This window comes from Cinclus cinclus, unplaced genomic scaffold (assembly GCF_963662255.1).
Source record: "Cinclus cinclus unplaced genomic scaffold, bCinCin1.1 SCAFFOLD_198, whole genome shotgun sequence".
In the NCBI taxonomy this organism is placed as follows: domain Eukaryota; kingdom Metazoa; phylum Chordata; class Aves; order Passeriformes; family Cinclidae; genus Cinclus; species Cinclus cinclus.
This window is the reverse complement of record NW_026912140.1, coordinates 32717-104172: the sequence shown is the minus strand read 5'-3', so window position 1 is coordinate 104172 and position 71456 is coordinate 32717. Positions and strand designations below refer to the sequence as shown.

The following is a 71456-nucleotide window of genomic DNA, read 5'->3' as shown; positions in this document are numbered from 1 at the left end:
GGCCTAAAAGTGCATGGGATGAATTGTGACAACATGGGGCCCAATAGAACCTAGGAACAATTATAACACCATGGAGGCCAAGAATTAAACGATTCATTGCGACATCAAGTGACCTAAAAGGGCATGGGATGCATTGTGACACCACAGGGGTTAAGAGAAGCAAGGAACCATTGTGACCCACTGGAGGCTAACAGTCTTATGATCCATTGTGACACCAATGGTCCTAAAAGGGCCAGGGATGAATTGTGACAGCATGGTGCCCAATAGAACCTAGGAACTATTATGACACCATGGAGGCCAAGAATCAAATGATTCATTGTGACACCAAGTTGTCTAAAAGGGCATGGGTTGCATTGTGGCACCACAGGGGTTAAGTGAAGCTAGGAACCATTGTGACCCAATGGAGGCTAACAATCTAATGATCCCTTTTGACACCAGGGGATGTAAAAGGGCCAGGGATGGATTGTGAAAGCATGGTTCCCAATAAAAACATGGAAATATTATGACACCATAGAGGCCAAGAATCAAATGGTCCATTGTGACATCAAGTGGCCTAAATGGGCATGGGATGCATTGCCACACCATAGAGGTTAGGAGAAGCAAGGAACCATTGTGACGTGGAGGCCAACCACCTAATGATCCATTGCGACACCAATGGTCCTAAAAGGGCCAGGGATGAGTTGTGACAGCATGGCGCCCAATAGAACCAAGGAACTATTATGACACCATGGAGTCCAAGAATCAAATGATTCATTGTGACATGAAGTGGCCTAAAAGTGAATGGGATGCATTGTCACACCATAGGGGTTAGGAGAAGCAAGGAATCATTGTGACCCACTGGAGGCTAACATTCTAATGATCGCTTGTGACACCAATGAGCCTAAAAGGACATGGGATGAATTGTGAAACCACAGGGGTAAAGAGAAGCAAGGAACCATTGTGACCCAATGGAGTCTAATATTCTACTGATCCCTTGTGACACCAGGGGTCCTAAAAGGGCCAGGGATGAATTGTGAAAGCATGGTGCCCAATAAACACATGGAAATATTATGACACCATAGACGCCAAGAATCAAATGGTACATTCTGACATCAAGCGGTCTATAAGGGCATGGGATGCATTGTGACACCACAGGGGTTAAGAGAAGAAAAGAACCATTGTGACCCAGTGGAGGCTAACAATCTAATGGTCCATTCTGACACCAATGGGCCTAAAAGTGCATGGACTGAATTGTGACAACATGGGGCCCAATAGAACGTAGGAGCAATTATAACACCTTGGAGGCCAAGAATGAAACGATTCATTGCGACATGAAGTCACCTAAAGGGGCATGGGATGCATTGTGACAACACAGGGATTAAGAGAAGCAAGGAACCATTGTGACACATTGGAGGCTAACAATCTAATGGTCCATTGTGACACCAATGGTCCTAAAAGGGCCAGGGATGAATTGTGGCAGCATGGCGCCCAATAGAGCCTAGGAACTATTATGACACCATGGAGGCCAAGAATCAAATTATTCATTGTTACATCACGTGGCCTAAAAGGACATGGGATGCATTGTGACACCATAGGGGTCAAGAGAAGCAAGGAACCATTGTGACCCAATGGAAGATAACATTCTAATGATCCCTTGTGACACCAATGGGCCTAAAAGGACATGGGATGAATTGTGAAACCACAGGGGTTAAGAGAAGCAAGGAACCATTGTGACCCAAGGGAGGCTAATATTCTACTGATCCCTTGTGACACCAGGGGTCCTAAAAGGGCCAGGGATGAATTGTGAATGCATGGAGCCTAATACCAGCAAGGAACTATTATGACACGATGGAGGCCAAGAATCAAATGATTCATTGTGACACCAAGTTGTCTAAAAGGGTATGGGTTGCATTGTGGCACCACAGGCATTAAGCGAAGCTAGGAACCATTGTGACTCAATGGAGGCTAACAATGTAATGATCCCTTTTCACAAGGGGATGTGAAAGGGCCAGGAATGGATTGTGAAAGCATGGTTCCCAATAAAAACATGGAAATATTATGACACCATGGAGGCCAAGAATCAAATGTTCCATTGTGACACCAAGTGGTCTAAAAGAGCATGGGATGCATTGTGACACCACAGGGGTTAAGAGAAGCAAGGAACCATTGTGACCCAGTGGGGGCTAATATTCTACTGATCCTTTTGTGACGCCAAGGGGAGTAAAAGGGCCAGGGATGGATTGTGAAAGCATGGTTCCCAATAAACACATGGAAATATTATGACACCATAGAGGCCAAGAATCAAATGGTCCATTGTGACATCAAGCGGTCTATAAGGGCATGGGATGCATTGTGGCACCACAGGGGTTAAGCGAAGAAAGGAACCATTGTGACGCAATGGAGGCAAGTTGGTGCCAGAAGGCAAGTTTCAGCAGGGCGTTCCGGGCGAGCTTAATGTGTAGCCGCACTTGTTCTAGGCGAGATTGTAGCCGAGAAGCTTTCCGTCTCCATTCACGAGACAAGAAAAGCAGAACGCAATGGTCTAGAGGGTTGAGAAGAAACGTGCTCGTAGCGAGCTCGTTGCGGCAGAAGCGAAAGCCAGGAGCAGCGTGCTCGGTGCGAGAAGTAGACGGCGCTTCGCCTCCTTGGGAAGGAAATGGCGTCTGGGCACGAACGGCAGCCAGCGAAGCTTCAGAACAGCAGGCTGTTCTGCTCAGCGTACGAGCCTGAAGTGAGTGGCAAGGGCTAAGGGGACAGTCCCAAGGCATCTAGCTTTCCTGCTAGCAATGCCATTTCTACCCTGCTGTGGAAAACATTGTCCTTTGCCCTTCTGCTCCGAGAGGCACAGAGCACCTCGGCAGACGCAGTGCAGAGGGAAAGGACACAGTATCCGAGGGAGCGTGGCGCCGCTTAGGCGGGCAAAGCAGAAAGGTGCCGCCCGGCACTGGCTTTGACTCCCTGAGCTTCCTTGCTAGGACAGCAGCTGCCGAAAGCTGGCAACTAGGCTGCCAGAGTGCAGAATGTAGGCGGTCTGGCACGCCTGCTTGCCGAAAGCCAGGATCAGCGAGACAGCGTGCTAGGCTCTGTTTCACAGCACCTTGGAGAACACGCCCTTGAAGAATGCCGTCTCTGTTCCGCAAAAGCTCTGCCACAGTGAAGGTGGAAGAAGCAGCCTGTGGCCACGGGCAGAGCTGGTCAACAGCTGCGCCTAACTTTCCCAAGCTGCGAGAGCATTCTCAGCCGAGTTCTGCTTTGACAGAGCTATTGCTGAACTTTTGCAGTCCCGGAGGCTGCTGAAACCAAGGCTGTGTTCTGCCTCTTCATTCTTGCCTTCCTGTGCTCCAGCGAGAAGTGAAGCTCTGGCACGGCATTCAGCTTTGCCGCCTCTCTGCACGGAAAGCACTAGACAGAACTAGTGTGCTTCGTGCATGCTCTCTCCTCGCTTTTATGGTCACTGCTCTGCTTTTTGCTTGGCAGCGTTCAAAGGCTCCACGGCATACCTCTTGCACAGCGAGAGGTGGCCGGCGAGGAATACTTGCTGGCTTAAGTCGTTCCATGCTCAAGGCATTCATCAGAGCAACACAATGCGGGAAAAGAGGGGGGAACATTGCAGGACAAATTTCTATGCTGGAACATGATTGTCTGCGAGACAGCTCTCCGCAGCGCTAGTATTTGGCCAGGCTGAAATCAGCGCCACGGGAAGCCAATCTGACAAGCGGAGTGCAACGAGCGCGGCGATATGGGGCCACTTGGCAGGTGGCCGAAGAAAGACGGCTGCCCCGCGAATGGGGTGCCAGAAGGCAAGTTTCAGCAGGGCGTTCCGGGCGAGCTTAATGTGTAGCCGCAGTTGTTCTAGGCGAGATTGTAGCCGAGAAGCTTTCCGTCTCCATTCACGAGGCAAGAAAAGCAGAACGCAATGGTCTAGAGGGTTGAGAAGAAAAGTGCTCGTAGCGAGCTCGTTGCGGCAGAAGCGAAAGCCAGGAGCAGCGTGCTCGCTGCGAGAAGTAGACGGCGCTTCGCCTCCTTGGGAAGGAAATGGCGTCTGGGCACGAACGGCAGCCAGCGAAGCTTCAGAACAGCAGGCTGTTCTGCTCAGCGTACGAGCCTGAAGTGAGTGGCAAGGGCTAAGGGGACAGTTCCAAGGCATCTAGCTTTCCTGCTAGCAATGCCATTTCTACCCTGCTGTGGAAAACATTGTCCTTTGCCCTTCTGCTCCGAGAGGCACAGAGCACCTCGGCAGACGCAGTGCAGAGGGAAAGGACACTATCCGAGGGAGCGTGGCGCCGCTTAGGCGGGCAAAGCAGAAAGGTGCCGCCCGGCACTGGCTTTGACTCCCTGAGCTTCCTTGCTAGGACAGCAGCTGCCGAAAGCTGGCAACTAGGCTGCCAGAGTGCAGAATGTAGGCGGTCTGGCACGCCTGCTTGCCGAAAGCCAGGATCAGCGAGACAGCGTGCTAGGCTCTGTTTCACAGCACCTTGGAGAACACGCCCTTGAAGAATGCCGTCTCTGTTCCGCAAAAGCTCTGCCACAGTGAAGGTGGAAGAAGCAGCTTGTGGCCACGGGCAGAGCTGGTCAACAGCTGCGCCTAACTTTCCCAAGCTGCGAGAGCATTCTCAGCCGAGTTCTGCTTTGACAGAGCTATTGATGAACTTTTGCAGTCCCGGAGGCTGCTGAAACCAAGGCTGTGTTCTGCCTCTTCATTATTGCATTCCTGTGCTCCAGCGAGAAGTGAAGCTCTGGCACGGCATTCAGCTTTGCCGCCTCTCTGCACGGAAAGCACTAGACAGAACTAGTGTGCTTCGTGCATGCTCTCTCCTCGCTTTTATGGTCACTGCTCTGCTTTTTGCTTGGCAGCGTTCCAAGGGTCCACGGCATACCTCTTGCACAGCGAGAGGTGGCCGGCGAGGAATACTTGCTGGCTTAAGTCGTTCCATGCTCAAGGCATTCATCAGAGCAACACCATGCGGGAAAAGAGGGGGGAACATTGCAGGACAAATTTCTATGCTGGAACATGATTGTCTGCGAGACAGCTCTCCGCAGCGCTAGTATTTGGCCAGGCTGAAATCAGCGCCACGGGAAGCCATTCTGACAAGCGGAGTGCAACGAGCGCGGCGATATGGGGCCACATGGCAGGTGGCCGAAGAAAGACGGCTGCCCCGCGAATGTGGTGCCAGAAGGCAAGTTTCAGCAGGGCGTTCCGGGCGAGCTTAATGTGTAGCCGCAGTTGTTCTAGGCGAGATTGTAGCCGAGAAGCTTTCCGTCTCCATTCACGAGGCAAGAAAAGCAGAACGCAATGGTCTAGAGGGTTGAGAAGAAAAGTGCTCGTAGCGAGCTCGTTGCGGCAGAAGCGAAAGCCAGGAGCAGCGTGCTCGCTGCGAGAAGTAGACGGCGCTTCGCCTCCTTGGGAAGGAAATGGCGTCTGGGCACGAACGGCAGCCAGCGAAGCTTCAGAACAGCAGGCTGTTCTGCTCAGCGTACGAGCCTGAAGTGAGTGGCAAGGGCTAAGGGGACAGTCCCAAGGCATCTAGCTTTCCTGCTAGCAATGCCATTTCTACCCTGCTGTGGAAAACATTGTCCTTTGCCCTTCTGCTCCGAGAGGCAGAGAGCACCTCGGCAGACGCAGTGCAGAGGGAAAGGACACAGTATCCGAGGGAGCGTGGCGCCGCTTAGGCGGGCAAAGCAGAAAGGTGCCGCCCGGCACTGGCTTTGACTCCCTGAGTCGCTTATCGCTGCGGGCATATCTTGTCAACAGCTGCACTTTACTTTGCCAAGCTGCAAAAGCATTCTCGCTTGAGAACTGCTTTGATAGAAATATTGCTGCAGTTTTGCAGTTCCGGAGGCTGCTGAAACCATCTGTGTTTTCTGCCGCTTCATTCTTGGCTTTCTGTGAAACATCGATAAGTGAAGCTCGGGCAGGGCATTTAGCTTTTCCGCGTTTCAGCACGGAGGGCACTATACAGGAATAACGCGAGTCGTGCATGCTTTCTCCTGCCTTTAGCTCCACTGCTGTGTTTTCTAATTGGCACTGTTCCCGTAGGCCACGTAACTGCCGACCGGCGAGAAGTGGCCGGTGAGGAGTACTTGCTGGATTACTCGTTTCCATGGCCAAGGCAATCACCACAACAACAGCATGTGGGAAACGAGGAGGAAACATAGCAGGGCAAGTTTCTCCGCTGGAACATTTTTCTCTGGGAGACATCTCTGAGCCTTACGTGGAAGCGCTTTGCCATTAGGTTTCGAAAGGCAAAGAACTCCTCGGCAGATGCAGTGAATAAGGAAAAGACACAATAACCTGGTGGGTGTGATGCGACTTACGCGGGCCAAGCAGGAAGGTATTGCCCTTCACCGTCTTTGATTTCTTGTCCCTGCCTTTTACTTCCAGGTTCTAATAACTAACTTCCGTGCTAGTTTGCTGTGGTGTCACTCCATTCTGTCCAAGGAATGGAGAGAATTTCAGGAATTGGGCAACTATCTCATGTAAAGCCCGCTCTAGGACAGCTTCTCTTGCTAAGCTCTGACAGAACATAACCGTCACCCTAACCCCTAACCCGTACCCGAACCCTAACCCTAACAATAACCCCAACTCTATCCCTATCCCTATCCCTATCCCTATCCCTATCCCTATCCCTATCCCTATCCCTATCCCTATCCCTATCCCTATCCCTCTCCCTAAACTAAACCTAACCCATACCTGTACCCGAACACTAACCCCAACACCAACGCTAACCCTAACACTAAACCCAACACTAACCCTAAGAGTAATATTAACACTAATCCTAACCCTGACCCTAAACCTCATCCCTAAACCTAACCCCGCACCCTAACTCTAACGCTAAGCCTAAGCTTAATAATAACATTAACCTAAACTTAACCTGAAACCTAGAGCTAGACATAGGTGGCACTTTCCCCCAAGAAGCCAAACTCAAGAGCCCACAATGCTGATGTCTTTTTGTAGGGTACGTTTGGCCCTCCGTTTGTACACAGGGCCTGGGCTCAGCACACACCTGTGAGTCAGTTGAATAAATCCCGGTTTACATTTCAAGGGTTCTCCTTCTGGCACTGCATGCTTGCCTATCTGGACTGGCATGTTCATCTCCCCTCATGGACACATTCACGAACAACTGACCAGATCTGGCAGAGAACAGCCAATAAAACTCACAGTCCGGGAGCAGAAAATCTCTTGGGGTTTAGTTCCATCTCTCACCTGTTCCAAATGCAGGGAAGATGGGCTTTTGTCACACATCACAACAGCAGTGATGGATCAGGGCTTTTGTTAAATTTAATGAAAGGGTATTAAAAATAAACTAAGTGTGATATGTCTTTTAAGGCCATTAAAGCTTTTTAAAACCCAAGGAGATCATCACAATGCCCGAGTTCAGTCTCCTATTCGTACTGGTTTTGATAGCATGAAATACATAGGGTTCTTTTAAGAAATGGTAATTTGTAGCATCTAAACCTCTGGCTCCTCTTGATTTGCACTTACGGCCCCTTGCAGGAAGCTCTGCAGCCTTTTTTTCCATCCTACATTGGAGAGAGGATGCGTATGAGTGACACACATATGCACAAACTGTCTTTCTGGCTCTTCAAAAAGTTAAAAACGCCTGTAAGAAAAATGATATAAAGCAATAATGTGTCTCAGACTGTTCAATAAAAAGGAAAACGGAGCTTTAATGTCCCTTTAATGAGAGGTGTTGAATAAAATCTTCTCCCTGAGTTTGCACACAGTAATAGCATTTTTTTTAACAAACAAAACTAAGATTTTTTTTTTGGACCAAATAAGTTAGGTCTGTATGAGAACAGCTCAGGAGGCTTTCAGGGCTCACAGCGATGATGGCAGAGCACAGAACATTAAAAATGAAGTGTTAGTTCCCTGACTTAATGCCCGGATGGAGCCAAACCATTTTGCAGAGAGACAAAAGAGCTTCTTCTCCTTGTTTCCGAGCTCCCAAGTCAGCCTGTAGTTCATCTCCTGCACCAGTGCAGACCAATCTGACGTGGGTAAGTAACAGATCCGGCTCCCGAGCTCCAAGCCACACGGCCCCGAGGCGAACGCAAGTCAGGAGTACAAAAACAGCTGTGCAAGAAAGATGAGAGAAAAATCAGAAGAGATATTCTCCTATTTCTACACAGCAATACCGAGCCAAGCTGTCTACGTCCAGGACCAGGTTTTCAAACAGTTCCCTAACTCTTTACCTAGATGGAAAACGTCAAGTGGCTTGGCCCATGCCAAGCCAATGATCCTATTCATGAGAAGGAACAAACCAGCTCCCTGTCAAATCAAACCATTTGAAATCTGACCTGTCAGATGCTCTCATGGACCAGCAATAGGGATCAGCATCCAGGCCTACGTGGATTTGTTTCTTGCAGACCATTTTCCCTCTTGGAATTACATTTCTTTTATAGCTTTTGTTCCATTTTAGTCCTTGAGAAGCAAGTTCTGGGTGAATACCATGCAGAGGTCCAGAATGGTAGTGCTGCTTTATTTTTCCCATCAGTTCCTAGCTTGGTGTGCTGACAGACTATCCCGGAATTCAGAGGTCAAGCAGGGTTGGCTTTGCATTGCCTGTACCTCTGGTCCCACTTTTTGCAAACACAACTTGTGCCAAGGTCACTGAACTCATCACCTCAGCTTTTCCCTCCAAAAGATCCCCTCCTTATTTCCCTGTAGGTGAACTCAGATCCACTCTTCACCTCCACTGGTCATCCAAGTGTCCATTCTGTTCCCCCAGTGACCCCAGCAAGGTCCCTTTGCCTTTCTCCTGCCCCTCTCCAGCCCCAGGCCGCTCCTCTGCTTGCTCTCTCCCACGGGCCTCATCCTACACGGAGCCTCTCCTCCCTTTCTCGCCGGCTGCTGCCAGGGAAGGAGGACACAGAGTCCCGAGGGCTGAGCCCTGCCTGCTAGCCCTGGAGAGTCCTGGCTGCGCTCCCCATGGGCCTCGGAGAAATTTCCCTGAGGAACCGCCTGCCGGGCTCCCTTCAACTACCTCAGCAATCCCCTCAAAAATGCCTCCTCACTCCCCTGGACATCCCCTCGCATTTTCCTACACAAACACTTCTTGTCTCCCCTCTAAATGACACCGGGGCTTTCAGCTAAATCAATGGCATGACCCGTGCCGCCTACTGCTCATGGGTCACCCAACCACAATCAAGAGCAAATGCTGGTTGGCCTTTAAGAACCTGAAATAACTTTGAAGCAAAAGAAATAATATTTTTTCTTCTTTCACATGCTGGACTTGCCTCTGGGGATATGTGCTGAGCTCTCGCTGCAGGGGACTGTCAGGCCCGAATGGCTGGGAGTTCATCTTCTTCTCCCTTGGTCGTCAGAAATTGTCATTAATTACACCACAGAAATGCTTTCTGAAACCTTTCCCCTTTCCTGTCCTTTGCTGGTACATCTTCTCTCTCTGCCTTTGAATTTACAGCTGTTCTTAGGCGGGACCAAGGTGAAATTTTTAGCTGGATTTTTCTAAAATTTCTAATTATACTGAAATTATTTCCAATTCCCCAATGAGAAGAGCACAGACTCACAGCCATTCAGGGCTGGCAGCCACCGAGGGAAATCTGAGACAGTATTAATACAAGTGACCTTTCCTGTGAGTAGCCATCACTCCAGTCCTCCAGCCTCAGCAAGTTTCTGCCGTGAATGGACCCAACTTCTAATGCAAACCTAAATTTCCGTCAGCTTTTGTTAGAAAGATCCCGGACAGTAAATCATACTACAGAATTTAAAATTTGCACAAAAAATAACAGACCCAGGCCAAACCCAACCACCCCATCACTGCTCCACCCCACTTTTGTCAGAAACAGTCATATTGTTTACAAATCTTCTCCTTCCCTGCTGCTTAGTTCTTCACTGCACATCCCCAGAGAGGATTTACTCCACCTTTCGTTCACCACAGCACCTCTCTCCTCAGCACAAATCCCACTTGGCACAGATAAAACGGAGCAGACCTAAGGCAATGGATCCAGCAGCAGCTGCAATTCCAAGCTCCCCGTTCCCTGGATTGCCCACCCAAGCGCTCCTGGCAACCTCACCTCAGCCCGGACTCTCTGTCCTCAGAGGGAAACACAGCCTGATGGGACACGGCTCTGGCACTCCACTTCCTCTTGCTCCTGCTGACCTGGAAAGCCACAGGTAAACCCAGTCCCCCGGACTTCGAATCCCTGGACACCAGCAGAGCTGGAGTTTCACCCAGATTCCAGATTCCCAAGGCACTTCATCCCAGCAGGGAGGAAAAGGGGAACCCTGTATCCTCTGACTGACCTCACAGCACAGGCAGGACCGGGAGCCCTCCACTGGACTTTGCACAAAGGGACACCCAGGGTGCTGCATTGCAAGAAATCCCAAAGAGAAATGCCTCCAAAACCTGACAGAGAAAGGTTTCAAGTCACTCCAGAACACAGACGGCTGTTCATGCCTTCTCAGGCCACACCAACCCTGTCCTATCCACCTGAGCTGTGCAGGTGAGCTGTGCAAAGGCTCCCCTTCCTCCCAGGCAATTGCTGTCTGAAGCCACAGATGTCCGCCCTGGGCAGCACCTGTAAACAATGTGGGAAAGGCAAAATGAGAATGTTTTCTGTCAGAAAATGAATAATAATAATGATAATAATAATAATCAGAACTCCTGACAAATTTAGTAACATCACTTTCATATGATAAATACTGGCCATGCCCATCCTTCCGGCCCATGTGAAAACAGGAAGGAGAACTACAGGAAAAGCAGAGTCCCTTCTTTGGATGTCTAAAGACTCTTCTGCACTTTATGCTCTTTGTGCTCTTTAAATGAATGGATTGCTGCTAAAAGAACCTCAGGCCCGTATTTTCTCAGCCACAGGCAGGACAAGGTGACTTGAAGCTGGAGAGCAGGGAGATGCAGGACCTTGGCAAGCGAGGGATAAGAGCAGGGGAAGCAGGGGAGGTGGCGGGGGAGAGCTGGACACTTGAAGGAACAGGTATTTTCTTGTTTACATTCATCAGTGCTGGGAACTTGGAAAACACGTGGTGCTGCATGCATCGAGGACACAATGCCCATGCTGTGGTTGTCTTCCCTTTACTCATAAGCCTTGGCTTCACCCCCTTTCCAGGGTGTCAGATCTTCCCCCTGGTCTCTCTGACCTGCCTCGGCTAGCTCAGGGTCAGAGAGATGGGGGATTTTTTATCTGACATGGACAAAGGTAAAAGATGAGAGGAGGCTCTCTTTCCTGGGATGATCCAAGTTTATTGTCCTGAAGGGTTCCAGGGAGAAGAGAGATAGCATGGGAAACACGGGGTATTTTCAATCCCAACTCAGGGGCGGAGGAATCCCGTATCACAGCCACTCAGGGCTGGCCAGGGGAAAGGGAGGGGTTAAGGGAAGGGGACAACCACGATACAAACCGAGAGTGAAACAGAACGAACCATCCTCAGTGCAACACAAAAACATAAATGTGAATTAAAACACCAGGGGAGCAGAGAATTCCTCCAGGCTAAAGGTGAGTCTGGTCCCACTCCAGGGATGTATCCACTAAAGGAGGGGAGTTGTTTATGGGAACTGACCACAAAAATCAAACCCAACAAACACTGAAAGGGACTCTGTCGAGCTGCACCACCGAGTGTTGGCAGCAGGCAGAGGCACGAGGTGCACGCATGACCGAGAAGTACCACTTCACTTGGTTTTTCTGCTTATGTGGATTTCAGTTCTGCTTCACTTCACAGCTGCTATTCTGTCAAGGTCACTTCCATTTTCACAAGCCTGTGTCACGTGTGGTCAAGGCTGGAAATCCTCCCTTAGGATTTCCATGTCTCATCTGGATTTGCCAGGAAGCACGTGCACACAGAGATGCCCGTTTCCGTGACAGGTCACTCAGAAATCATGTAAGCCAGCAACTTGCTCCTCACTGGATCACTTGGAAATACATAAAAGAGCCAGAAGAAAAATAACCAATCAACAACCCACATTTGTTGACATAGCTTAGTGCAGCTTCATCCTAATATTCTGCCCAGTGATGGAGAGAAAGAAGGAGGAAAGCTGTTCTCCCACTTCTCCCAGTTCTGCACCAAGCAGCTGGAAACAGCCAGCACTGCCCTCACCTGCAGCTGTGGCAGCTTCCCTCCTTCCTTCAGCCTCGCCCTGACTTCTGAGGGGCCAGAGGCACCACACCACCCAAAAGCATCAGCGCTCACACCCAGTGCCAGTACGGATGTCTTCATGGTCCATCTTTGGCCAAACAAACCTCGGGCATGGTTTTGCTTTCCTGACAGACTTGGGCAATCTCATTCCCATTTATTAAGGCAACGCACCCCCCCCCCCCCCCCCTCCCTCCCCCCCCCCCCCCCCCCCCCCGCGTATGGCTCTGGAGTAAGAGCCCCTCTGGAACAAGAACTCGAGAGAAGACTGCAGGGAAGAATCCAAGAGCAAAATGAAATCCCACATATTCAATGCAGGCCGGCTTCTGGCAGGTTCCTTGTGGCTTTTGGGGCACAAGAAAAGCTTTTACACCATAAAAACATATGTGAAAACCCCACACCGAGCACTTGGTTTTAAAGCTGTTATTGCACTTCATGTTACAGATAACAAAATTGCTTTGGGATTTGGCATTTCCTGCACCCACACAAACACATTAAAATAATTAAGTGCTGAGTCCTGAAGCTCAGTTCTTCCAATCTTATTTTGGTGGTGTCACTTGACATACCAAAATCCAAAGCAATACTTCCAAAAATGAAAAGCAACTCCCTCCCCTCCCCATTCAGTTTTCCAGTGGAGGGATCCTTTTAAGAAGAAGTTAAAGAAAAGAAGAAAAGCCCAAGACCTACTATCAGCTAGTGTACCAACCCCCTGTTTTCCATAGATTCTCATTATGCCTGATGGCTTCTCTAAGAAAATCAATTTGTACATGTAAAAACCTGTCAAGTAGGGGCAGGGGTTTCTGAGCCCCCACCTCGCAGGTGAAGGATCTGAGGAAGAGTGGCACAGAGGGATCCCAAAGTGCCCAAGAGAGGTTCAAGTTCACTGCGTTTGGGCAGCATTATTTGAAACCAAAGTGCTCTGCAGCTGCCCCAAGCCTGGAGTTCACAGAAACAAAATGAGCGCCCCCTCCTGCCTCGTTTTCTGACTTCTCTCATCAAGGGACAATCACATCATGCAAAAAATAAGAGAGAAGATGCTAACACCAGTCCAGTGCCCCCCAACAGCTGGCACCAGGATTCATTCCCTCCCCTGGCTGATGGAACTTAAACCCAGCTGTTCTGGGATTTAAGGAGCAAAGCCCAGCTTTGCCACTTGCTGTTCCACTCCTTCCCGCATCTGCAGAGCACAGAGATTGCTGGGTTCCATATTACATCTCAAAGCAGCAGCCCTGGGAGTGCTGCTGGAACCCAGAACACCCCCCCCCCCCCCCCCTCCCCCCCCCCCCCCATTCCCAGACACCAACCGGACTGGTCAGCCTCATACTCCTCAGGGACAAAAAAACCAAAAACCAGTAAAAAAAATGGTTATTTTACACCAAACAGGACCAATTTCAGAGGACAAATATCCCACACTGCCACCCCGAGCATGCCCAAGGCTTTGTGACAGAAAAGCAAAACTTCACATGTGAAGCACCATTTCCCTTGGAACAACACCCTCCATAAAAATTGCCACATAAAAGCCCAGGTGTTTGCAACATCGTCGGTAACACATTGCACATAAAGGATCAGGTCCCTGGGTGTCCTTTTTTGAAAGACAGGTGTTTGCTAAGGAAAGCAGAAGCTTCCCTTTGGACTGAAAAATGTGATGCTTCCTTCCTTCCGATTATAATGATTTTGAAATTAAGGGAGCTCTCAGCCAAAGATATGGGGGTAGGAATAACAGTTCTTTACTAGTATACCTAACAAGACAAACAAGAACAACAGCTATGAAATTACCCACAAACAGAACAGTATCTCAGTCCCAGTCCTTTCTGAGCTGCAGTTCCCGGTGCTGGGGGCGGGCAGGTCCTGCAGAGCCGCAGGAGGGCTGGGGGTGATGGCAGCGTTGTCCCAGGGGGAGAGAGAGATGGAGAGAGCCCTCCGCTCACGGTGTCGGTCCTGGTGCTCGGCAGAGTGCTGGATGGTGGTAGTTTACAGCAAGAAGACAGCAGGGCAAGGTCCGACAGCAGTGAGGATGGTTCCCGATGCTGGGATGGCGGTGATGGGAAAGAGGCAGCGATTGTCCTTCTCCTCTGAACTCCGAGGGGAGAATGGGCCGAGGCCCCGCCTTCCGCTTCCTCTTCTGGATGTTTGAATCTCGGGGGGTTTCCCTCTTCTCTCCCCTCCCCCTTGCCACCAGGGCCTAGTCAACAGATATCTTAGCATGACAATGGGGAAAATTCCACAGAGGGAAAAAGGAAAGAACCAACCCCCAACAGGTGATCATCCTTATCTCTGTAGGAAGTATCTTCTGTTAATGGGCCTCTGAGTCCTACTGTATAACTGATGAGATTACATCATCCTATTGGGAGATACTCCAGCCAGGAGGATGAGCCAAGCCTTTCCTACCTAGATATAAACTGAGGTTTAGAACGCCAAAGGCAACCTTTTTCCACTGGATTCCAGAGGAAGAACCAGGCCTTTTTTCCACATCATTACTGGACCTGCTGCCCGATCCCAAAGAGTAAAACACAAATCAACAAAGTTGTTTTGTGCGGTGCTTTATTCAGGGCCCGGGGACCTGAGGACTAGCGTCCAAAGTCAAAGTCCCAACTCCTTAGTGAATCTTACACAGTTTTATACACTTTTACAAATCTTGCTTCACCATGGCTACATGCTATGGTCCACATACTTCACATCAAAGGCAGCAGTCATTTTCGAGATAACATTTCTAAAGGTTATAACTCTTGCACGCCTGCCTAAGTTAAGACAATAAGATACCTTTCTAACGGTTATAAATCCTACATGCTTGTCTAAACTAGAACTATAGATTAATCCCACACCTGTTTATTGTACTTCATCAGTAAATTCCCTACTGTTCCTATAAATAACCAGTTGGTCCTTCTTCGCCCCACTGGCCCTTAACTCATTATTCTGTAGCTCAGCACATTCCCTGGCTTAGTTCCCAGGGCCTACCTTGCACTAGCTACAAACTGCAGCCTTAGCATTACTACCACTAACTATTAAATGTATATGTATATGCTAACAACTCCCCCCTTTTGAGCATCCTTCAATCTTCTGCAAGGATGCTCAACTTCTTCCCTCCATTCTTCATGTAACCGTCTCTAAGCACGAAGGAGGCGGTGTGTTCCCAGCCGGTTGTCCGTTCCTGGTCATAGCCTTCATTATTCTCCGGGTATGAATTCCTTCTCTGGTGATTACTCCTAGAAGACATCTGTAAACTCCATACACAACTCCAATTAATATCAACAATATTATTGCATATTGAACAATTGAGGATATCCAACCAGAGACCTGGATCCCTAGAGAGCTGAATATTGCTCCAATCCAGTTATATTCCGCATCTTTTGCTATTTCCCTAGTTTTAGATTCAATATTCTCCAATTGATCTATATCTTTTTCTACTTCCTTTGTCACTTTTGGGATATGAATACAGCAATGATCTGTCTTCCCATGCAGATATCCACAAACTCCATGCTCTCTTAGTAACAGCATATCTAATGCCATCCGGTTTTGCAATGTCATCCGAGTGGTTGCCTGTAATTGTGAATTTAAATCTTTAAATCCCTTCTTGGTGGCTGCTGCTAATCTTTCGGTCTGTCCCAGGAGTCTATACAACATTTCCCTATTTCGATATGTGGAGATAGGTGCAAATAAAGATTCTAGTGCCCATCCGAATTTTACTCCCCCTGACGGTTCATGCCACTCATTTTCTTCAATAATTTCATCTCCTATGTCTCTCCTTTGCCTGGCCTGTATTTCTTGTTTATTAAGTTTAGATTGTTTCCAGAATGGACATAAGGTAGGAACTCCTAAAATTATTTGAGTTACCATCCCATCGATCGGTATATGAGTGGTCCATTTCCCATGTCCCATTACCCAGACCAAGTTACCAGGGCTTCTGATAGTGGTAGTTTTGCAATCTACTTGTTTGTTACCGGCCATCTCTCCCCTAATTGTATGATTGTACCCTCTACATTCACATCCCCACTTGAGTAACACTCTTACTGGTACCAAACCTATTTCTGCTTCTGGAGTATCACAAGTAATAACTCGTGAACAATTCCATGTCTCTGTTGTCCCAGTTGATGTCCTCTGAGCTGTCTCTGTTGTTAATACTCTAGTATAAGTCTGGTTCTTATTTCCTATCCATTCAATGCACCAATTCACAGTTCCTAGGTAACTATATGTCTCTAATAAACTTGGTCCCCAAATTGCTCCCCAATCGTCTTCTAAAGACTGTGATTGCGTAATGTTTTGACATACTTCTTCATTTCTTGTGCGTTTTACCTGCATCCAAACCTTATTACATGGTTCCCTTATTGGTCCTTCCACAATGCATTTGTTCATTTTACTAACCCACGCATAGTAGCCTGGCATTTGCTGGCAATCTTTTTCCAACATATTCCTAATTAATTGGCATCCTTCCTTCTTTTCTACATCCTCCTTTGGTATCAATTTACAACTCCAAGTAAAATCCACGAATGCCCTGGGTAAAGTTTTTACTGGGATGATTCCCCACGGTATCGGCTCCCCGGCTGCCTGTGGTAAAGGTAAACAAGCTGTAATCGAGGAAACATTCTGCACTTTACCAAAGTCCCGAATTAATCCTACTATCAAATTTTCCTGTTCCTGACTGCGGGGAAATGTTACATCTATGGCTCGAGTTCTTCTGTGAGTTCCTCTGATGCTATTAAGATAAACTGCAGTTATTGCATGTCCCCGCCCACTATAGACCCCACGTTGGCCAGTGATTCCACCTCTCAAATGCGACCAAGCCCTGACGTTTCGTATTCCAAAGTCACCCATTTCTCCACATGAGACTATACACAAGTATCTACTTCCCAATTTCCCAATCTTCAGATCAGTAATATTTAACCATCCTCCTCCCACGGTTCCTTCGGACCACCAGCTAACTCCTTCGCTGATTTGATTCCACATTCCCTGAGAATTTTCCCTCCACCACTTAACTTGTATCCCATATTCACACTCGTTTTTCAATCGGAAAGTACAATTCATTCGCAAAGGAGGACTGTCCCACATGTCTACATAGGTTGAGGCTGGAATGACCTCAACATCCCCCTTCTTGGTACCATCCCCTAATAATGACATTACCCGTAATTTCAAGTTACCGTAGTCGAAACTATCTCTGATCCAGACTCCACATAAATACTTGTCTTCAGATCCCGAAGTTACATTTATCAATTGTAGGGTAGTGTTTCCCATTTGTGTTTTCATATCCCAAGTTGTGACAATACCTGTGTCTACCCAATCCATATCCTTTTTCCATCTTACATTGACTTCTTCGGATCCAGCTCCCTGGTCATTGGTGAATGAACAAGTCAGATTTACATTCATTCCTTCAACCGCCATAGTCACCGGCTCTAGAACAGTAATCACAACAGATTCATGAGTTAAAGTTACTTGACATGACATGATCAGTCCAATGATTAAGATGTAGGCCTTGGGTCGGTGGGTTTGGCTCGAATAACCATCTTGGTGGAAGACAGTGGCTGCACTTCCCAATGAGTAGGGACTTTCTTGATCCGGGTGTAGTGGATCCAGTTGTTGATGCCCTCGACTTTTGCCGCCGTGAAGGTTGTCATAATCACCTGACGTGGACCCTCCCATGATTCCTTCAAGGGGTCCGTGCTCCAGTTCTTTACATACACCCGGTCTCCTGGTTGGATGTCATGGACTGGATTTTCCAGCGGCAGAGGGCGGTTCCACTGCAAAGCACCTCTCAAAGCTATAAGAGTCTTGTTAAGAGATAGAACATAGTTAAAGAGCATTTGGTCCCCAACCACGTGAGGATCACCTTTTAATGTTGTTGCATGATATGGTCTGCCATATAGTATTTCATATGGACTTACTCCTACCTTTTCCCTGGGTTTAATCCTGATTCTTAACAAAGCCAATGGTAATGCTTGCGGCCATTGAATCTTAGCTTCTTGACAGATTTTCTTGATCTGACCTTTCAATGTCTGATTCATTCTTTCTACCTGCCCACTTGATTGAGGTCTCCATGGGGTATGTAAATTCCATTTAACATCGAGCACTCGTGCTATGTTTTGTACTATTCCGGCCACAAAATGTGGTCCCCTATCTGATGAAATTCCCAGGGGTATTCCAAACCTAGGAATAATTTCCCTTAATAAGGTTTTGACCACCTCCTTAGCCTGGTTAGTTCTGCACGGAAAAGCCTCGGGCCATCCCGAAAAAGTACATACATATACCAGAAGGTATCTGTACCCTTGAGCCCTGGGCAACTCTGAAAAGTCAACCTGCCAATAATCACCTGGCTCTGGTCCTACCTGTAATTTTCCTAATTGAATCTGCTTCCTCACTACAGGATTGTTCTTTATACAGACTGGGCACATTGCATTAACTCGTTTAGCTAAAGTCAACATCTGGTTAGAAATGATTTCTTTCTTTAAAAATTTAACCAATACCTCTGCCACCCAGTGGCATTTGTTGTGTTCTGCTTCTAAAATTATTTTCATGATCTTGACAGGTACTAATACTTGCCCTATGTCGGTCACATACCACCCTAACGCGTTCTTCTGGGCATTCACAAGTCTGGCCAGTCTTTCATCTTCTAAGGAGTAATTTGGCTTCTGCTCTAGGTGAGGAGTGACTGGGCTTACCTTTGTCGGAATCAATGCCAATTGTGTCCAAACCTCACGTGCCACTTTCCGAGCAGTAGCATCTGCTAGATTATTTCCTTGGTAGATTTTTTCCTTCTTCCTTCTGATGTCCTCTCACATGCATTACTGCTATGCAGCTGGTTTATGCACAGCATCCAAAAGAGATAGGATTTCGTTTCGATGTTTTATAGATGTCCCTTGGGAACTTAACAGTCCTCTTTCTTTCCATAATGCTCCATGGACATGCAGAACTCCAAATGCATATTTAGAGTCAGTCCATATATTTACCTTCTTTCCTTGACTCAAAACCAAGGCGCGAATCAAAGCCACAATCTCTGCTTTCTGCGCTGATGTTCCCGGGGTGAGGGCTTTAGCTTCCACGACCTGGAGGAGCGTTACCACCGCATAATCCGCATACCTGGTCCCATTCTCGACGAAACTGGATCCATCTGTAAACAGTTCCCAGTCCGGAGACTCCAATGGCACGTCTTTCAGGTCAGTGCGGCTAGCGAAGACTTGTTCAATGACTTCCACACAGTCGTGGGTCAATTCGCCTTCTTCTTGCTCACTGCGGAGAAATTCTGCTGGATTGATATGGTTAGTTACTTTTAGCTCAACATCATCTTGTTCCCTTAATATTGCTTGATATTGCAACATTCTGCTGGAGGACAACCAATGCCCCCCTTTTTGTTCCAGAACTGTTATCACCATGTGAGGCACAAACACTTCTATTTTCTTACCCAAAGTCAATTTTCTTGATTCCTGAATCAATAGTACAGTAGCTGCCACGGCTCGCAAACAGGACGGCCATCCAGAGCTGACTGCATCTAGTTGTTTCGAAAAATAGCAGACCGGACGCTTCCATGATCCCAACTTTTGCGTGAGTACTCCTAAAGCCAGTCTCTGTCTCTCATTTACATATAATTGAAAGTCCTTAGTTAAATCGGGTAGTCCCAATGCCGGGGCTTCTTTTAGTGCTTGCTTTAGCCCTTGGAACGCATTCTGCTGTGGCTTGTCCCACCGTAACTGTGTCTCTTTTAGTGCCTCATATAAGGGTTTGGCCAGGAGTCCGAAATTCGGGATCCACAGCCGGCACCATCCTACCATTCCTAGAAAGGATCTTAGTTCCTGATGATTTCGGGGAATAGGTATGGTGCAGATGGCTTCAATTCTATTTGCTCCTAATCGCCTTACTCCTTGTGTTATTTCACAGCCCAAATATAACACACTTGTCCGGATGAGTTGGGCCTTTTCTTTCGAGACCCGATATCCAGCCTGGCCTAGCATGTTCAATAAGCTTATAGTTAAATTTAGGCAAATGTCCCTTTCTTCTGTGGCCAGGAAAATGTCATCTACATATTGAAGTATTACATGAGAAAAGGGAGATTCTTTTACCTGTGTTGTTTTCCATTCCTCCAATTCCTTGGCTAACTGGTTCCCAAATATTGTGGGGGAATTCTTGAATCCTTGCGGAAGTCGTGTCCAAGTAAGCTGTTTCTTCCGGCCAGAGTCAGGGTCTTCCCACTCGAATGCAAAATATTTCCTACTTTCAAATGCCAGAGGGATGCAGAAGAAAGCGTCTTTTAAATCAATTACTGTAAACCATTGAAATCTTTCAGACACAGATGTTAACAAAGTATAGGGGTTTGCCACCACTGGGTGGATATCCTTGGTTATATTATTTATAGCTCTCAGATCCTGAACTAACCTATATTTACCATTGAGTTTTCGTACTGGAAAAATTGGGGTATTAAATTCTGACTCACATTCTTGCAAAATACCTTGGATTAAGAATTGAGCAATCATGGGGGCTACTCCTTTCCTAGCTTCTAACTTAATCGGATATTGTCTAATCCTTACCGGTTGGACTCCCTCCTTTAGCTCAACCACTACTGGTTGAGCTGCCTTAGACTTACCTGGAGTGCCGGTTCCCCAAACCCAAGGTACCACCGCCTGTTCAACCTCTTCAGGAATTGGGGTGGGCTCTACCTCCTTAATCACAAATAGTCTAGATATTTCTTTATCAGGAATTTCTAATTTCACTCGTCCTCCTTCAAATAATATTCTCATATTTAGAAGAGATAACAGATCTCTTCCAAACAGTGACTCTGGGCAATTAGGCATATACAGGAATTGATGATCAAATTCTTTTCCCCCGAATTTTATGTCTAACGGCTGCAAAAATGTCCTCTCTTCTACTTGCCCAGTTGCCCCTATTACTTGAATTTTTGCATCAGTTAATAACCCTAATTTTGTATTCAAAACCGAATGTGTTGCTCCCGTATCAACTCTAAATTCTCGTTCTTGTCCCCCTACCTCCAATACTACCTTCAGATCCTGATCTAGTCAGCTCTGATTTTGATAGTTGCCTAACACAAATGCTTGAGCGACATCTACCGGCCCCGTGGTAGCTCCTGCGTTTCCCATAGGATTTACATTCCCCACATTACCCACTCCCCATTTGACTGGACATTCATTTTTCCAGTGACCTAACTGTCTGCAAAAGGCGCATTGATTAGGACCCAATTTTCCTTGCCCCCCCGAAGGGATTTCCCAATCCTCCCATTGCTCCCCTTCCCAAATTCTGCTGAATTATGCCCCTTCCTCGACCCATACCACCCCGGCCCCGTCCTCGTCCTCTTGGGCTTCCTCCCGTAGCGTGTTGCAATACTGCTAAAATATTTGCCTGATGTCTCTTTGCTGTCTCTTTTTCTCTATTATTATATACCTTCCATGCCACTTCCAGCATTTTCTCTAGGTTCCGAGTGTCCTCCCCTTCTAACTTTTGCAGCTTTTTCCTAATATCATCCTGAGATTGCCCCATAAAAATCAAAGCCAACTGTAATTTCCCTGCCTCCCCATCAACCTCTAAATTAGTAAATCTGCGTGCAGTTTCCTTCAGCCGCTCCAGGAATGCTGACGGGGACTCACTTTTATCCTGTCTTATGGAATACAGTTTTGACCAATTCATTGTTTTTGGCATCCCCGTTCTAATCCCTTCTATTATTAATTCTTGATAAACTTGAAGTCTTTTCCAACCCCGACTGGTGTTAGGATCCCACCCGGGGTCCTCTCTCGGGACCAAGTCATTTAGAGTTCCATCCATCATTTGTACCCTCAACATTTCCCTGGCTCATTCTGTCATTGCCCGTAACACCATCTCTTTCTCGGTTGAATCCATCAAGGTATCTAGTAACACCTGTAAATCATTCCAATCAGGATTTTGTGTTTTTATTATCATTTTTACCACTCGAGCAACCTTGTCCGGATCCTCCCGGTATGACCCTGCTGCTTGTTTCCAAATTATCAGATCCCCAGGTGAGAACGGGACTTTAATAAACACCTTCTCACCCTGAGGTCCCATAGCTTCCCTTAAAGGGGCTATCAGTTGGGGTTTTTCCCTATTTTTCCTCCCTTGTCTAGTTCTTTCTGCAATAGGGGTTCTCGGTATATTACGGGTATGACCGGGAGATGGCTCCCCAGGACAAGGTATTATCGATTCCTGGGAGCCCTTCCCCATTTCTGGGGTTTGTATTATTTCTCTTTCTTCTTTATCACTATCTTCCTCTTCCGAAGCTAATTCTGCAGGAGGGGCACTAGGAGCTACAAGCAAAGATAGGTCCTCTTCCTGGCTTGTCAGCTTTGTCAAACAACCATTACACCTATTCCTTTGCCTACAACCTTGACAATTTTTTTCCTCTACCTGTAATACCATAATACCACATTCTTTCTGCCATTCGGGTTTGCCTTTTAGGGTATAAAACAAATCCAAATAAGGAATCTCATCCCATTTTTCATTTTCCCGTAAAAACTGCATTAACGGGGATATCACACCAGGGTCAATAGACCCATTGAGGGGCCACCCCGAACTTCCAGTTTCATATTGTGGCCACCAATGATTACAATAATCAATCATCCTTTCCCTTTTTAACTCTTGATGGAACCCTTCTCTTTTCCAACGCCCCAACAAACATCCTAACGGAGTATTTTCCGGAACCTTTTCATTAGATTGAACCAAAGCTTTAAACGTTTTAAATGGCATCATAATAACACAATCACACAATACTATCTCACAAACACACTTCCAACAGTCACGGCTACAACAGATATTGATTATCAAATTATTAACCAATAAACCAACGGATACTGATTATCGAATTATTAACCAACAAACCAACAGACACTGATCATCGAATCATCAACCAACAAACTAACAGACACTGATTATCAAATTATCAACCAACAAACCAACAGACAGTGATTATCAAATTACTAACCAATAAACCAACAGACACTAATTATCAAATTATTTAACCAACAAACCAACAGACAGTGATTATCAAATTATTAACCAATAAACCAACAGACACTAATTATCAAATTATTTAACCAACAAACCAACAGACAGTGATTATCAAATTATTAACCAATAAACCAATAACCAACCAAACTTGCCACTTCTCGACGCCGCGAGGGGCAAGTGCCGATCCTGCGCAGCTTTCGCCGCGTCTAACGGTCGGCGCCTAGGCTTTACCAACCAGAGACGTCTTCTGCCCAACCCTGCGAGGATCGCCGCCTCGACTTATCAGGCAGGCACCTAAACCAAATAATAAAGCACCTTCGGGCTTACCTGTTACAGTTGTCCGTCAGGCGCGGGGTCGGGCGCGGGTCGATGACTCCCCAGGAATCACCTGGTGCCGGCGTGGAGTGGATCAGCTCGCGAACCGCCCCAGCCACCTCCGGAGTCCTGCCGCGGTCGCCAAAAACCGCTGCCCGATCCCAAAGAGTAAAACACAAATCAACAAAGTTGTTTTGTGCGGTGCTTTATTCAGGGCCCGGGGACCTGAGGACTAGCGTCCAAAGTCAAAGTCCCAACCCCTTAGTGAATCTTACACAGTTTTATACCCTTTTACAAATCTTGCTTCACCATGGCTACATGCTATGGTCCACATACTTCACATCAAAGGCAGCAGTCATTTTCGAGATAATATTTCTAAAGGTTATAACTCTTGCACGCCTGCCTAAGTTAAGACAATAAGATACCTTTCTAACGGTTATAAATCCTACATGCTTGTCTAAACTAGAACTATAGATTAATCCCACACCTGTTTATTGTACTTCATCAGTAAATTCCCTACTGTTCCTATAAATAACCAGTTGGTCCTTCTTCGCCCCACTGGCCCTTAACTCATTATTCTGTAGCTCAGCACATTCCCTGGCTTAGTTCCCAGGGCCTACCTTGCACTAGCTACAAACTGCAGCCTTAGCATTACTACCACTAACTATTAAATGTATATGTATATGCTAACAGACCCTTTGGAGGAAAACTGCACCAGCACCCTGACTGACAGGGTATCAGGTTGTATTCTGACTCTGTTAGTGGTTGTATTTTTTTTTTAATTGCATGTATTTTGTTTTTCCTTTTTCTCTTCCCTATTAAAAATTGTATTACTGACTTGAAGTCTCACTGGTTTTGCTTTTGATCCAGTACAGGTGGGTTGGACTGTGAGGGTACACAGAGACCCACTGGGACATACTGGGACATACTGGGAATGATACTGGGCAATAATGTAGCAAACTGAGGATACTGTGAGTGATACGAGGTATAGTGGGACCAACTGGGGACACAGGGAACAGTGTCTCATCCGCCACAGCCTCACAGCCCCTCATAATACAGTTCGGCACCAAAAACACCTGCAAAGTTCGGTGCCCAAAAAGCCTGGTTAGAGCCCCCCAAGCTTCCCCCAAGTGCTCCAGAACCACATGCGTTCTGCCCTGGGGACCTCAAGTCACGGCTCGGACTCAAAAGTGTCCCCCAGGTGCTTTCCCGGACCCCAAATGCTTCGTCCGAGCCACTTCCGGGACTACAGCTCCCATCATGCTCCGCAGTCCCGTTAGAGTGCTATTCCAGCCGTGACTACATCTCCCATCAGGCACCGCGACCCACAAAGAGACAATGCGGATGCGCCCTCCTGTGATGCTCCGCGGCTGTATTCAATCGTATTATGCCCGTGCCTACAATTCCCATCATCCCCCGCGCCCCAGAGAGCCCCGTTCTAGCCCCCCAGGTGCCCGCCCGGACCCCGAAGCGCTCCACATTCCCCTCCCTGACCTCCAAGTTTTCGCCCTGGACCCCCAAGAGCTCTCCCAGCCTCCGAGGTGTCCGTCAGAATCCCTCAGTGCCCTGCCCAGTGCCCACCCGGCCCATTGAAGTGTCCTACATACCCTCAAGTTCTAAATTCCCTGTGTAGACCCAAGACTGCCCCAAATGTACCCCAGAAATGTCTCCCTGGACTCCAGAGTGGCCCCTTTTACCCTGTCTGAGAAAATGATAACAAGGATTAGAGAAGGACTGAAAAAAGTCTACTTATCATACAGAAGGAGAAAGCAATAGCCAGTAGTTTTCAATTAATTAATGAAGGGAATTGTGTTACTTAGAACCAATCACCAAGAATTTTTATGATTGCTAAAACCGTATAGATTTTTTAACACATAAATGAAAAATTAGGTAATAAAAATATTATTTTTATTATTAAAAGAAAAACATCTTTGTAATTTTATTATTTTATTAATATATAATTATAATAATAAACATGCAGGGATTTTTTTTATGTTTTAGGATGTCAGTCCCAGGTGGGCAATGTCTGACATGGTGAGGTTGGAGGTGAGAAGCAGGTTGTCCAAATAGGGTCAACCCTGAAAGGGATCATTCTTCTCTGTGCCCAGACCTTCTAAGGTGACATTCATCATCAAGATCACCTGGGGAATGCTTCGGTCACCTCTTCTCTGAATTGAAAAATTAAAAAAAATATTCACTTGATTAAAACCAAAAATCATGAGGTGCACTTTGAACTCTCTCTCCTTAACGCTGACACTGACACTGACACTGACACTGGGGATCCAAGAGCATTGTGACTGAGGAACCTCATGGAACCAAGAGTCCATTGCTACACTGTGCAGCCTGTGGAACCAAGGGGAGCACAGTGACATTGCGGGGCCTCATGGAACATTGGAGACTATTCTGACACTCTGGGACCCACTGGAACAAGGGACTGTTACAGCTTGGCAGGGCCTCATGGAATCAAGGGCACGGCAGTGAACACTGTGGGTCTGCACAGGATGAAGGGTTCATTCTGACACCGTGGAACCCAGGATACCATTGTAACACTATGGGGCACCATGGAAACAAAGGTGCATTGTGACAGAGCAGGACCTCATGAAACCATCGAGGCCATTTTTACATATTGAGGCCTTGTGAAACCAAAGGGCCATGGTGGCACTTCAGAGCCTTGTGGAGCAAACAGGACCCTAGTGACACTGTTGGACTCAGTGGAACCAAGGGGCCATTGTGACACTTTGGGTGTCATGGAATCAATGGTCTGTTTTGACACTGCAGGCCTTAACGAATCACAGAGACTATTGTGGCACTGCAGGTGATGTCTTGGAGTGGCTACCTAGAACACAGGCTAGACAAGGTTAAGGGAATAAAGTCGGTGCTTATTAAAGGCCTTCAACAGATACACCTTGGACAGTGAAAAGCTTCCCAGAGGCTACACCCAAGGTGGATGGTGGTCATGACTTTTTCAGACAGATATAAGTTTGGTCTGTTTGCATATAAGGGGTTAATCCTCCAATTACAGCTTCCGCTAATGAAGTCATATTCCCTCAGTTTGCTCCCCCCTCCCAATTCACTTTTGTTTATTGTATTTGGAACCTGAGGCTGTAGGGTGTCCTTGAGTTTCAGAGGAATCTTTTTGTCTGACCAAAATGTGAAGATAGTTAACTAATACTTTCTATGGAGTTTAGAGTTATGCATTGATGCATAACAGGATTTCAAAAATATAAAGGCTAAAATCTTATGCCATGACAGGCCTCACTGAACCAAGGGGCCACTGTGACACTTTGTGGCCCCATGGAACCAAGGAGTCCATTGTGACGCTACAAGGCCTCATGGAAGCAAGGAACCATTGTGACACTCTGGGGTCTTGTTGTGCTAAGGGGTGATTGTGTCACTGTGTGACACCATTGAATTAAGGAGTCCATGGTGACACTGCAGGGCCCCATGGAACTAAGGATTCATGGAACAGTGCGGACCCCATGGAACCAAAGATCCACTGTGACACAGCAGGGCCTCATGGAATTCTGGAGACCATGATGACACTTTGAGGCCACGTTGAATCAAGGGGCTCTGCAGGGCCTCGTGGAACCAAGGAGACCATTCTGCCATTGTGAGTCCCCACAGAACCAAGGGTCCATTGTGACACTGCATCACCAAGGAGACCCCTGTGACACTGCAAGGCCTCATGGGAACAAGGGACCTTGCAGTCCCTTGTATATCTGCAGAGGGATTTGTCTCCTCTACAACGCATGTGGGGGAGACACCTGGCTGAGGGCTCCACATCCTCCTGCCTTAATTTTCTTTGCATTTCTCATTGTTCTTTCAAAATACCCAAACCCAGGGTGAAGATGTTGAGCTAAGACAACGATGGCAACATGGGGGGGGATCTTCCAGGGGATGTGGGGGGTGCTGTGTTCAAGAGGGTTGAGGGTTCCTGGGAGGGATTTGGGGGTCGCTCAGGGTCTTGGATATTCTAGGCTGAGCAGTTCTAATTGCTTTGGGAAACTCTGGCAGAGGTTCTGGGGCAGTTGATCAAGGATCCCCTGCCCAGGAACTGTCCACATATCCCCTGTACCAGTTTTGGGTTTCTCCTGTCCTGGATCCCCCTCTCCTCGCTGTCATTCTCCTTGCCCCCTGCTCATTCTCATGTTACCTCGCTCCTGGTCCCACCCTGCTCCCATCCCAGTCTGGATCCCACTCTTGGTCTCATTCCCTGTCCCGTATTCTCTGTCTGGTTGTCATTCTCATAATCCCGGTCCCATATTCCCTGTCCTGTTCCCGTTCTCATATTCCCAGTCCTCATGCTGGTCCCGCATTTCCATTTCCATATTTCCTGTCCCATTTCCGTATTTCCATTCCCAGCCCTATTTCTAATCCCGGTCCCATCTTTCTAATCCCTATCCCATATTCTCTCTCCAGTTGCTGTATCTGTATTCCCTGTCCTGTTCCCACATTTCCATTCCCAGTTCGCGTCCTGTATTCCCCGTCCCAGTCCTGTATTCTTGTTTCTGTTCCTGGTTCCCGTTCCCATTCCCTGTCCCCATTCCCTGTTCCCTCTCACCAGGCCCCGCCGCCATCGCTCCGGCCCCCCCGCGGCCCACACGTGACCAGGGAGAACCCCGCGCTGCTTCCGCCCACCAATCACAGCGCGCGATCGCTCCTGGATTTGCATAACCACGCTTTCGGTCCTGACCCCGCCCACCGCCGGCTGAAGCCGCGTCCGGGCGCTGTTTATTCCCAGTTCCCTCCCAGTGCTCCCAGTAAGAGCGGTCCTAGCACGGAAAGCGCTCCCAATTCCTTCCGGGTTCTCTCAGGATCGCTTCGAGTGCTCCCAGTATTGGTTCCAGCACTGTGCAGGGCACGGCCACTTTGGAACCCCCCAGGGCAGAGCACGGCTGCTTTTCAGTGTCGGCACCGACCTGGGCCGGGCTGGGAGCGGAGGAGGGGGAGGAAGGAAAGAGGAGCGGGAAGAACAAGAAGGGGAAAGTCAGGAACATGAGGAAGAGGAGCTGCAAGAGAAAGAGCAGCAGCAGAACCACTCGGCTCCCCCACCCGCCCGCTCAGGCTGCAGTTCCCCCAACTCTGGCAGCATCACCCTGCCCCCCTGGAACCCACAGGTGAGCAGGAAGGGGAACCTCGCCCCAAAACCAGCGGGGGCGTCTCTGGAAGGTTTTCTTTTTGAGGGGCCAGGGTACGTTTGGATCTTGAAGGACCCCGAAGCTCAGCCGGAAATGCCCCGGGAGGGATCTTGGCAGGTCCCACGTGGTGATCACCCAGTACTGGTGGGCAGAGGGCCAGTATGGGGTTTGGGGATCCCCAGGAGAGCCGTGGGGGAATGCGGGAGCCCCGGAGAGGGGAGAGCGCAGAGGGGCATTCCCAGAGCCAGGGAACCCCCGGCAGCCTGGAGGAGTGCAAGAGGTTGGTGATGAGCAGCCCCAGGCTCTCTGAGGTTGAAAGGGGTGATGACATCTCCAGCTACCCTTGGCCCGCAGGAACATCAAAACCAATGTGCTCAGCCCTTGTTTTTCCCCAAAACCAGGATTTCCCATTCCCAAATCATGGTCAGATGGAGGAGGAGGCCGTGAGGAAGATGGCCCAGAAGCCCTATGCAGGTGAGGGGGAAGTCCCTGCCCCCTTCCCCCTCTGTCCTGCTCCATCTCCCAGCCCAGCACGGCCCCCGGCTGCAGGACAACCCCGCTGCCGACACCGTCCTGCCGGGGACATGCTGGGGGGATCTCCTTCCCCCTCCCTCTGGAACAGAGGCAAATCCCATCCTCTCCTTGTCCTTCCTCCCCCAGACAAGGAGCTGAGGATGGAGACCAGGGAGGACAAATCCCCACAGCTGAACCTTATGGAAAAGGCATTTTAAACCAGCTCCATGGTGCAGGAATCCAAGGAGGAGGAAAAGCCCCAGAGATCCCTCATGAGGGGTTACAAATGCAGATCACGGTGATCCAAAGCAGAAAGACCCACTCCGGGCCAGGGAGGTGGCCAGAGATGCTGCTGGAGCTTAGAGCTGAGAGTCCATGAGCAGCTTCATGATGGGGAGAAGCCCCACAAGTGCTCAGAATGTGGGAAGAGCTTCAGCAAGTGATCCTACCTGATCCAACACTGGAGAATCCACATGAGGGAACAGCCCTATGAGTGTGGGGAGTGTGGGAAGGGCTTCAAGACAAGCTCTGACCTGACTGCCCACCAGATGAGCCACACAAAGCAGAGGCGTGCCGATTGTGAGGAATGCAGGAAGACATTTAAGACTAGCTCCAGTCTCCTCAGGCATCAGCAGATTCAGAGGAGAGGCCCTTCCACTGACCCAACAATGGGAATGGCTTCAACCAAAACTCCACTGTCGTCACCCACCAGCGCATATATACTAGGACGAGGCCCTACGAGTGTCCCAAATGTGTGAAGTCCTGTTCCAGAAGCTCTCACTTTACCCTACACCAATGAAGGCACCACTAAGGGAAGCCCTGCAAATCAAGTGCAGGAAGAGCTTCATGTGCTGCTCCAGCTCCATCCCCCGTGGCAGGATCTGTGCTGGATGTTCCTGTGGCCCCCAGTGGGCAGAGCATTGCTGGTCCATGGTGCCCGTGATCTATGTTAGAAATACACCTGGCTGGGTGGCTCCACATCCTCCTGGCTCCCCATGGGCACCTGGACATATCCACAGATCAACATCAGAAATCCATTGTGAAGAGCACGTTTGTCGACTTCTGACCCGAGAAAAATCTCACTCTTTGCATCTTCTGGTGGTATCAAGCAACACTGAATGGCCTTGGAGGTCTTCTCCAATAGAAATCCATCATTTTAATCCTTTCTGGCTCATGGGCATCTTCCACAGCCAAATGGGAACATACTGGGGCAAACCCCACAATTTTGGAGATGGTGGGGTGGAAACCCCTTCAAAAAGGGTTCTTCCCACCCAGCCAAGCATGTGGATGCTTTGCCAGCAGGGACACATAAATTCTTTTGTTTTGGCCTTGAAACAAAAAGGTTTCTGTTCATTCCTTTGAAAGCCCTGTAACTGGGGTTAAAAATAACGACAAGGAACTAAGACATGGGTGGGGCCATGGGGGGAGATGGATGAGGATGTGAGGAACATGGATGGGGACATTGCGAAGTGCTGTCCAATGCAGGTACTGCCACCACATCCCCACTATCACCACCACAGTGCACCAGCCAGATGTCATCACCCAGCAGGGCAGGAGGTGGAACTTGTTCGGCTGTTGACAAGTGGCCCGGAGGTGAGTGACAGTCACCAGGGCGTCCTAGGGACTCCACGCTCAGAGGACCCCAATGGCCCAAGGTACAGCACAAGGGTCAGTGCCACCCACAGTGTCATGTGGCCCCATGCTACATGTCACCAGGGGTGTCCTGGTGACATTGTCCCCCTGCTATCTGTCCTGGTGGCATCATGTCCTTTCCCCTCTGTATGTCCAAATTGCCTACCATATCTTCCTCTCGCCTTCCATGTGTCCCCTGCCCCCAGTGGGGCCAAAAACCATGAGGTCCTGGGCTGTCTGAGGGGACCCATCCTGTAGTGTCCCTGTGTCCCTCAATGTGTGCCCATGTCCCTCAGGATGTCCCCATGGCTGCTTCTGGCACGGAGCATCTGCACTCACCCTGGCACAGGTAGGAAAACACTGTAACACCCCATGACATCCTTGTCCTCTGATTTTAGGTCCTTCTCCCCTCCATTTTCAGTCCTTTTCCCCTTTTTTGGGTTCAGTGCCCCCTATTTTGAGTCTTTTCTGTGCTTGTTTGGATTCTTTCCATCCTTTACCCCAATTTTATGCACCCTCGCCTTCACTTTGGCACATTTTTGGGTGCATCCCTCCCTTCCAACCCCCTCCGCACCTTTTAGGCGCCCCTCACTCCCCTACACCCCAACTCCCTTCCCCACAGACATCTCCCCAGCTGTGTCCCCAACTGTCCCCCTATGCCACATGGATTCAGTGCTCACCATCCTGGATACCCTTGAGTCCCCGGCCTGGGACTGTGGATTTCCTCTTCCAAGAGATTCAGAGCTGGACCGGCTGCCAGGGGATGCCGATGGCACCAGAGCTCAGGGTGGGTGGCCTGGTGAGGTTGGTGGGAGGGGGTTTGGGGTCATCTTGGGACTGACCAGGGGCTTGTCCACTCTGCAGTGAGAAGCAGCCCTGGCCAGGGAGTCTGGGATGGATGGGGGCAGGAGAGATTGGACACTGGTGGACACTTGATGGACACCTGAGTCATGGATCCCAGCTTGACACTTGTCTGGATAGCTCTTGGCCCTGCAGCCCCCCAGCCTAGGCAGCTCCGAGCCCAGATAACCACCAGCCTTGATACACACCTTGGGTGTGTATCACCTAACTGGCCCACCAGCCCATCCCAGTAGCCCCAACCCCAAAACCCCCCAAAACAAACCCAATTCCAGAACATCAATTCTGGATGCTCCCTGCAGAGTGAGGGGGAAACTGAGGCACGGGATGAGGTGATGGGAGGAGACTTTGAGACTCACCCTGGAGACCCCAAAACGAGCACCCACCCCCCAAATTGTCACTGCAGCATCTCAGGCCCCCCAGCTGTCACACTGGGGCGACTCCAGGAGCCACTGCAACCCCAGGCCCCTCGAGGGGTGACCTGTGGTGTCCCTCTGGTGTCACTGGCGAGTCCCCAGCAGAAGCAACATCACCTCCTCAGCAGGAGGAAGACGAGAAGGAGGTGAGGATGTGACTGAAACTCCTGCCCGTTCACATGGGGAGGTCGCCACACGAACGGGGGCCAAGCACAGGTGGAGCAGCGGAGGTACCATGGGGACTGGGGGGGGACATGGGGACAGTCCCCAAGGTCCCCTCAGGGGATGCTGTGGTGGGGGCGGGGGGGAGGGGGTGCAGGGTGGAGCAGCATCTTCAGGGGGATGTGGGGAGATGGAAATGGCTGGGAGTGACCCCAGAAATGTTTTCACCACCTCCTCCTGTAACATGTGGGCCGCCCCCTTCTTTGGGGTGCTGGTAACAAATTGGCAGATGGCGGTGACAAAAAGCGCAGGTGCCACCTCGGGGATTGCACAGAGAGAGGGTCCTGCAGCATGACCAAGACCCCCCTGACTGAGGGGCACCCCAGGGTGACAAAGGGGGGGGGGGTCAGGGGTGTCCCCAAGGTGTGAGGGGAGCAGGTTTTATGGGGAAGTGTGGTTGGGGCGCAACAGAAATGCGTCCAGTCCTGCCGGTGTCCGGAGCACGAGGGGGACATGGCACCTGTTACCCTGTCACTGTGTCCCCCTGTCTCCCATCATCCACTGTACCCCACTGTCCCTTTTGCTGGGCAGCAAGGGGTGGTGGCACTCCTGGATGGGTGTCCAGGTGGATCTGCACTCACCTGCTATGGACAGAGTTGTCAAACGTGATGTGGGGACACTGGGTTGCACTGTCATTGGCATTTCACTGTCATTGTCACCATCACTGTCAGTGCCACTGCCATTTGTCACTGTTATTGTCACTGTCACTGTCCTTAGCACTGTCACTGTCACCATCACCATCACTGTCATAGCACTCACTGGCTGCTCCCCAGGGTCCGCAGAGGTACTGGGGAACAGCCAGGGGACAGATGGATAGATGTGGGACAGAAGGACATGAGTGAGACACCAGGAGAGACATAAGGCACACAAAAGGGACATGAGAAGATACCAGAAGGACACTCAGGGGACACTGGGACACTTGCGGACACTCACAATATCACTGAAGGTGTAGCAGTCGGGGATTTTCTGTTTTAGTAGCGTTTGGATGTTGATGGCCTTGAGCTGGAACTCCATGATGACACTGATCAGCCTGAGGGGACAAAAAACACTACAAGAGGCCTCAAAATCACTAAAAAATAAAATAGGAAAAAATCCACCTCAAAATCCCAAAGAAACCAATGCAAAAGGGAAAACTCCGCCGCAAAAAATCCCCAAAAAAGAGAACAAATCTGCCCATAAATCCCCAAAAAACCCTGTGAGTTCCCCAAGTTCAAAAAAAAACCTGGAAAAGGAAAAATTTGACCCCAAAAATCCCCCAGAAATTAAAATTCCACCCCAAAATCCTAAAAAAAAAAAAAGGAAAATTTCCACCCCAAAATCTCAAAAAATCCAATGCTAATGGAAAATTCCACCTGAAATCCCCAAAAACCTCAGGAGTTCCCAAAATAACAAAAAAAAAAAAAACATTCTAGAAAAGGAAAAATTCTGCACCAAAATCCCCCAGAAAACATCAGGAAAGGGAAAACTTGGCCACAAAATCCCCAAAAATTACCCTGGGAAAGGGAAAATTTCATCCCATAATCCCACACAGGAATTCGGAAAAAGGGGTCGCAAATCCAACACTTGGATTTTAGGGATGGGAAACTTCCCTGGGTGGGACTTGTGGGATTTACCTGTGGAATTGGAGGGTGAAATTGCTGTCAGTGCAATCCAGCACCAGCAGCTGGGGGTCTCCAGGGTACACCCCCAGGCACTCTGTGGGCTTGGGACTGGGGTCAGGGAATGCTGAGAGCCCAGAAACCCTGGGACTTCCCAAATCCTGAATCACATATACTCCAGGACCATCCCAAACCTTGCACCTCAAACCCAAACCCCAAACCCCAAACCAAAACCCTACTCCTAAACCTCTTGGGACCATCCCAAATGCCTTTAGAGTATCCCAAATCTCAAATCCCAACCCTAACTCTAAAACCCAAACCCCAAGTGTCCCCACCAGTGATGACGCTGGAGGCAATGTCGAAGGTGTCATTACCAGGGTCAATGTCCCCTGTGCGGAAGAAGTGCTGTGCCTGGTGCCATCTCTGGTGACACCTGCAGTGCCAGCATAGGGGTAGTGGCCCAGGGTCTTGTTGAGGACAGCCAGGTACTGTGGGGACAGGGAAACAGTGCTGGGGATAGCACTGGGGCACCTCAGCGTCCTCAAATCACACCAGTGTCCCAAATCACCTCCATAGGCTGAGGTCCTTCATGTCCCCAGATGACCACTGTGTCCCCAACTCTTCTAACCCCTTTCGGTGTCCGTGTGCCACCTTCTTGAGGACAAAGGCATGGGGTGGGAGGTGCTGGCCTGGCACAGCCCTCGGGGTGCCCAGTCCCCCTTGTCACTCCCACACCTGTGCATGTCCCTGTGCCAGGGCTGGCATTAACGGTAGCACCGGGCCAGGCACTGGCACAGACACCAACCAAAACGGCTTGCAACCAGCAGGGCCACCCATGGGGTGGGCACGGAGCCACCCCAGCCTGGCCCCACGCCTGGCCTGTCACTGCCATGCCCACCAGCATTGCCACACCATAGACTAATGTGTCCCCTGGCACTGCCGTGCTCGTGGTGGCATCTCCACGGGCATTCCAGCACCTGCGGCGGCACTTCCATGGCCATGTGTGCCTTGGTATCACCACACCCCTGGTGGCACCTCTATGACCACCTCATCCTGACACCCCTGATCACCACCCCCTGTGGATGACAGGGACACTGTGAGCACCTGCACCCTGTTCTGTCCCTTCAGTTACCCCCTTGTAGACATCTCTGCTGCCAGTGGCACAGGTGCCACCTGATGCCACCGTGTGGGACTTGTCCCAGTTATCGCCGATGGATAGACACCTGGTGCCACTGGGCAGGGATGATGTCCCCAGGGCTTGTGGCAGAGCAGGACCCACACTGGGAAGGCCACATCCGAGGCCACCAAACTGTACCCAGCAGGCAGGAGGGACACCGGTGAGAACATGGTGGTGCCGCAGGGGGGGTGGCAGGTGACGTGTGGGGCACATGTGGGCACAGGAACTCATGCATCATGGGCTGGGGCAGGTACCATGCTCCAAAATCATGTCCCCTGTCCCTGTGTCCTGTTCCGTGTCCTGTGCCATGCTCAAGGTCATGTCCTGTGTCCTATACCACACCCTGCACCCTGTGTCATGTCCTATATGCCCCATGTCCCATGTTTCATGTCTTTAGTCCCATGTCCCATGAAACCCTTCACGCTGTGCCCCAGTCATGCCCAGGGCCCTACACCAAGCCCAATCTTGGCATCATGGCCCTGGGAACTGGGACTGGCACTGGGGCTGGAAGCCACCTGGGACAATGCCTGGCATCATGACACAGCAGCTGGAAACGTGGTGGGGATTGGGACTAGACAATGGACACCGGGTCTGGGGCTGGGCACTGGAACTGGACACCAAACCAGGATCTATCTTAAGCCCCCATACTGGTCTGGCAGCACTGAGGTTACTGGGGATACTGGGAGCTACTGGAGGGGTACTGTGGGTGCTGACTGCTTCCCCCCCAGAACACGACGAGAGGAACCCCGGGGGGGGGGGGGGGGGGGGGAGGTGGGGGGCAGGAGCCCCGAAAATGAGACACGCGAGCTCCCAGTTCAGCAAGGTCACGGTGCGACAGCCCAGTCCCTGGCTCCTCCCCTGTCCCTGTCCCCTCCTCGGTCCCCAGGGCATGACACGGGGCTGTCCCTATCCCAGTCCCTGTCCCCATTCCCGGTCCTGTATTCCCGGTCCCTGTCCCCATTCCCTGTTTCCATTCTCGGTCCCTGTCCCCATTCCAGTCCCCATTCCAGTCCCCGTTCCCACTCCCGTTCCCGCTCCCGCTCCCATTCCCGTTCCCTCTCACCGCACGCCGCCGCCATCGCTCTGCCCACCGCTCCCGCCCTCACGTGACCAGGGAGAACCCCGCGCTGCTTCCGCACACCAATCACAGCGCGCGATCGCTCCTAGATTTGCATAACCACGCCCTCTGCTCCGACACCGCCCACCACCGGCTGTAGCCGGGTCTAGGCGCAGTTTGCTCCCAGTTCCCTCCCAGTGCTCCCAGTAAGAGCGGTACTGGCAGGGAGAGCGCTCCCAGTTGCTTCTAGGTGCTGTCAGGATCGTTACCAGTGCTCCCAGTATCACTTCCCAGTGCCGCGCGGGGCGCAACCGCTTTGCAATCCCCCAGGGCGGAGCGCGGCTGCTTTTGCGCGTCGGCACCGGGCCGGGCCGGGCTGGGGGAGGAGGAGCGGAAGGAAGAAGAGTAGTGGAAGGAAGAGCAGCAGCAGAACCGAGCGGCTCACTCGCTCGCCCGCTCTAGGCCGCAGCTTCCCCGACTTCCCCGGCATCACCCCTCCCCCCGGAAGCCGCAGGTGAGCTGGGAGGGGGAGCTCGCCCCAAATCCATCGTGGGGAGGTCTCCTGGAGGTTTCTTTGTGGGGCAGGAGATGTTTGGATCTTGCAGGACCCCGAAGCTCAGCCGGAAATGCCCCGGGAGGGATCTTGGCGGGTCCCACATTGCTATCGCTCGTTCTGGCGGAGAGGGGGCGAGATCGGTTCTGGGGATATCCGGGAGAGCCGTGGGGGAATACGGGAACCCCGGAGCGGGGAGAGCGCAGAGGGGCGATCCCGGAGCCGGGGGACCCCCGGCAGCCTGGAGGGGTGTGGGAGGTTGGTGATAAGCAGCCCCAGGCTCTCTGAGGCTGAAAGGGGCACTGGCTTGTCCAGCTGAACTTGGCCCGCAGGAACATAAACCCAACGCGCTCAACCCTTCTTTTCCCCCAAAAATGGATTTCCCATTCCTAAACCTTGGCCCGATGGAGGATGAGGCCGTGAGGAAGAAGAACATGCCCCCGGAGCCCCAGGCAGGTGAGGAGGAAGTCCCTGCCCCTTTCACCCTCTGTCCTGCTCCATCTCCCAGCCCAGCACGGCCCCCGGCTGCAGGACAGCCCCGCTGCCGACGCCGTCCTGCCAGGGACGTGCTGGGGGGATCTCCTTCCCCCTCCCTCTGGAACAGAGGCAAATCCCATCTTCTCCTTGTCTTTCCCCCTCTAGACAAGGAGCTGAGGATGGAGACCAGGGAGGACAAATCCCTGCAGCAGAACCTTGTGGAAGAGGCTGTTTGGAGCAGCTCCATTGCACAGGAAACCAGCGAGGAGGAAAAGCCCGGGAGATCCCACATGAGGATGGGCTGCAAACACAGTTCTTGGGTATCCGAGGAGGAGAACCAGGGCCAAAGAACCGGACAGAGCTGCAGCCAGAGCTCAGAGCTGGGGTTCCATGAGCATCTTCATGATGCGGATAAGCCCCACAAGTGTTCAAATTGTGGGAAGAGCTTCAGCAAGAGATCCTCCCTGATCTGGCACTGGAGAATCCACATGGGGGAACGGCCCTATGAGTGTGGGGAGTGTGGAAAGAGCTTCAGTACGAGATTCAAACTGATCCGCCACCAGATGATCCACACTGGGGAGAGGCCCTATGAATGTGACATACGCAGGAAGAGGTTTCAGACCAGCTCCAATCTCGTCATGCATCAGCGGATTCACACAGAAGAGAGGCCCTTCCGCTGCCCTGACTGTGGGAAGGGCTTCAAATACAACTCCCGCCTTGTCTCCCACAGGCGCATCCACACTGGGGAGATGCCCTATGAGTGTGGGCAGTGTGGGAAGTGCTTCAGGACAAGCTCTGAACTGATTGTCCACCAAAGGATCCACACAGGGGAACAGCCCTATGAGTGTGATAAATGCAGCAAGAGGTTTCTGACCAGCTCCAGTCTCCTCCTGCACCAGCGCATTCACATAGAGGAGAGGCCCTTCTGCTGCCCCGACTACAGGAAGGGCTTCAGGCACAACTCCAACCTCGTCACCCACCGGCGCATCCACACTGGGGAGAGGCCCTATGAGTGTTCTGAGTGTGGGAAGAGCTTTTCACAGAGCTCTCACCTGACCAAACACCAATGGAGGCACCACTAAGGGAAGCCCTGCAAATCAAGTGCAGGAAGAGCTTCATGTGCTGCTCCAGCTCCATTCTCCATGGCAGGATCTGTGCTGGATGATGCCGAGTGACCCCTGGTGGGCAGAGCCCCGGTGATCCATGTTAGGAAGACACCTGGCTGGGCGGCTCTTCATCCTCCTGGCTTCCCTTGAGCACCTGGACATATCCACAGATCAACATCAGAAATCCATTGTGAAGAGCACGTTTGTCGACTTCTGACCCGAGAAAAATCTCACTCTTTGCATCTTCTGGTGGCATCAAGCAACACTGAATGGCCTTGGAGGTCTTCTCCAATAGAAATCCATCATTTTAATCCTTTCTGGCTCATGGGCATCTTCCACAGCCAAATGGGAACATATTGGGGCAAACCCCACAATTTTGGAGATGGTGGGGTGGAAACCCCTTCAAAAAGGGTTCTTCCCACCCAGCCAAGCATGTGGATGCTTTGCCAGCAGGGACACAAAAATTCTTTTGTTTTGGCCTTGAAACAAAAAGGTTTCTGTTCATTCCTTTGAAAGCCCTGTAACTGGGGTGTCCTGGTTTGAAGGACAGGTGTTTGCCAAGGAAAGCAGAAGCTTCCCCTTGGACTGAAAGAAAATATGATTCTTCCGATTATTATAATTTCGGAATTAAGAGAGCTCTCAGGCAAAGATATGGGGGTAGGAATAACAGTTCTTTACTAGTATATTTAACAAGACAAACAAGAACAACAACAGCTATGAAATTACCCACAAACAGAACAGTAACTCAGTCCCAGTGTTTTTTGGCTGCAGGCACCTTTTCCCTGAGCTGCAGTTCCCGGTGCTGGGGGCGGGCGGCTCCCGCAGAGCTGCAGGAGGGCTGGGGGTGATGGCAGAGCTGTCCCAGGGGGAGAGAGAGATGGAGAGAGAGCTCTCCGCTCACGGTGTCGGTCCCGGTGCTCAGTAGAGTGCTGGATGGTGGTAGTTCACAGCGAGAAGACAGCCGGGCAGGGTCCGATGGTGGTTTCCCGACGCTGGGATGGGACACAGACGGCGATCGTCCTTCTCGTCCGAACTCCGCGGGAGAAATGGGCCGAGGCCCAGCCTTCCTCTTCCTCTTCTGGCTGTTTGAATCTCGCGGGGTTTGCTTCTTCCCTCCCGTCCCCTCCCCCTTGTCACCAGGGCCCAGTCAACAGGTATCTTAGCATGACAATGGGGAAAATTCCACAGAGGGAAAAAAAAAAAAGAAAGAACTAACCCTCAACATTATCCACCCCGAATTTTCCCCTACCATCATGCCAAATCAAATTAAAAACCTTCAAATTATAGACATCCATACAGTTACAGATACAGGCACAGTATTGTAGGTAGTTCACCCTAAAACAAGGTCTCCTTGGGGTATGCATCTGGTCTTTCCATCCCTTTGCATGATCCACCAGGTACACCCTGGCCCTTGAGCAAAAACCACCCCCCGAATTGGATTGTCTTTGCTGGAGGCAGGGTTCACCCAAACAGTTTTTCCTAGCATACCTCTCATATGCACCACTGGAACCTTGTCCCCATCTGGTGTTCTCAAGGGCTCAGACTGGGCAGGGCCTGCTCGATTAGTGGAACCTCGGGTGTTCACTAACCATGTGGCCTTTGGTAGATTAATCTCCCAGTTCTTGAAAGTCCCCCCACTCAGTGCCTTCAAGGTGGTTTTAAGCAGCCCATTGCACCGTTCCACTTTCCCAGCCGCTGGTGCGTGATAAGGAATGTGGTACACCCACTCGATGCCGTGTTCTCTGGCCCAGGTGCTTATGAGGCTGTTCTTGAAATGAGTCCCATTGTCTGACTCAATTCTCTCAGGGGTACCATGTCTCCAAAGGACTTGTTTTTCCAGGCCCAGGATGGTGTTGCGGGCAGTGGCATGAGGCACAGGGTAGGTCTCCAACCATCCAGTGGTGGCTTCTACCATGGTCAGCACGTAACGCTTGCCTTGGCGTGTCTGAGGCAGTGTGATGTAGTCAATCTGCCAGGCCTCCCCATACTTATATTTGGACCACCGCCCCCCATACCAGAGGGGCTTCACTCGCTTGGCTTGCTTGATGGCAGCACACATCTCATAGTCATGGATAACCTGGGAAATACTGTCCATGGTGAGATCCACCCCTCTATCTCATACCCACTTATAGGTAGCATCTCTGCCTTGGTGACCTGAGGCATCGTGGGCCCATCGAGCCAGGAACAACTCTCCTTTGTGTTGCCAGTCTAAGTCTATCTGTGACACCTCTATCCTTGCAGCCTGATCTACTTGCTCATTGTGTTGGTGCTCCTCATTAGCCCGACTCTTGGGGACATGGGCATCTACATGATGGACCTTTACGGGTAGCTTCTCTACCCGACTGGCAATGTCTTTCCACTCATCAGCAGCCCAGATTGGCTTTCCCCTACGTTGCCAGTTAGCTTTTTTCCATCTTTCCAGCCAGCCCCACAGAGCATTGGCTACCATCCATGAATCAGTGTAAAGGTAAAGCTTTGGCCACTTCTCTCTTTCAGCAATGTCCAGGGCCAGCTGAACAGCTTTGAGTTCAGCAAGTTGACTTGATCCACCTTCTCCTTCAGTAGCTTGTGCAACCTGTCGTGTGGGGCTCCATACGGCTGCTTTCCACTTCCGGTTCATCCCCACGATGCGACAGGAACCGTCAGTGAAAAGAGCGTAGCGAGTTTCATCTGCTGGCAGTTGGTTGTATGGCGGGGCTTCATCAGCCCGGGTCACTTGTTCTTGCTCCTCTTCATCGGCAAGACCAAAATTTTCACCTTCTGGCCAGTTTGTAATTATTTCCAAAATCCCAGGGCGATTTGGGTTTCCGATACGGGCGCGCTGTGTGATGAGGGCAATCCACTTGCTCCATGTGGCATCGGTGGCGTGGTGGGTAGAGGGGACCTTCCCTTTAAACATCCACCCCAGCACTGGTAGTCGGGGTGCCAGGAGGAGCTGTGCTTCTGTGCCAATCACTTCTGAGGCAGCTTGAACTCCTTCATAAGCAGCCAAGATCTCCTTCTCTGTTGGGGTGTAGTTGGCTTCAGATCCTCTGTAACTTCGGCTCCAGAATCCCAGAGGTCGGCCTCGGGTCTCACCAGGTACCTTCTGCCAAAGGCTCCAGGACAAGCCCTTGTTCCCGGCTGCAGAGTAGAGCACATTCTTCACCTCTGGTCCCGTCCTGACTGGGCCGAGGGCTACAGCATGAGCGATCTCCTGCTTGATCTGGGCAAAGGCTTGCTGCTGCTCAGGGCTCCAGTGGAATTCGTTCTTCTTCCGGGTGACCAGGTAGAGAGGGCTCACGATCTGGCTGTACTCAGGAATGTGCATTCTCCAAAAGCCTATGGCACCTAGGAAAGCTTGTGTTTCCTTCTTGTTGGTTGGTGGAGACATCGCGGTGATCTTATTGATGACCTCAGTGGGGATTTGGCGCCGCCCGTCTTGCCACTTTACTCCCAGGAACTGGATCTCTCGGGCAGGACCTTTGACTTTGCTCCTCTTGATGGCAAAACCGGCTCCCAGCAGAATCTGGATGATCTTTTCTCCTTTCTCAAATAATTCCATTGCCGTGTTCCCCCACACAATGATGTCATCAATGTATTGCAGATGTTCTGGAGCTTCACCCTTTTCCAGTGCAGCCTGGATCAGTCCATGGCAGATGGTGGGGCTGTGTTTCCACCCCTGGGGCAGTCGGTTCCAGGTGTACTGCACGCCCCTCCAGGTGAAAGCAAACTGAGGCCTGCACTCTGCTGCCAGAGGAATGGAGAAAAATGCATTGGCAATGTCAATGGTGGCGTACCACTTTGCTGCCTTGGACTCCAGCGCGTACTGGAGTTCCAGCATGTCCGGCACGGCAGCGCTCAGCGGTGGAGTCACTTCATTCAATGCACGATAGTCCACAGTCAATCTCCATTCTCCATCAGACTTGCGCACAGGCCAGATGGGGCTGTTGAAGGGTGAGTGGGTTCTGCTGACCACCCCTTGGCCCTCCAGCTCACGGATCATCTTGTGGATGGGGATCACGGCATCTCGATTTTTCCTGTACTGCCGGTGGTGCACTGTGGAGGTGGCAATTGGCACTTGCTGCTCCTTCACCTTCAGGAGTCCCACTACAGATGGGTTCTCTGACAGTCCAAGCAAGGTGTTCAATTGCTTAATGTTTTCTGCCTCTACAGCAGCTATTCCAAAAGCCCACCTGAGTCCCTTTGGGTCTTTGTAATAGCCATTCCTCAGGAAGTCTATGCCTAGAATACACGGTGCCTCTGGGCCAGTCACAATTGGATGCTTCTGCCACTCTTTCCCAGTCAGGCTCACCTCAGCCTCCAGCAAAGTCAATTCCTGTGATCCCCCTGTCACCCCAGCAATAGAAACAGGCTCTTCCCCCACATGTTCTGATGGTATTAGGGTGACCTGTGAACCAGTATCAACTAAGGCCCTATGTTTTTGTGGCTCTGATGTGCCAGGCCATCGGATCCACACCGTCCAAAAGACCCAGTTTTCCCGTGCCTCTCCCTGGCTAGAGGCAGGGCCCCTCTAGCACTGGTTATTATTTCCTTCCTGGGCATACATGTTGGAGGTTCCCTCAAGGGGATCTGACAAATCATCCTCCCTTTTGTAATACCCTGCATCTTGGTTATGGGAAGTTGAGGCTACCTTCACTTTAGTGGAGCTCCTTTGGTTAGTGTTTCCCTCCTTGAGTTGACGCACCCGTGCTGCCAGGGCAGAAGTGGGTTTCCCATCCCACCTCCTCATGTCTTCCCCATGGTCACGCAGAAAGAACCACAGGTCAGCTCGTGGGGTGTATCCTCTCTCCTTAGCTGGGGGACGTTGGGCTCTAACTCTGGGATCTGTGACTCGCACTGGTGCTGCATTGACCTTCCTCATCTCCTCCCTCACCCCTCTTATCTCCTCCTTGAACTCCTATCTGAGTTCCCTAATCACGGCAGAGACCTGAGCCTGCATTGGGCCATTCATTATACTCTCAAAATTTCTGAGCTTATCGGCAACAGAACCCACTGTCTCGTGGTTGGTGTCAGCATTAATGGCTGCAATGAATGTGGTGTATTGAGATGGCCCCAGGTGTGCCAGATTCCACAACATCTGCCCTGTGCACCTGACCTTGTCGGGGTCATTGTCGTTGTCCACCCGTCCCAAAGAGTACTTCCAGTATTGCTACTTCTCTCAGCTGTTGGATCCCCTCCTCAGCGGTTTTCCAGCACATTCTATGGTGGTGCTCCTGCATTCTCTCTCTATGGACAAACCTCTCTCTTACACTCATTAAAAGCCGCTCCCAGAGGGAAAGGGGGCCTCGTTCCCTTACGAATATGTGATCCACACCTGAGTCCTGGGTTAGGGGTCCCAAATTCCTTGCCTCAGTACCATCCAGCTGCACACCTGTACCCATAAGGTCCCAGACCCGCAGTAACCACGTTGTAAAAGCCTCACGGCCCCTTCGTACAACATCCTTACGGAGATTACGGAGACTCTCGTATGACAGGGACTCTGTGACGATCTCAACCTCTGGCTCCCCTGCTGGTTGTGAGGGCCCTGCTTTCTGATCATTATTATCTAGGTGCTTTGTTTTCACCTTAGACTTTCTAGTTTCCACGGGGGCAACTGCTGCTGGCTGTGAGTGCCCTTGCAGTTCAGCTGGAGCCTGGAGAGATGTAACATTTGTGGGTTCCACTGCTGCACCATCAGGTTCTCCCTCTTTAAGGCAGAGGGAGAGTTTCTCAAGAGCTGGGGAAAGGTACTCCTTCAGCATTTGGCCCATCTCCTTCACTAGAAACCCCACCCACTCTGGATGGTTCCTTTCTGAGGTGAGCTCTGGGGCAGAATCAGGCTCAGGGGCAACATCCTTAACCTCTGGGGCAGAATCCTTAGTCTCTGGGGCAGAATCCTTAGTCTCTGGGGCAGGGGCAGAGTCAGGCTCTGGGACAGAATCCTTAGTCTCTGGGGGAGAATCCTTAGTCTCTGGGGCAGGGGCAGGGTCAGGCTCTGGGGCAGAGTCCTTAGTCTCTGGGGCAGAGCCAGGCTCTGGGGCAGGGCCAGGCTCTGGGGCAGGATCCCTATTCCTTGGGGGACGTATCAGGGTTGTCATCCAAGTCAATCTCCCCTCATCTCGGAATGTTAAATAGAACAGGTTTACAAGGCCTATTAGCAATGTCAGCCACTGTATGATATCATTACTGCTTAGAAGAGATTTGAACCCCTCAAAAGCTGGTGGAGCAGACCCAAAAAACTGTGTAAGGGGTTGGGACAAAATTTTCCCTGGTGTCATATCCTCACAGTATGTACCATTATTAAAGTAGCCCCAAAAACATACAGTTAGAGTGTGATAGCTCCGAATCCATGTGCCCACCTTCCAGAGGAAGTTAAAAATCCATGAATTTCTCATGTTATCAGCCCACAAAAGGAACTGGATAATAGTTACAGCAGCCTGAGTTATAGGACCCATGTTCAAGTAAGGGATTGCAAATGGGAGAGATAGAGCTGTGGCCACATGGAGCCCAAACCACGGTAAGCTGGACAACATGATGCCACCTAACACAAAACTGAGGTAACTCAAGAACTGTTATTCCTTTTTCACCCTTTTCTCTCAATGCCCTCGGGCCCCACGTTGGGCGCCAAAATCTGTCCTGGTTTGAAGGACAGGTGTTTGCCAAGGAAAGCAGAAGCTTCCCCTTGGACTGAAAGAAAATATGATTCTTCCGATTATTATAATTTCGGAATTAAGAGAGCTCTCAGGCAAAGATATGGGGGTAGGAATAACAGTTCTTTACTAGTATATTTAACAAGACAAACAAGAACAACAACAGCTATGAAATTACCCACAAACAGAACAGTAACTCAGTCCCAGTGTTTTTTGGCTGCAGGCACCTTTTCCCTGAGCTGCAGTTCCCGGTGCTGGGGGCGGGCGGCTCCCGCAGAGCTGCAGGAGGGCTGGGGGTGATGGCAGAGCTGTCCCAGGGGGAGAGAGAGATGGAGAGAGAGCTCTCCGCTCACGGTGTCGGTCCCGGTGCTCAGTAGAGTGCTGGATGGTGGTAGTTCACAGCGAGAAGACAGCCGGGCAGGGTCCGATGGTGGTTTCCCGACGCTGGGATGGGACACAGACGGCGATCGTCCTTCTCGTCCGAACTCCGCGGGGGAAATGGGCCGAGGCCCAGCCTTCCTCTTCCTCTTCTGGCTGTTTGAATCTCGCAGGGCTTGCTTCTTCCCTCCCGTCCCCTCCCCCTTGTCACCAGGGCCCAGTCAACAGGTATCTTAGCATGACAATGGGGAAAATTCCACAGAGGGAAAAAAAAAAAAAATAGAAAGAACTAACCCTCAACATGGGGTTAAAATAAAATGTTGAAGTAAGGCATGGATGGGGACATGTGGCGGACAAGGACATGGGTGAGGTCATGGATGGGGACGTGAGGGGACACAGCCTTTCATGGAGACATAGACATGGATGGGGACACAGACCCAGCTGGGGACATGAAGGTACATGGACATGGGTGGGGACACGAACTGGGACAGCATCAATGCCACCAGCACCTTCATCTCAGCCATGGCAAAGCACTGCCTAATGCAGTTCCTGCCACCACATTCCCACCATCACTGCTGCAGTATCCCAGCTGAATGTCACCATCCACCAGGGCGGGAGGGTTGTCGACAAGTTGTTGTCAGGGCTTGTTCAGTTGGTGACAAGGGGTGTGGAAGCAAGTGACAGCCACCACAGTGTACCAGGGCCACCACCCTCAGGGGAGCCCAACCACCTCTGAGGACAGCGCAAATGTCAGTGCCACCAGCAGTGTCCCATGCAGGGTGTCACCAGTGGTGTCCTAGTGGCAGTGTCCCCACAGGTGTGGCAATGTTGTCCCCTGCTGTGTGTCCTGGTGGCACTGTGTCCCTTCCCCTCCATTTGTCCTCATCCTCCACTGTGGCCATTACCTCTGTGTGTCCCTGTCCCCTTCCATGTGCCCCCATGTCTCCTCCTATGTTCCTGTCCTCCACCCCTGGTGGGGCCTGATCCTCCAAGGTCCCCAGCCCATGTCCTGCAGAGTCTCCCTGTGTCCCTCAGGATGTTTCCGTGGCTGCTCCTGGTGCTGAGTGTCTGCACCCACCCCAGCACACGTAGGGACACACCATGACAGTTATGACACCCCATGAAACCTTTTCTCCTTGGATTTTGGGTCTTCCCCCCTTATTTTGGATACTTTCTCCCTATTCTGGATACTTTATCCCCTATTTTGTGTCTTTCCCCCTCTTTTGAGTCTTTACCATTTATTTTGTTTCCTTTCCCCTTATTTTGCTTCCCTTCCTCATCTTTTGGATCCTTTCCCCCATTTTCCATCCTTTCCCCTAAATTCAGGCACCTTCTTGCTTCTGGTACGTTTTTGGGTGCCTTCCCCCTCCTCCAATCCTCTCCAACTTCTTAAACCTCCTCAGCCCCCACACAGGTTGCCCCCCAGGCATGTCCGCAGCTGTCCCATGCCACATGGACTGGGTGCTCGCCATCCTCGGCGCCCTTGAGTCTCCAGCCCGGGGCAACTCCCCCGGCACTGCCCCCAACAGCGGCACCCCCAAAACTCTGCCGTCTCGGAGCCGCCGAGCGGGTGCCTGGCCCTCGGCCCTGAGCACAGAGCTCTGCCCGGGGGCTCCCGGGGAAAGGCGGCGGCGCTCGGCAGAGGCCCCAGCCCGCCCAGCCCGCGGCAATTCCCCCGCATCGGGACAAAATCCTGCCCCGAAGGAGCCACTTGCAACGTCCGTCTGCGGCTCCTCCGTGCCCCGAAGATCCCGGCAGCTGCCCCGCGCTCGCCAGGCGCTACGGCTTCCGCAACCGGGCACAATATTCACTTCATGCAATCTTTGCTATCTCTGCTTACAGGTGCAAAACCAGCTGCTGCTCAGACAGTCCCAGATCAGACTGAAGGGCTCCCACCCAAAATGCTGCATTCCGTTCTGACCCACCATTAAGAAATCCAAGAGCAAAACAGACAGCTCATTACAGAAAACCTTGCAAAATCACATCTGACAACATTTTGGTCCAAAATCGCAAATATGAACAGAAGCTGAGCAAGTCAGCAACGTTAGAAAACAAGCTTTGAGCATTGCGACTACAAGAGCTCAGGCAATGCATTTAATTGGAATCAGGCCTCTCTTTCTGACATGTGAGCAATGCCATCCAATTTCCCAAACCAGGGAAATGGGGGGTCCTGGCAGCTGCCGCTTCACACGCAGCAATGACACAGAATAGGGCAGGGAGAGCAGCTGCCAAACTCCTACCTTCTACTTGCAATTAAGAACTTTTATTCTGATGTCTAATAAAGCAACGATTAATAGTCAAAAAGACTAAAAATACCTGTACTAATTATAACACAACTAAGAATAACTGTACTATTGATAGCAATAATAGAGCTAATAGCGATAATAAGAATTAATCATGGTAATAAAAACCCTACCACACTTATACTAGGTTTGCCAGGCCAGGTTTTGGTATGGGGGGTCTCTAGAAGCACCTTCTGTGAGAGGCTGCTGGAAGCACCTGCTCCTCCATGTCCTGCAGAGTCAACGCCAGCTGGCTCCAGGACGGACCAGCCGCTGGCCAAGGCTGGGCCAGGTAGAAATGGTGGGAACACCTTTGGGAAAACAGACTGAAGAAAAGCAGTTCTTGTGCAGTTGTAACTGTGGCCAGGGAAGAGCAGGGCGAGAACATGAGAGGAACAACTGTGCACACAGCCAGGGCAGGGCAGGAGGAGGGGCAGGAGCTACTGCAGGTGCTGGAGCTGATTGCCCTGAGATTCTGTGGTGCAGTCCCTGGTGAGGCAGCTGGGCCCCTGCAGCCCATGGAGGGCACAGAGTGCAGAGGTGCACCTGCAGCGCCTGGAGGGGCCCATGCCAGAGCAGGGGGACGCCTGAGTGGAGGCTGTGACCCCATGAGAAACCCGTGCTGGAGCAGGGACCTGGCAGGGACCAGCAACCCGTGGAGAGAAGCCCACGCTGGAGCAGGGTCCTGGTAGGACTTGCGAGCCCATAGGAACGTGACCCACATTGCAGCAGTTTATGAAGAACTGCTGTCCCTGAGATGAACTCACCTTGGAGAAGTTCATGGAGAAGCGTCTCAGGGAGGGACCCCATGGTGCAGCAGGGGAACGGCTCCTCTCCCTGAGCAGCAGCAGGAGAAACAACATGTGATGAACTGACCAGAACCCCCATTCCCCATCTCCCTGCACCCACTGGGGGAGGAGGCAGAGCTGGGAAAGAGGGAGGGATGGGCAGAAGATACAGTTATCTTACTTCTCACTCTCCTGGTCTGATTTGGAGAGCAGTTAATTCAATTAATATCACCAATTTCAGACCTGTTTCACCCATTGTGACATTTGCTAAGTGATATGTCCCAGTCCTTATCTCAACCCAGTAAGCCTTCATTCTGTTTTCTGTCTCCTGTCCGTATCTGGAGAGGAGTGAGAGAGCAGCTTTGGTGGGTGTCGGCCATCCAGCCAGGGTCATCTGACAACACTTCCTTTCTCTCATTCTTTCTTTCTCTCTTTCTTTTCACAGGTCACTGTGAAGAGGTTGAGTGGTGCTTTGATGGAGGGAGTGAAGGTGGCAGGGAGCAGCAGGGACAGGAGCCACAGGGATGTGGCACAGGCATCAGAAGGGCCCAGGCAGCTGGCAGGGGCTCTCCCCCTGGCCCAGCAGCAGCCCCGTGCTGTGCCCAAGGCACTCCCACCAGGGGCTGGGCCCAGAGGCAGGGGGAGACTCCAGTCCCGGGGGCGGCGTCTCTGCCCGGATCCCCGTCCAGCCCAGCCTCCCCCGAGTGCGCAGTGACCGCTGGCACGGCTGCACTGGACAGAGTGACCTGTGGGGACATTGAGAGCTGCCCCCACTGTGACACTGCCCTTGGGATTTCACAGGCACCAAACAAATCACAGCCAGCCCTGCTCCTTGTGATGTCACAGGCACCAGAGCACATCACAGTCCTGCCCCTTGTGATGTCACAGGCTCCAGAGCACATCACAGCCCTGCTCCTTGTGATGTCAAATGTGGAGGCCCATGGCTTTGCCTTAGAGGAATTTCCCTTGAGTGGGCTGTGATTAGCTTATCTCAACCCTCCTAGAAGGATGCTCATTAGGTTAGCACACCTTTTCTTGTCATGGTGAGCTACTGAATAGCTTCTCTTATCCCACCATGCCCTAGTATCCATGTTAATCCTTTGTAACCAATTGGTCTTTCCCCCTTGCTCTCTCCCATAAAAACCTCAGTTATTTCCCTCAGTTCTCTAGGGAGCAGTCTTTCCTGGCTCCCTTCACAGAGCTGCTGAATAATAAAGGAATCTTTGTGGAATTTGCCATAAGACGCTTCCCGTCTCTCTGTCCCTGAGGCAGCCTGGGAAAGCCTTGCAAGCAGAGCTGGAATCGCTGAGATTAAATCACTGACCAGAGCTGATGACTTGTGGCCACAGCTACCCCTTCCTGAGGCTTATCCAGTGGCCAGGAGAACAGACAGAAGATCCCCTAGAAGGCAGTTCCTTGCAGGACTCTCTCTCTCTGGGAAGGCTGGCAGCTTCCTGGGTCTGAAGCATTGAATCTCAAAAGACCCCCTACCAGCCTTCAGTCACAGGTACCAGAGCACATCACAGCCCTGCCCCTTGTGATGTCTCAGGCCCCATGAGTGCCCCAAGTGTGGGAAGAGCTTCTCACAGAGCTCTCATTTCACCAGATACCAAGATGCACCACTGAGGGAAGCCCTGCAAGTGCCCGGAGTGCAAGAAGAGCTTTGTGCCAGTCTAAGGTTGCAATGTAAGATGTTAACCACAAGTATATATTCTATCACCATCTGTTAAAAGCAGGTGGAGCAGTGTTCCTTCTCTCTTCCATGACCCATCCATCATAACTCCAGGGGGCAGGGGGAAATATCTTCTGTTAATAGGCCAGCTGTTAAAGCCAGGTGGGGTAGTTTTGTTTACCCCTTTCAGGACCCATCCTTTGTCCAGGAAGGTGTGATAATTGATAAAAGATTCGTGTCAATCATAAAAGTAGTGGGGTTTGTATAAACCAGAATACTTAGGTCTGAAATGAAGCATGGACATTAGATAGAGAAAAATAGAGAAAAATATATATGATTAAATAATTCTCTTTAAATACCCCTGTTATGAATATTGTGTTTTTTAGTAAATTGTATTCAATACCAGTTTGCAAAATGAGGATTTCCCACAGCCTGAAAGATTTTGCAAAATCAGATTTCCTGCCTTTGTGTAATCAATTGCAACCTATCTGCTAAGACCAGACTTCCCACTTCTGCTGTTCTTTATCTACCAAAACCAGATGGTTACTTGACAAATTGTCCAGAGATTTCACAAGCGGTCCCATGGATGTTTTTTTGACCACCACCGCTTACCTGGCAGAATTATGACAACAAAAAAAATAACAGTTATTGATTACTACGAGGAAAAACATCCTATAAAAAGGAGCTGCAAACCAAGGTTTGACAGAGCGTGGAGTGGGCGCTGACCCCTCACGTTCCCCAGCGCTGCTTGCTCCGTCTATATCAAATAAAGCAACTTAAATTTTGCTAAATATGGAGACTTTCTTTCTCATTTATAACAAAGGTATTTTCTGTTAATAAGCCATTAAGTCTCGCTGCATGATTAATCAAATTACATCATCCCATTTGAAATGCCCCACCCAAGGGGAAGAGCCAAGCATTTCCTACCTAAATAAAATCTAAAATTTGAAATATCACAGCAACCTTTTCCCACTAAATTCCTAGAGAAAGACCAGAAAGACCAGGCCCAGCTTCATCACCAGTAAATCTTAAAAAAAAAAAAAATCAAAAAGAACACACCCTTCTCCAAAATCATTGCTTCAACAAAACCACATCTGTCACTCCAGTAAAACTATAGCCTGCATGTAATCAGACTGCTACCAACACTGTGACCAATAGGGTGTCAGGTTGCATTCTAACTCTATCAGTGTTTTCTTTTTAATATTACTATACTTTTAATTTTCCCAGTAAAAATCTGATATTCCTATTCCCATATCTTTGCCTGAGAGCTCCTTAATCTCAAAGTTATAACAGAGAGAGAGAGAGTTTACATTTTCCATTTCAAGAGAGGCTCCTGTCTTCCTCAGCAGACACCTGTCTTTAAACCAAGACTGTGTTCCTCCAGCTCCATCCCCCATGGCAGGGTCTGCATTGGATGATCTCCAGTGACCCTGGGTGGGCAGAGTCCTGGTGATCTGTGGTGCCACTGATCCATGTTGGGGAGACACCTGGCTGGGGGATCCACATCCTCCTGGCTCCCCGTTACCTGTATTTTCTTTGCATTTCTCTTTGTCCTTTCCAAACACCCAAAACTGGGGCAGAAATAAAGATGTTGAACTAAGATGTGGAAGGGGACATGGGGGGATCTTCCAGGGGATGTGGGGGATGCTGGGTTCGTGGGACTTCAGGGTTCCTCAGAGGGACTTGGGGGTTGCTCAGGGCTTTGGGCACTGCAGGCCCAGCAGCTCTGTCGGCACTGGGACACCCTGGCAGAGTTTCTGGGGCAGCTGACCAAGGACCCCCTGCCCTGGAACTGTCCCCATGTCCCCCCATCCCGGTCCCTGGTGTGCCTTGTCCAGGATCCCCCTGTCCCTGCTGCCAGCTCCCTTGCCCCCAGCCCATTCCCAAGTCACCCCACTCCTGCTCCCATGCCAGTTTGGATCCCATTCGAGGTCTCATTCCCTGTCAGTGTCCTGAATTCTCTGTCTGGTTGCCTTTCCCAAATTCCCAGGCTCATATTCCTTGTCCTGTTCCCACTGACATATTCCTAGTTCTGCTCCAGTTCCATACTTCCATTTCTATAGTCCCTGTCTTGTTCCAAAGTTCACATTCCTAGTTCTGCTCCCGTACTCAGGTTCCCAATCTTCCTAATCCACATCCCATATTCTCTCTCTGGTTGCTCTTTCCATATTCCCTGTCCCATACCCATGTTTGCATCCCTGGTCCCATTCCCGCTTGTGTCCCGTATTTGGGGTCCATTCCCAGTCACTGTCTCCAATCCCAGTCCCAGCCCTGTATTCCCGGTCCCATTCCTGTATTGCCAGTCGCTGTCCTTATTTCCAGTCCCTGTTCCCCGGTGCCCTTTCTCAGTCCCCACCCCCATTCCCGGTCTCATTCCAGATCTTGGTCTCCATTCCTGGTCCCATTCCCAGTTCCATTCCCAGTGCTGTCCTGTATTCCCAGTCCCATTCCTGAGGGCCGCCTCTCCCATGGGGGCCGAGGGTTTCACAGCTGGGGCTGCCGTGCCACATGAACCCTTCAGCCCTGCTGCTCTCCTTGGCCAGCTGCAGAGAGTACAAGGCTTTGGGCATTGCTCAGAGGCCCCCAGCTGGCCACAGCAGCCCATCCTGCCAGCACCCCTGTGCCTCAGAGCCCTCCCTCATAGTGGGGCCATGCAAGGGCCATGGGCCTGCACGAGGCTCCTGTTCTTGACACAGGAGCAAGGCTGCAGCTCCAGCCTTGGGGCCCTGGGCCGCAGCAGCCCAGGGCAGGCCCAGCTGCAGAGCTCACAGCCCCGGGGTGTTTCACTGGAACACTTCTGAACACTAATCCCCATCCCATATTCTCTCTCTGCTTGCTGCTCCCACATTCCCTGACCTGCTCCCATATTCCCATCCCCGCTCTCATTCCCGGTTCCTGTCCCGTATTCCCGGTCCCATTCCCCGTCCCATTCCAAGTCCCCATTCCCAGTCACACTTCCCGTTCCCGAACCCGGTTCCCATTCCCCGTCCCCATTCCCGGTTCCCGTCCCCTCTCACCCGACGCCGCCGCCATCCCCAGCCCCCCCCCCACGTCGATCCTCACGTGACTGGGGAAACCCCGCGGTCCTCCCTCCCACCAATTACAGCGCGCGATCGCTCTGGATTTGCATAACCATGCCCTTGTATGTGGCCCCGCCCACCGCCGGCTGCAGCCAGTGCTCCCAGTAAGAGCGGTCCTGGCAGGGATAGCGCTGCCAATTCCTTTCTGGGGCTCTCAGTATCGCTTCCAGTGCTCCTAGTATCGCTCCCAGTGCCCCGCGGGCGCAGCTGCTTTGGAATCCCCCAGGGCAGAACGGGAGGGAGAGTAGCAGCCGCAGAAACACGCAGTTTTCCCCTCAGGCAGCAACTCCCTCGGCTGCGGCAGCATCACCCCCCCTCGGACTCCGCAGGTGAGCTGGGAGGGGAAGTTCGTCCCAAATCAGTCGGCGGAAGGGTCTCCGGGAGGGGTTTTTTGCAGGGCAGGGATCTTGCTGGACCCGGAGCCGGGGGACCCCCGGCAGCCTGGAGGGGTGCGGGAGGTTGGTGCTGAGCGGGCTCTGGGCTCCCCGAGGCTGCAAGGGGCCCTGGCTTCTCCAGCTGCCCTCGGGCAGAGGGACCATCAAACCCAGCGTGCTCAGACCTTGTTTTCCCACAAACCAGGATTTCCCATTCCCCAACCTTGGCCCGATGGAGCAGGGGAAGGAGACCAGGAAGGACAAATCCCCGCAGCAGAACCTCGTGGAAGAGGCCGTTTTGAGCAGCTCCACGGTGCAGCAATCCAACGGGGAGGAAAAGCCCTGGAGATCCCGCATGAGGAGGGGCTGCAAGTGCAGATCACGGGGATCCCAGGAGGAAAGACGCGGCCAGAGCTTGGAGCTGGTGGTCCATGAGCAGCTTCATGATGGGAAGAAGCCCCACAAGTGCTCAAAAGTTGGGAAGAGCTTCAGTCAGAAATCCAACCTCATCTGCCACTGGAGAATCCACACGGGGGAGCGGCCCTATGAACGTGGGGAATGCGGAAAGAGCTTCAGGATAAGTTCAGAATTGACTGTCCACCAAAGGAGCCACACAGGGGAGAGGCCCTTTGAGTGTGATAAGTGCTGGAAGAGATTTCAGAGCAGTTCTGATCTGCTCAAGCACTATCGCATTCACATGGATGAGAGGCCCTTCTGCTGCCCTGACTGTGGGAGGGGCGTCAAGCAAAACTGCACCCTCGTCAGGCACCGGCGCATCCACACTGGGGAGACGCCCTACGGGTGTGGGGAGTGTGGGAGGAGATTCTCACAGCACTCTAACTTGATCATACACCAACAGAGTTTCCACTAAGAGAAGCTCTGTGAGTGCCCCGAGTGTGGGAAAAGCTTCATGTGCTGCTCCAGCTCCATCCCCCATGGCAGGATCTGTGCTGGATGATCCCCAGTGACCCCCAGTGGGCAGAGCTCCGGTGATCTGTGTTGCCACTCATCTATGTTGAGAAGCACCCGGCTGGGGGCTCCACATCCTCCTGGCTCCTCGTGGCCTAGATTTTCTTTCATTTCTCTTTGTCGTTAAAAACACCCAAAATCGGGGTAAAGTCATTGTACTAAGGCATGAATCAGGACACGTGGTGGACAATGACATGGGTGGGGAAATGGGAGACGTGGACATGGATGGGTACATGGCCATGGATGGAGACGTGGCAGGACAAAGACATGGGTGGGGATGTGTGAGGACATGTAAGGACACAGCCCTGGGTAAGGGGACATGGACATGAGGGTACATGGACATGAGTAGGAACATGGGGAATATGGATATGGGGGGACGTGGATGGGGACATGAACTGGGATGGCATCAATGCCACCACTTGTGCCACCACAGTGCCACCAGCACCTTCATCTTGGCCATGGCAAAGCGCTGCTCAATGCAGTTCCTGGTGGGAGGGAGTTTGGGGTCATCTTGGGACTGACCGTGGGTCTTGTCCACTTTGCAGTGAGGAGTATCCCTGGCCAGGGAGTCTGGGATGGATGGGGGCAGGAGAGGTTAGACACTGGTCCTGATGGACACCAGAGCCATGGATACCAGCTGGACACTGGTTCAGATGGACACCAGAGCCATGGATCCCACTCTGGATGGACAGTGCTCTGGGTAGATCCCAGCTGGACATTGGTCTGGACAACCCTTGGTCCTGCAGACCCCCAGCCTGGCCAGCCCCCAGCACAGATGATCACCAGCCTGGCAACGCCCTGGCCAGCCTCACTGGTCCACCAGCCCATTCCAGTTGCCCCAACCCCAAACACCCCAAAATAAACCCAGTATCAGAACATCAGCTCTGGGTAGTCCCTGCAGAGTGAGGAGGAAACTGAGGCATGAGCTGGGGGGGGGGTGAGTATGGTGGTGGGAGGGGACTTCAGGACCTAGGGATCCACCCTGGAGATTCCAAAACAAGCACCCAACCCCCAGATTGTCACCGCAGGATCTCAGGCCCCTCAGCTGTCACACCAGGGGGACTCCAGGAGCCACCGTGACTCTGCAGTCCCCTCGAAGGGTGACCCGTGGTGTTCTTCTGGTGTCACCAGTGAGTCCACCGCAGGAGAAGGAGGAGGAGGTGAGGATGTGACTGAAACTCCTGCCCGTTTACATGGGGAGGTTGCGACAGGAACTGGGGCCAAGCACAGGTGGAGCAGTGGAGGTACCACGGGGGGTCAGGGGGGAGGGGAGGACATGGGGACAGTCCCCAAGGTCCCTTCAGGGAATGCTGTGGCAGGGGCAGTGTTTGGGGGGGCGGGGTGATGTGGGGTGGTGCAGCATCCTCAGGATGATGCAGGGAAAAGGAAATGGTCGGGAGTGACCCCAAAAATGTTGCCACCACCCCCACCTCGGGGATTGCACAGAGAGGGGGTCCTGCGGTGTGACCAAGCACCCCCTGACTGAGGGGCACCCCAGGGTGATAAAGAGGTGGTCAGGGGTATCCCCAAGGTGTAGGGGGGAAGGGAAGTGTGGTTGGGGCGCAGCAGAAATGCCTCCAGTCCCTCCTGCACTTGGGGCACAGGGGTAGCGGGACACCTGTCACCCTGTCCCCAGCAGGGGTGGAGGCTGCGGGAGGCTGGCATGGGTGGGCAGGAGAACCCAAAAATTTGGAACCCCTGGGTGGTCAGGAAATTTGGGACCCTTCAAGGTGGGGATTCCAGGCTGGGGATGCTTCCCACCACCACCCTCAAATCCAGCTCCTGGACCCACCCAAATTATTCTCCCTACCCCATCACTCCCAAATCTGTCCCCAAAATGCCTCCCCTGTCCCACCAACACCAAATCCAAGCCCAAAATTCCTCTCCCCATCCCACCAGCCCCAAATCCAACCCCTGGTCCCCCCAAAATGACTTCCCGCATGATGCCGCCAGCAAATGCAGCTCCTGGACCCACCCAAATTATTCTCCCTACCCCATCACTCCCAAATTCAGTCCCCAAAATGCCTCCCCTGTCCCACCAACCCCAAATCCAAGCCCAAAATTCCTCTCCCCATCCCACCAGCCCCAAATCCAACCCCTGGTCCCCCCAAAATGACTTCCCGCATGATGCCGCCAGCAAATGCAGCCCCTGAACCCCCCAAAATTGACTCCCCGCCACCACACATGGAGGTGTGAGCCCCCCCGGACACCCCTGAGCCCCCCCCGCACTACTGAAGACCTACAAGTGGCACACTGTGGCCGTCACCACCCCAGGAGGGGACCCCAAAAGGGGCGGGGGGTCCCTGGGGAGCCAGCGCTGGGAGCGGCTGCAGGGCTGGAAACGCTCCTACAGCCACCCCGACAGCGACAGGGCTGGTGACAGGGGTGTCCCCAAGGGCAGCGTGCACTGGGCGCTGATCCAGAGGGTGTTTTCTGTCCCCTCCAAGGTGCCCAAGGAGCCGTGGGGTCTTGAGGGGACACAAGGGACAAGGCCATCCCTGCAGCTGTACCTGCGCCCTGTGGGCAGGAGGAGGGGACACGGCGACAGCAGTGCCAGGGCAGAGCTGGGGACACAGGATGGGACAGTGTAACTTTTTGTTGTGTCCCCTGCCGTGTTGTTGGGCAGGGGAAAGTGACAAGGTTTGTGAGCGCTGGCCTTTCAGGCACTTAGCTTCATGGTTTCTCACAGAAACCTGTAGTTTCCAGCCGGCATAAAAAGACCGGGAGAGCAGCTCAGACTTTTTTCCACAGGCTTTATTATTGTCCGTGAAGGGGTCAGGCTACAAATCCAAAGATAGGGGATCACACATGTAGTTTTATAGGTTTTGGGGGGATCACAAGTAAACCAATGGAAAACAGGGTAAACACATTTTGGCTAACTACATTATCTTTCTTTGTTTGGGACAACCAATTATAAAGAACCAAACCCAACCAGTAATATTCTAAAAAGATAGGAAGAGCTTGCATTTTTATAACATGAGTCATTCGAAGCAAGTAGTTTTTCTTATCTCAAAGGAGGTTCCAGGGGACTGTTGAAGGGCTGTTTGCAGAGAGATTCATCTCCTCTACAGGGCAGGTGAGTTATTCTGGAGTGGAAGTTGAGTGCTGGATGCTGAAGTAATTTCAGAGAAGTTCAGAATGTGCTGAGTTGGAAGGGACCCATCAGGATCATTGAGTCCAACTCCTGTCCCTGCACAGGACACCGCAACAATTCCACTATGGTCCTGAGAGCACTGTCCAAATGCTTCTTGTCCCAAGACAGAATTGGGGCTGGGACCACTTCTCTGGGGACCCTGTTCCAGTGCTCAAGCCCCCTCTAGGTGAAAAAGATTTTCCTAATCAACCTAAGCCTCCTCTGACTCAGCTCCAGCCATTTCCTCGAGTCCTGTCCCTGCTCATGAGAGTGAAGAGATTGCTATTATCCTCTGGACACTCTGCAATGGCTTTATGTCTTCTCTATGTTGTGCTGTCCCTCAAGGTGAGGCCACCCCAGTGCAGAGCAGAGCATGACAATCCCCTCCCTGGCCCGGCTGCTGATGCTGGGCCTGCTGCCCCAGGACATGGTGGCACTTTGGACTGCCAGGGCACTGCTGACTCATGTTCCACTTGCCCTTGGCCAGGACCCCTGGGTCCCTCCCCACAGCTGCTCTCCAGCCTCTCCTTCCTGGTCCATACACCAAGGCAGGGGTGCCCCATCCCAGGGGCAGAATCTGACACTGCCCTTGTTAAACTCCACAGTTGGTGATTGCCCATCTCTAGCTGTGAGGTCTCTCTGCAGAGCCTCTCTGACCTCCAGGCAGGTGACGGCTCCTCCCAGTTTAGTGTCATCAGTAAATTCACTGATTATCCCTTCAAGCCCTGTGTTCAGGTCCTTAAGGAAGATGTTGAAGAGCTGGGGCTGGCAGTGGAGCCCTGCAGAACCCACTGGTGACCACTGTCAGTGTGGTGTCACTGCAGTCACTGCCACCCTTGGTGCCTGACCCCTGAGCCAGTTGCTTGCCCATCCCACAATGTGTTTATTCAGCTGTGTGCTGGACACTTTGTCCAGAAGCATTCTGGGAGACACAGTACCAAAAGCTTTGCTGAAATCCAGAAAGATTCCATGTGCTGGCTTTCCTGCATCAACTGATGTGTTTTACCCTGTTGTAGAAGGAAATCAGACTTCACCAGCAGGACCTTCCCCTCATGAAGCCATGCTGACTCTGACTGATGCCTGTATTGTCCTCCAGGTGTTTTTCAATACTTCCCAGAATAAACTTTTCCATTATTTTATTTGGTATTGAAATGAGACTGACTGGCCTGGAGTGTCTGGGGTCCCCCTTCTTGTCCTCCTTGACATTTGTACATTTGCCAGATTCCAGCCAGCTGGGACCTCTCAAATCCCAGATGTGAGCTCTGTGTATACTTTGATTACTCCAGGGGAAGCAGCCTGCTCAGACCCGCATGTCTGAGCTTCTATTCTCCTCAGGCAAACCCACTCTGAGGGTAGCAATGGTTAAAAGAATAATTAAAAATACTTCCCATATACAGGCACAAAGTCATTGCAGATAAAACAATCTTTACAAAAGCTCTTTAAGGTGAGACTCACAGGGCAAAAGTGGACTGCCGTGAAAGTCAGGTTGGAAAAAAAAAGTCTTAGTCATGTCTGTATTTAGTATAAAATCCCAGTTTCAGGAGAAGTTGAGGAATGTGTTATTCCAGAAGGAATTGTCTTAAGTAGATATATTGTACTTGTTCTTTGCAAAGCAAAGGAGTCTGTCCCATTCTGCTGTTTAAATTAAACTGTCTGATTACATTTCAGGGATTTTGGTGGCTTGGAAACAGTTTGGTGCAATTTTGTGAGCATTCTCTTTCTGTGCATTTCAGCCCTATGTTTGAGGAGCAGTCTCCTGTGTTTTCCTGTAGAAAGCAGGCGTTATTTGGCTGGATGTGTGGGGCATAACTCCAGCAAACTCACACAGTGATAATAGAAAATGCTTCTGTTTTTATACTCTATTTTATATACATATTCACTGATTTTCCTGGAATAAAGATACATATTATAATCCTTTCTCCCAAAATCATTAACATATTTAATGTCCATCATGTAGATGCCCATGTCCCCAAGAGTTGGGCTAATGTGGAGCACTGACACAACGAGCAGATAGATCAGGCTGCAAGGATAGAGGTGTCACAGATAGACTTAGACTGGCAACACAAGGGAGAATTGTTCCTGGCTCGATGGGCCCATGATGCCTCAGGTCATCAGGGCAGAGATGCCACCTATAAGTGGGTATGAGATAGAGGGGTGGATCTCACCATGGACAGTATTTCCCAGGTTATCCATGACTATGAGATGTGTGCTGCCATCAAGCAAGCCAAGCGAGTGAAGCCCCTCTGGTATGGGGGGCGGTGGTCCAAATATAAGTATGGGGAGGCCTGGCAGATTGACTACATCACACTGCCTCAGACACGCCAAGGCAAGCGCTACGTGCTGACCATGGTAGAAGCCACCACTGGATGGTTGGAGACCTACCCTGTGCCTCATGCCACTGCCCGCAACACCATCCTGGGCCTGGAAAAACAAGTCCTTTGGAGACATGGTACCCCTGAGAGAATTGAGTCAGACAATGGGACTCATTTCAAGAACAGCCTCATAAGCACCTGGGCCAGAGAACACGGCATCGAGTGGGTGTACCACATTCCTTATCACGCACCAGCGGCTGGGAAAGTGGAATGGTGCAATGGGCTGCTTAAAACCACCTTGAAGGTGATAGCATAGGGTTAAAATGTTTCTAAAATCATGGGAATTGTATAAATTTAGTGGATGGTAAGGTAGGCCTGGGGAACTAGGCCCTGGGAATGGGAACTAGGCCCTGGGAACAAATTAGATCAGGTGAAACTGCACCTGTGTAATCACCGTATGATAAATGATACGATTGTTTGGTAGTTGAATATAGTTATTGTTTAATTGTAATAAGAATCATGAGAAAAGGTGTTTGGAGGACCTGATGAAAATTAGAGTAATTCATGCTTGGATAAGATCAATGTATACAATAGAACAATATGAGTTTAATAATTAATATATAGTTACATAATTAAAAGGGTATAAAATCATGTTCATCTCAAATCCATGTTGGGGTCAGATTTGGGTTTGTAGCCCAGCTCCCAGAGCTTTTCAATAAATGCACCTGCATATAATCATCCTGTGACTATATGTTTCCACGCTAACATTTTGGTGACCCAGATGGGACCTTGTGAGTGCTGCTGATGACCCCATGACCTGATCACGCTCCAGCCGGCACCAAGGGATTCTCGGGGAGCCCATCGGCACCAGGACCCCCCACCGCTGACAACGTCCCCTGGAGAAAGGTAAGGTTCTTTTAATCTGGTCTGGTTGCCTGCCAGTTAGACGCAGTGAAAGCTGTGTGTTGTTGGGCTAAGGAATTCCTGGTATTGCCTAGGCACCGTCTGTCAGTCAATCGCAAAAGCATTGCAGGTTCAGCATCAGGGGTCTATTATAGCTGTAACATGGAGAAGTTCAAATGGATTTTGGGCGGCAATGCCCCCATACTACACACTTATCCTTTGGGGTGCTTAATAGCACATTGGAAGGAAGGTAATTTTGGGCACGAGTTACGTAAGGTTAAGTTGATTGATTATTGCAACACTTGGTGGCCAAAATATGTCTTGCATATAAAATAAAAAATTAAAAAAGGTTAAAAAAAGAGAGGAAAAAAAAAAGGAAAACGTGGCTGAAAAACGGTTCTTTGCAATATGACATGATTTCACAGTTATTGATGTTTTGTAAACAGGAGAGGAGATTGGATGAAGTTCTGTACATTGATTTGTTTTCCTGTTTGCAGGAAAAACCAGAGTGGCTGGCTCAGTGTGGGTTAATGATTGTTAAAATACCTGAAAACAATAATTGCATGGGTTGTGTCCAAGGGAAGCGTTGTTTAGAACACCTGGCATTGGATGAAAGTTTATATTGGAAAAATGATATAGATGGTGAATTGCTGGTAGCCCTCATGGCATCAAGGGAATCTGACCCTACCTCACCTGACCCTATTTCACCTGGCTCACTTACACCCCCCTGCCAAAAGATACCCTCCTCCCTCACCTACTCGTGCTCAGGGATACCCTCCTCCCTCACCTACTCGTGCTCAGGGATACCCTCCTCCCTCACCTACTCGTGCTCAGGGATACCCTCCTCCCTCACCTACTCCTGCTCAGGGATACCCTCCTCTCCCTCCAACGCCTCCTTCACCTGCTCCTATCTTCCTGTACCCTCTTTGCTGTCTTCACCTGCCCCTCCTTCCCCAGAAAGTGACCAAGATGTAACTGTAATACAGAGATATGGGGAGGGTGCAAAAGGAGTAGATAGTAGTGGGAGCGATGAAGATAAACCACTAACCCCTATTGCTCGTTGGACATGATTAAAATTAGCCCCGGCTTGGTCTAAAACAAGAGAGGGTTTATTAAGATCAGACAAACAAAAGAGAACTGTAGTTGCCCCTTTGAGACAATGAGCGGGAGTGGACAGACCGTTTTTTGTAAATGTACTCTTTTCCCCAGGAGATTTAGTAATTTGGAAGCAGTCAGCTTGGACTTACAGAGAAAACCCTGATAAAGTGGCCAGAGTAGTGAAAATTATTCTGAAAACTCAAAATCTGGACTGGGATGACATCCAAGTTATATTAGATACTCTAATGGCCTCTACCAAAAGGAAATGGTAGTTAGTGCAGCCAGGGAAAGGGTGAGAGAAGAAATTTGCAATGGGACTTTGGATTATAACTTTCCTACTGTGGACCCATTGTGGCATCCTAGTAGTCCACCTGGAGTGGATATGATGGGGCTGAGGAAATATCGAGGGTGGATGTAGGTGGGGGGGTTCAGGGTGCCATGCCTGGGACTGTGAATTGGTCCAAATTATATGAGATCAGGCAAGAAAGGGGGGAGTCTCCAGCTGCCTTTCTGGAAGGACTTGGGGAAGCAGCCAGGAAATATACTGACCTCCAGGTAGATGCAGAACAGGTGAAAATTCAGCTTGCTCTTGTCTTTCTTGGCCAATCATGGGATGACATTGGGAGGGAGTTGCAGAGATGGGGGGGTGGGGGGGGTGAGTTAAGAAGTTTGGACAGGTTGCTTGAGGTAGCTTGGACGTTTATAACAATAGAGAAAAAGAGGTTAACAAGCAGCAGGAGCAGAATCTCTTGGCAATAGTACAAGGAAATTCAAGGGGAGGTGCTAGAAGCAGCTGAGGCAGAACTATGGGGAGGGGTGGGTTTGGCAAGGGCGGCAGAGGGTCAGTCATGCAAGGGTTGGGCTTGAATCAGTGCCCATTGCAAACAGCATATTGCAAAAGCCGTACAGGTCAAACAGTATCCTATAAAAACAGAAGCACGGCAAGGAATAGCAAAGACTATTGATAAATTCTATAATATCAAACTCTAGAAGAATGTGAATCAGAATATAATACACCAATATTCCCAGTAAAGAAACCCAATGGGGATTATAGGCTAGTACAGGATCTAAGGGCAATAAATAAAATAACTAGACATTTATCCAGTACACATTGTTGACATCTGTAAAAGAGATATATAAATGGTTTACTATAATTGATCTAAAAGATGCTTTCTTCTGCATACCCTTGACAAAGAAAGTAGGAAACTGTTTGCCTTTGAGTGGGAAAATCCAGGAAATGGAAGAAAAACCCAGCTCACCTGGACATGACTACCCCAAGGATTTAAGAACAGTCCGACCCTATTCAGAAACCAACTGGCAAAGGAACTAGAGATCTGGACCAAAGAGGGGCAAGTACTGAAAGACCAATACCTTTTGTTGCAGTATGTTGATGATATACTGATAGCAATAGAAGAAAAGGCAACCTGCATGAAGGGAACAATTGAGATTTTGAATTCACTGGGAATGGGAGGGTACCAAGTGTCTAGAGAAAAGGCACAAATTGCCCAACAGACTGTAATTTACCTGGGATGTGAAATCTCACAAGGACAGAGAAAACTAGGTACTAACCATATCCAAGCTATTTGTGCTATTCCAGAGCCCCAGAATCTTCACGAGCTGCGAATCTTCCTTGGAATGGCAGAGTGGTGTAGTCTGTGGATCAAGGACTATGAGCTAATTGCCAAACCCCTGTATGAAGCTCAAAAGACACAGCCCTTCACTTGGGGCAAACCACAGAAAGAGGCCTTGGTAAAATTGAAAGAAGCACTGACAATTGCTCCAGCATTAGGGTTACCTGATCTGTTTAAAGGCTTTCAGCTGTTTGTACATGAAAGGCTTCACCTGGCACTGGGAGTCCTGACTCAATGTTTGGGAAGCTGGAAAAGGCTGGTGGGCTATTTTTCCAAACAACTTGACAATGTAAGTGCCGGATGGCCTTCATGTCTGCGGGCAGTTGCAACCACTGTAATGTTGATACAAGAAACCAGGAAACTCACGATGGGAAGACACATAGATGTCTATGTGCCACACACGGTAACCACTGTTTTAGAGCAAAAGGGGGGGGACACTGGCTATCTCCAAGCAGGATGATAAAATTCCAGGTAATCCTGACCAAGCAGGATGATGTCACATTAAAGACAACTAACTTTTTGAATCTAGCCTGGTTCCTAGGTACCACAACTGAAGAAGGCCCATTAGAGCATGACTGTGTAGAAGACCTAAAAGATGTCCCATTAGTGCAACCAGAGTGGGAGTTATTCACAGATGGAAGCAGCTTCATGGGGAACTGAATCAGATACGCTGGATATGCGGTAACAACAATCAGTACAGTAGTTGAGGCAGAAGCATTACCACCAAACACATCTGCCCAAAGGGCAGAACTGATTGCCTTAACCAGAGCACTAGAATTGAGTGAAGGGAAAAAAGAGAACATATGGACTGACTCAAAATATGCTTTTGGAGTAGTACATGTGCATGGAGCACTGTGGAAAGAAAGAGGACTGCTGTCTTCTCAGGGTATGCACATTAAACATCAAGACACAATCCTGCAACTAATAAAAGTAGTGCAAAAACCTGAGCAAATGGCAATTATACACTGTAAAGCACACCAGTCAAGAGGTTCTAAAATTTGTGAGGGAAATCGAAAGGCAGACTGGGCAGCCTGACAGGTTGCTCAAAAGGTGCAAACAGCAATGGCATTGATACCTTTAAAACTTAATGTATCTCAATTCAATTTGCCTCCAAAACCAAAATATTCAGAAGACAAGAGACTGGGACGTTTGCTGAATGCACAAAAGAATTCAGAAGGGTGGTATGTAACTACACAAGGGCAAACAGTGGTATTCCCCCCCCCCCCTTAATAATATGAGAAATTTTACAAGTTAAACATAGTGAATGTCATTGGGGTGCAGAAGCACTGGTGAAATTGCTAAAACAAAATTTAATCTCAGTATGAATGTTAACAATGGCAAAATCAGTAATGACAAAATGTGAGATTTGCTTGAGAAACAACCCAGTGGCTAGACAACAGACACAGCTAGGAAGAATTCAGGTAGGGATAGAACCAGGAGACTATTGGCAGGTAGATTTTGTAGAGTTACGAGAACCTCAAGGATACTCGATAATATCTCTTAATGGGGGTTGACACATTTTCTGGATGGCCAGAAGCCCTTCCCTGTCACTCAAACCAAGCAAAAGAAACAGCTGAATGGTTACTACAAGAGATCATTCCCAGATTTGGGGTGCCTATAGGGATATCATCAGATAGGGGCCCACATTTTATAGCCACAGTGGTAAAAGAGGTGAGTAGGTTGCTAGGAATAACCTGGGACATCCACACACCATGGAGACCCCAGTCAAGTGGACAGGTAGAGAGGATGAATCAGACATTAAAGAGGCAAATCAGTAAAATATGCCAAGAAGCCAAACTGCCATGGCCACAAACTTTACCCATAGCAATGCTGAGGATTTGGATAAAGCCTAGAAGTGGGATGTTAGTCAGTCCTTATGAGATATTGTATGGGAAACCATATGAATCTCCCGAACCTAATCCAAATGTATATGTCACAGGGAAGCAGGAAGTGCATAATTATGTTCTGTCTCTTGGGAAAACTTTAGCTCAGCTTTCGAGTGCCCTCATGTGGAATAGGCCACTGACTCTTTGAGAATCCAGTTCATGACATCAATCTAAGGAGACGACATGTACATTAAGACTTGGGACGAAGAACCATTAAAAGAAAGGTGGAGTGGACCCTACCAGGTGCTGTTGACCACTTTTACAGCAGTCAAGGTGGCTGGAGTGGATCCCTGGATACACTATACCTGAGTGAAGAAAGTCTGTCCTGGACTGTGGACTGCACAAGCTGTAGGACCAACAAAGCTGCAGATAAGATGTGTTTAATTGTTTTAAATGATGTCAGGAATTGTGCCAATGCTCATTTTATGGTTATTAATATTAATGTCACCAGCTGGAATTAATGTTACTTTGGGATATGGAATGCAAAAGGATCAACTGACCACTCTTCATTCCAGAATGAAGAGGGAGGTCCAGGCAGAAACTCAGGTGATAAAAGTTTCCAATGCAATTTGGGCTGAGAATGTAATGATTGGATTAGTCAAAGACTTTGCCACAATGCAAAACACCAATACCGAAGGCAGCGGGAGACCTAATAAGCTGGGGAATCCTAACATCAAAATTATCTGAAGTACAAAAGAACAAAACAATGCATGTAAACAAGTACCACAGTCGAGGCAAATAATCAAGGAGACCTGGAAAGTAATAGGGGAATGGACGAGGCCTTTGAGAAAACAGGACTGTATTTCAAGTCATGGAAAGGTAGGACAAATCATAGAATAGTGGGTTGAAGATCAAAACCTTGCAAACTGGGAATGCTTCTTGCCACGCTACAAAAAGATTAAAGAGAATATCACAGAGACCACTCTTGTATGGAAGTGTGAGGAAAAAGATTGGAAAGGTCAAACAGAACCCTGGGACAGTGTGTGGTCCATGAGTATACTTCAGAAATTTCAATATACGGCAAATACCCCTTGGTGCATTAAAATGGGAAGGACCTGAGAATGAAACAGATCCAGCAGTGATGAACACTGCCATTAGCAGTAGAATAAAGGCAGAAATAGTGAGTTGGTGGGCATGTAATAAAACTTATGATTGCACTTCTGACAACATAAAGGTAAAACAAATGCCACCACTAGCAGTAGCCTTGCAAATTGGTTGTGCCTGCAGAGGGATCAAACACAAACGAAGTAAAGTGAATTATAAGATAATAGTGGGATGTGGCAAGAGCACAATCCAAAGTCCAGGACAATTTGTATGGGCAACAAGTGATGGTACCTGGACAACACATCTGCCTGTAGATTTGGGAAAGTAAAAGAAATTACCTGGGCCTGCCTACTTTATGTCCAGTTTGGAAAAAATCCCCATTTAAAGGAAAACATGAACTTCTGCAGATAAGAACAAGATGAGAAGTTCCAGATCAGGATGAAACTTGGCAAGAACCCTCCAGTGGAGTGGAATTTGGGTGGGCCCGAGAGTCTTTATTCGGTCCTATAACAAACTACCAAAATAGAGAAATGTTATATAAACTTACAGGTCAAGTAGATACACTAGAAAGAGTCACCCAGGAAGGATTTGAAGAACTAAATGTTCACTTACAAGCAACCACAAAAATGACTTTACAAAACCGATTGGCCTTAGATACGTTACTCCTTAAAGAGCACGGGGCATGCGGATTTTTAAATGGACAAATTGATCATTGCTGAATCCACATCCCAAACATAACTGCAGATGTAGAATATTATATCAATCAGTTGAAACAAATAAGGTATTAGGCACAGAAGAACAAAAGGACTTGACTACGAGCTGGTTAGACAAAATCTTCAAAGGGTTAGGATGGAATGTGAGTTCATGGGTTAGGTCTATCATTGAGAATTTGGTAATCTTACTAATTATGTTCTTAGTGATTTGGTTAGTCTACAGAATCCTGAAAAGAGAAATACAGAAAAGGATATCCTGGAACTGAAAGATAATGAAGACACTGACACAGGACAGAAATCCACACCCATCATCTTCAGGTTCCTCGGTTTGTGACAACATCCATGACCATGGTTACAACAACCATGGATTTGAAGACGAACATCAAGTAAAAACTCAGAAGCCAAGAGGACTGTATCAAGTGAAAGCATTTGCACTTATTATAGTGAAGTAAAAATACTTTCAAAGGGGGGAAATGATAGCATAGGGTTAAAAATGTTTCCAAAATCATGGGAATTGTATAGATTCAGGTGATGGTAAGAAAGGTTGGGTCTGGTAGGCCTGGGAATGGGAACTAGGCCCTGGGAACAAATTAGATCAGGTGAAACTGCACCTGTGTAATCAACATATGATAAATGATACGACTGTATGGTAGTTGAATATAGTTGTTGTTTAATTGTAATAAGAATCACAAGAAAAGGTGTTTGGGGGACCTGATGAAAAGTACAATAATTCATGCTTGGATAAGATCAATGTATACAACAATATGAGTTTAATAATTAATATACAGTTACATAATTAAAAGGGTATAAAATCATGTTCATCTCAAATCCATGTCGGAGTCAGATTTGGGTTTGTAGCCCAGCTCCCAGAGCTTTTCAATAAATGCACCTGCATATAATTATCCTGTGATTATGTGTTTCCACGCTAACAGGGTGGTTTCCCTCCCCCTTTCTTCCCTGGTGAATTGGATATTTAATATAGATTGTAATTCCATCCAATTATACCTACTTAGTCTGAGGAATTGATCTAGTCTCTCAGATACCCCTGTAGGATCTTCCAATAGTTTTCCCATCTCTTTTTTTTAGTTTCTTACCTCCCCTGTGTTCAAGGGAACATTTACAAATCCAGTTAATTCAGTCTGTTGTCCCGCTAATGGGACTTCCCTCAGGGGGTAAAGGGGAGCCTTTGTGTCATTATCTCCCTCCTCTCTGCTGATCCTATCGCTCCTGGTATTTCTTTGACTCCAGGGAGTCCTCTGAGCTATTGGAGTACCAGAAGGGGAGGGAGCAGAGACCATGGGGGGGTGGTGGGGGGGGGGGTGGGAGGGTGGGGGGGGGGGTGGGAGGGTGGGGGGGTGTCTCCTGTATTTTTTGTATTTATATGGAGGTGGGAGATTATCAAGGAATTCCCAGGTAACCTTTTTTGTTATCCTCATCCTCTTTTTCCTTGAACGCACATCCCGAGAATGGTTTATGCTGTTCTGTCCACAGAGCAGCACAGTCACATTCCTCTCTCATAAATGGTTCTTTACAAGCAACATATGTGTTTAATGCTCGACAAATCCACCCCTCAAACGATCTGAACATGGCCCAATACAGATTATCTCTACGGATCATTTCTTTGGTCCACTTTATTAAACAAATATTGAATCAATTTTTCTTTACTTTTTCATTTGTATAATTCCCTTGTGTCTCAACGTCATTCCCAAAGGGCTGCCCGGTGGTATTTCTGGCAACCTACTGGTCGGGTTTTTTTTGTTTTTTAAATTTAAGAACTTTGACCCCTTCATGGGTAGTTTGGACTTAAAACCTTACTCTTTCTTTGTCCTATTTTTACCTCAAAGGAGTGTTTTGAGGTATTTGTGCTCCCCCTTGTATTCTGCCTCTCCATGGGTCAGGATGGGAAGGAATTCTGCCTCTACCTGGGCTTGGGATGGGAAAAAGCAGCTTTTTCCCTCTGCCCCTCTGACTCCTGTGTTGCTCTCCCCCCTTTTTCCCCCCCAAGTCCCACCTCTGCCTGAGATGGGATGGAAAAATGTGGGAGTCCAGAGTCTTCCCCTGGCTTCCCTGGATGCCTCCAGACCCTCCAGGCAGGGGGCTCAGAGGGCTTGGTATAGTGCCCAAGACCCCTGGGGACTGGATTTTAGTCCCTGGAAAAAATTACCAACATTGCAGGAAGAATTACAAGTCACAAAAATTAAGTAGAGTATAAATTAGATTGTTAGAAGGCAGAAAAGTGAGTTTTTAGAAATGTTTATATTAGGGGCTTTAAAGCTAAGATGGAGGACTTTGGGCATGGTATGTCTTTTCTTCTTCTTCTTCATGTCATCCACCTTCTGAGTCAGGATGGCATTACTGGATTGGTTTGGGACAAAGTTGGACAGTGTAATAAAGGTGTCATGTGTTGGACAGTAATTGTAAACATTAGGTATGTAATTTATAGTATAAAAGATACGTCCTGCCCCAAGGGCATGGAGAGTGTGCCTTGGATCAAGCTACTACACAGACCTCTGTTAGTTAAAGAATTTCTTAGATAAGAAAGAATAAACAACCTTGGAAACCACAGAAAACGGCTTCCTAATTCTTCTTCGGTGCTGGAGCTGGGAAAACTTGAACTCTAAACCACCTAAATGTCCTGTTGTGGGTGATCTCCAGTTCAGGAAACCCCACAGACAGTGACATCTGGCGTCCCTGGGTGGGCATGGCTCACAAATGTGACCACACACCCTGAATAACAGAGAGAGGCACACCACTGGAGAAGACTGCAGAAATTTTGACCTCTGCTGAGAGAAAGCCAGCTCCAGATTCGACTCGGAAGGGAGGAAACCCGGGAACTCCTCACCCCTGTGCCCGACTGGCCAGAGATCAGGAAAAACCGTCCAGCTCGACTTTGAAGACTTGCCTTTGGGTAAGACAGGTCAAAATTCAGAAACTATGGGGGATGGACTCAGTCAGGAACAAATAAGCCTTTTATCCACCTTAAAAGGTGTGGCATCTGCTCATCCCATCCCCATCTCAGATAAAGAACTTAAGAATTTACTTTTGTGGGTCAGACTAAGGTATCCACATGCTGAAATAAATTTGTTATTTGAGCCAGGTTTTTGGCAGGAAATCAATCGTTCTTTGTTTCACTTAGCAACTCTAAGAGACAGGGAGGCAATAAAGCTTTTGTCTCCTGCCAGGATAATGCTAAAAGTCCTATCTCGCAGAAATGCGGGCTTATCCATTTGTCAGAGGGCAATCTAAGGTCCTCACCTAGCCATCAGCTGGGGGAGCGAGGTTTTTTACCGTCTTGCCATCAGCAAGTGGAACAACAATGGTCTAGCCAGCAGCAGACCGTTACTGGTTATCAGCCAGTGGACGAACCTTGCTACCAGCAAGGTGCAATTAATATAGATGAAGGGCCTGAGGAAGGTCAAGGTATATGCCCTGAATTACTAGAATCTCCAGAATCACCCATTTTCCCTGAATTACCCACAGTACTTTATCCAAAGCCGGGAAAAATTAAGTTAGAAATATTTCCCAGCGTGTTAGAGCACCTAGACTTTCTTTTCTTTAGCCCTTCAGAAACCTTGTCCCCAGAAAGCGGGAGGGAGCTGCAGACGACTCCCGGGGAGGCAGGGGGGACAAGGGGGGAGGCGGGAAGCGCGAGAAAGGCAGATAATACCGCGGAAACAGCGGGGAGCGGAGCGGGCTCGGTGCGCGGCATTGCCGAGGTAGGCGGGACGCAGCCGTCCGCGGCGCCGACCGAGACGCGCGGATTGGCAGCGGCGGGGGGCAGAGCGGTCCCGGTCCCGGAGGCGGCGGGAAGGGCGGCCCAGACCGCGGCGAGCGCGGCAGCGGCGGTCCCGGCCCCAAGTGCAGCGACGGGGATGGAGACCCCGGCCCCGGCCCCGGTAACGGCGGGCGCGACAGGGAGCGGCACATGCGCGGTGATAGTAACACAGGCAGTGGATAGCGCTTGCGCGGTGCGTGCGAAACGCGGCGAGCATGCGCGGGAGACTCGAAACTCGGAAGTGTCAGCGATAGGGACCGGGAACCCAGATACGGAGAGACGCCGTATAGGGCGTGGTAAAAACAAAGAAACCGCTCAGATGAGAGCCAATCAAGCTCGGAAGGGCATGAATTCAGTGACAGCGATAGTGATTACGATAGGAGAGGAGGCATGTCCAAGAGCAGGGCAGCGTCTTCTGGGCAGAGAGGAGGCGCGGTCGGGACAGGAGTGGCCACACCCCCGGGGCTCTGCGAGTGGAGCCGGGGCGTGCCCAAGCAAAAGGTGTTTCCATGGACACAGACTTGGTCGAGCCTCGGTTGCCATGGCAACGGCAACAGAAAAGTAGATTGTTACAAACGTAGGCAGCAGCTCCATCTGGTGGCGGAACCCTAACATTACAAGACTTTTTTCCGATTTCTTATAAAAAATCGTCTTTTAAAAAGAAAATACAGGAAGTTCCTCATGAGCAA

At 50.1% G+C, this 71456-nt stretch overlaps 1 protein-coding gene and 2 long non-coding RNA genes across 4 annotated transcripts; 2 read left to right on the top strand and 1 right to left on the bottom strand.

The window, feature by feature from the left end:
* Positions 1–25335: 25335 nt before the first annotated feature.
* Positions 25336–35043, bottom strand: LOC134057472 (uncharacterized). Its single transcript, XR_009934318.1, has 3 exons — positions 33063–35043; positions 31314–31429; positions 25336–25518 (listed from the first exon to the last, which is right to left on the bottom strand). It is a non-coding gene; the product is annotated as an uncharacterized LOC134057472 (long non-coding RNA).
* Positions 28475–31387, top strand: LOC134057473 (uncharacterized). Its single transcript, XR_009934319.1, has 3 exons — positions 28475–30594; positions 30930–30982; positions 31307–31387. It is a non-coding gene; the product is annotated as an uncharacterized LOC134057473 (long non-coding RNA).
* Positions 35044–36016: 973 nt separating the features above from the next.
* On the top strand, positions 36017–38550 carry LOC134057471 (zinc finger protein 239-like). Of its 2 annotated transcripts, XM_062514453.1 has the most exons (3): positions 36017–36475; positions 36830–36970; positions 37157–38550. In XM_062514453.1, the coding sequence occupies exons 2-3, from the start codon at positions 36889–36891 to the stop codon at positions 38071–38073; spliced, it is 999 nt and encodes a 332-aa protein (XP_062370437.1). In that variant the 5' UTR covers positions 36017–36475; positions 36830–36888; the 3' UTR covers positions 38074–38550. The 2 variants fall into 2 exon arrangements, with proteins under 2 accessions (XP_062370437.1, XP_062370436.1); XM_062514452.1 differs by having other exon boundaries at positions 36017–36970.
* Positions 38551–71456: the final 32906 nt, after the last annotated feature.

Bases quoted from the DNA above. Each gene is read 5' to 3' on its own strand.
- LOC134057471 (XM_062514453.1), top strand. From the start codon at position 36,889: ATGGATTTCCCATTCCTAAACCTTGGCCCGATGGAGGATGAGGCCGTG. The intron at 36,971-37,156 runs GTGAGGAGGAAG...TTCCCCCTCTAG, and splicing joins GCCCCCGGAGCCCCAGGCAG to ACAAGGAGCTGAGGATGGAG.